This window comes from Gossypium raimondii, chromosome 12, assembly GCF_025698545.1.
Source record: "Gossypium raimondii isolate GPD5lz chromosome 12, ASM2569854v1, whole genome shotgun sequence".
Taxonomy (NCBI): Eukaryota; Viridiplantae; Streptophyta; class Magnoliopsida; order Malvales; family Malvaceae; genus Gossypium; species Gossypium raimondii.
The window spans coordinates 42,969,203-43,040,838 of record NC_068576.1 but is presented as its reverse complement, the minus strand read 5'-3'; the positions used below and the strand labels follow the sequence as shown (position 1 = coordinate 43,040,838).

General features: G+C 32.1%; 7 protein-coding genes and 1 long non-coding RNA gene across 10 annotated transcripts in view; 3 read left to right on the top strand and 5 right to left on the bottom strand.

Annotated features, from left to right (window-relative positions):
• LOC105764280 (DNA-directed RNA polymerases I, II, and III subunit RPABC5) overlaps positions 1-636 on the bottom strand; it is a 2,246-nt gene extending 1,610 nt beyond the window's left edge. The window contains exons 1-2 of the mRNA XM_012582810.2: positions 369-636; positions 220-278 (exon numbers count right to left, since the gene is read on the bottom strand). Coding sequence (XP_012438264.1) covers positions 220-278; positions 369-404 — 95 coding nt within the window. The 5' untranslated portion in view covers positions 405-636. The remainder of the gene's footprint in view (positions 1-219; positions 279-368) is intronic.
• A 3,121-nt stretch (positions 637-3,757) lies between these two features.
• On the bottom strand, positions 3,758-6,446 carry LOC105764279 (protein GAMETE EXPRESSED 1). 2 transcript variants are annotated; one of them, XM_012582809.2, is made up of 6 exons: positions 5,678-6,441; positions 5,005-5,592; positions 4,801-4,927; positions 4,524-4,710; positions 4,282-4,429; positions 3,758-4,202 (listed from the first exon to the last, which is right to left on the bottom strand). In XM_012582809.2, exons 1-6 carry the CDS (start codon positions 6,142-6,144, stop codon positions 3,950-3,952), a joined length of 1,770 nt encoding a protein of 589 aa, XP_012438263.1. In that variant the 5' UTR covers positions 6,145-6,441; the 3' UTR covers positions 3,758-3,949. The 2 variants fall into 2 exon arrangements, 1 of the variants encoding a protein (XP_012438263.1); XR_008191857.1 differs by having other exon boundaries at positions 4,053-4,202; positions 4,546-4,710; positions 5,678-6,446.
• A 4,051-nt stretch (positions 6,447-10,497) lies between these two features.
• On the bottom strand, positions 10,498-13,835 carry LOC105764278 (E3 ubiquitin-protein ligase BOI). The gene is made up of 5 exons (XM_052625574.1): positions 13,511-13,835; positions 13,345-13,391; positions 12,208-12,391; positions 11,695-12,056; positions 10,498-11,203 (listed from the first exon to the last, which is right to left on the bottom strand). The coding sequence occupies exons 3-5, from the start codon at positions 12,317-12,319 to the stop codon at positions 10,661-10,663; spliced, it is 1,017 nt and encodes a 338-aa protein (XP_052481534.1). The 5' UTR covers positions 12,320-12,391; positions 13,345-13,391; positions 13,511-13,835; the 3' UTR covers positions 10,498-10,660.
• A 19,461-nt stretch (positions 13,836-33,296) lies between these two features.
• LOC105764276 (pantothenate kinase 1) lies at positions 33,297-39,832 on the top strand. Of its 2 annotated transcripts, none has more exons than XM_012582802.2 (10): positions 33,297-33,640; positions 34,095-34,301; positions 35,490-35,536; positions 35,825-35,941; positions 36,776-36,895; positions 36,986-37,080; positions 37,169-37,262; positions 37,451-37,582; positions 38,721-38,833; positions 39,335-39,832. In XM_012582802.2, exons 1-10 carry the CDS (start codon positions 33,559-33,561, stop codon positions 39,564-39,566), a joined length of 1,239 nt encoding a protein of 412 aa, XP_012438256.1. In that variant the 5' UTR covers positions 33,297-33,558; the 3' UTR covers positions 39,567-39,832. The 2 variants fall into 2 exon arrangements, with proteins under 2 accessions (XP_012438256.1, XP_052481088.1); XM_052625128.1 differs by having other exon boundaries at positions 33,302-33,640; positions 34,126-34,301.
• Positions 39,833-40,069: 237 nt separating this feature from the next.
• On the bottom strand, positions 40,070-43,281 carry LOC105764277 (uncharacterized). The gene is made up of 6 exons (XM_012582803.2): positions 43,057-43,281; positions 42,110-42,250; positions 41,825-42,016; positions 41,211-41,333; positions 40,936-41,079; positions 40,070-40,703 (listed from the first exon to the last, which is right to left on the bottom strand). The coding sequence occupies exons 2-6, from the start codon at positions 42,233-42,235 to the stop codon at positions 40,257-40,259; spliced, it is 1,032 nt and encodes a 343-aa protein (XP_012438257.1). The 5' UTR covers positions 42,236-42,250; positions 43,057-43,281; the 3' UTR covers positions 40,070-40,256.
• A 525-nt stretch (positions 43,282-43,806) lies between these two features.
• LOC105762194 (glucan endo-1,3-beta-glucosidase) lies at positions 43,807-44,971 on the bottom strand. The gene is made up of 2 exons (XM_012580090.2): positions 44,899-44,971; positions 43,807-44,780 (listed from the first exon to the last, which is right to left on the bottom strand). Exons 1-2 carry the CDS (start codon positions 44,969-44,971, stop codon positions 43,807-43,809), a joined length of 1,047 nt encoding a protein of 348 aa, XP_012435544.1.
• A 14,864-nt stretch (positions 44,972-59,835) lies between these two features.
• On the top strand, positions 59,836-61,256 carry LOC105764275 (uncharacterized). Its single transcript, XR_001124586.2, has 3 exons — positions 59,836-60,597; positions 60,680-61,041; positions 61,165-61,256. It is a non-coding gene; the product is annotated as an uncharacterized LOC105764275 (long non-coding RNA).
• Positions 61,257-65,549: 4,293 nt separating this feature from the next.
• LOC105764274 (uncharacterized) lies at positions 65,550-66,445 on the top strand. Its single transcript, XM_052625656.1, has one exon. The coding sequence runs from the start codon at positions 65,723-65,725 to the stop codon at positions 66,254-66,256; it is 534 nt and encodes a 177-aa protein (XP_052481616.1). The 5' UTR covers positions 65,550-65,722; the 3' UTR covers positions 66,257-66,445.
• The last annotated feature ends 5,191 nt before the right edge of the window (positions 66,446-71,636 follow it).

Here is a 71,636-nt window from a genome sequence, read left to right as displayed (position 1 = left end):
TCCTAAAGATATCGATCAAGCGAGCATAATAACAAATTTAGACCCAAGTAACAACAACATACAAAAGCCAAAGAGATCATGCCAAGCACTAATCAGGTCGCCCCTCTCCCCAAAGAAAATCACTAGAAACCAAGTTTCGTGCTATTTGCACAAGAGATTATTCATCAAATAAGTCGCTTAAAAAACTATTAAGATAAAGGCGGTGAGGTAGTGAGAAACCCTTCGGTATAATCGGCCTGGAGAAGATCAAGATAAGTGTCCCATTTGTTACCAATGACCTATAAAATACCCAAACCAAAATCGGAAGTTAAGAAGAAGGCCTAAAATTCAATTGAAAGGGAGAAAACCATAATAACAAAGGAAATTACCTTTCCGCAGGTGAAGCAGCGAACTGGGATTATCATGCTACTTCTTGGTCTCGCCTCGACTTCGAATTTTGCCTTACCTCTTTTTCTCTCTCACCAACCTTCCTTTTATTCTCGCGCCCTAGAAACTTCTAACGGGGATTTTAACTTTGCCTTTAAGGTGGTGCCGTTTCACCAAATATCCCTGCCTCGAGCCGCCGTCGTTTTGTCCTGAAACTAGACCAGTTTCCTGGACTACGCTATCGATTTGGTCTGGTGAGCCCTATTTGCATGGCTTGGGTTTTATGAGTGATTGGAAATCCTATTAATAATTTAATTTAAATATGATTGTTTGTAATTTAATTTAATATTATTTATGTATAAATTATAAAAATTATATTCTAAGCATGATTAGGTATGAATATTTGGGAAGATTATAGTTAAAATTTTCTTATATTATAAAGTCTAAAAACTATATTACAAAAATAATTTATGTATTTTAAAAATTATGAAAATATATATTATTTAAATCATAAAATAATTCTAAAGTTATGGTCAAAAAGTTTATTATAAAATTAATTTACATGTTATAAAAGTCTAATAATATATTTATTTATAAAAAAAGTTATGGCCAAGTATGGAGATAACTTATTAATATGTCCATAATGTCATCTTTTTATCATAATTTATTTATAAAAATAACTTTTAAAATTATGAAAAAATTATATTATTTATAAGAAGTGTTACGAAAATTTTAGACAATTTATAAAACATTTTTACAAAGGTTATATATTATAAATTTTATATTATTTTTACTTAATTTATGTATTATAAAAGGGATATAACTTAATATAAGCCTTTTTTGAAATTAGGTTTATTGAGGGTGAGCTTTTGATCAAATGGAGTGAAAAAATTTTAAGTTAATCGAGTTGAAGAATCTTATTTTATCATCCTAACTCGATTTAAAATTTTTCAAATATAGAGTGAAATGAAATTGAGTCAAGTCGAACGAGTGAAATTGTTTGAGTTAAATTAAAAATTAAACATGTCAAATTAAAATTTTGTTACAATATAACTATTTCTATGTTAGAGCACATAAATTTGAAAGCTAATATATTTTAAAGAATTTTCAAAGCGAATAATAATAAAATAAGATACTTTAGTGTGATAAACTTGAATCATTAATTAACTTATTTAGGTTCCAAAATTATTATTTTAGAATATTTTTACAATTTTAACTTTCTTTTATATATTCTTTAGAATTTTTTAAAATTTTATATATTTTATAACAATATATGGAATTTTTGTAAATATTTTAAATTTTAATAATTTTTTTGAATTTCTTTTTGTAATTTTTGTTGAGAGAGAGACCAATTTGCTCATTTTCAAAACTAATAGGGACCAAAGGGTATTTACACCAATCTGTTATTCGAATTGGAAACTTCAACTCGACTCAAACTTGAAACTCAAATTACTTATTCGAGTTGACTCGAATAAATCGATTCAATTAACTCAAAATTTGAAAAAAAATTCGATTTTTTCGAATTGAATTGGGTTTTACTCACCCTTAAGTTTATCTAGGTTTTTATAATTAAAGTTATAGACTATTTGGACTGGGAATCCAAATATTATAAGGTCGATGCTAATTATGCAAATAGAAAAATGTATTCTTGTACCATATTGTGGGGTATGATACCATTTGAGAAAATGGTGTCAAGCACATGCACCATATGCAGCTCATGAACTCTTTAATTTGAGACATTTAAGGCTTCTAAATATGATTGAGAAGGCATTTGCTGTTCTAAAAAATATTTTCCATATTAACATCACCTTAATATAGCATAAAAAGCAAAGGTTTTATCGTACTAGCATGTTGCATTTTCATAACATCAATCATAAGTGTAATTGAGATCATTCATACTTCGTAGAGCACATGGAAGAAGGAAATATTGATAATCTTAATTATGCATATTCAAATTCAAATGATCATAAACTCTATAAAGGACCAACAGATGATGATAAGAAGCATATGTTGAAATATTAAAGAGAGAATAATCCAATAAATATGCACTAGAATACCTAGATAAAATTGTATATGATGTTTATTTTTCTTGCTCTTTTATTTGTAATTGTATATCAACTACTTTTTTGACTAACATAATACATATGATTATTTGATTTTAATTTTTCTTACTTGCTTAGAAATTATTTTTATCATACTAATATTTTTATAGTAACTAATATTTTAAAATATAAATTATATAACTGTGTAATAACAAATTATACTACCAAACATGATATAGAGAATTACAACGTAGTTACACTTTGTCATCAAATACATTTAGGAATTACAATACTTTGTAATCGCAAGACAGTGTAATACTACCCTAATAATTACATTTTTATTTAATTACTTTGTGTTATCCAAATAAACCGCATAAATTTTATTTTGTTTTTTGAAGAAATAAAATTTTGTTTATTTAATTTCATTTAAAATTTATATGGCGTCAACTAAGGGGTTAAAATATTCTTTTAACCCTTTCACTTTTCGTACATTTGAAATTTAGTTTCTCTATTTTTATTTATAGGAATTTAATATGTGAATTTAACAGAATTTTTGAAATTTTGAAATTTAAAAAATACTCATTTAATAGTCATGTAACCAAAAATGACATTATAATGAAGTTTAATTTAATAGAAGAATTTAAATGGCGTTAACAATTAGACTTGTTTTATTAAATTAAAAAGTAAAGAGACTAAATTCCTTGAAATAAAAGTAAAAGAACTAAATTCTAAATGTGCGGAAGATATAGGGACTTAGAACATGTTTTAACTTAACTAAAAAGGTAAACTACACCTAATGTCACTAAACTATATTTGTAAGTCTACATTTTGGTCACTCAACTTCGAAAAGTTACAAAATGGTCACTAAACTATTTAAAAGATTTAATTGAATTCATTAGACTATTAAAAAGTAGAATTAATAAAAAAGTTGACTTAGAGGGAGAGGGACGAGGTGGATAAAGAGTTGAGTTGTTAAAGGATAGAGGTGGGGACGGGGGTGAGGGATGGGCTGAATGGGGTTTTTTTATTTTATTTTATTTAATATTAATATTAATATAAATTTTAAATTAATTATTATGTATTTTTGAAATTATTGATTTATTTATTATAGGTTTCCTTGAATAATTTAGAATTAGGTTCAAATTGAGAATATTTATAAATTGAGAGTTAATTTTTTAAAATTATGACTAAACCGATATAATATGTAAAAGTTGAGGGCTTACCAGTTGTGTTTTTAACGAGAGTAACCAAAATTACTGAACTATGTAACGTGGGTGCTTCAATGGCAAACTTTTTATTTTGGGTGCTTTTTTTTACATATTATATCAGTTCAATCATAGCTTTGAGGATGAAAATGAAAATACTAAGTTTATTAAGGTTTGTACTCTTAAATATACATAGAGATCTTTGTAGACATTATGTTTGCTATATTGTATGATAGTATTATATATAAAATATAATCAAGAAAGCGAATAAATAAATCTACCCAATGTTAAGGAGGACTGAATCATCCTTTTTGCTAATATTGAATACACATGGATTCAAGTAAGGTTTAAGCATCTGCGCTGGCGGAGATTATATGTTCTTGTGTCGCCACTCTCTCCTATTCCTTCTTCAATTACAAAGTCAGGGTCTTCTAGTTGCCCTACATCTTCTGGTAACTCTACATCAACCCATGAACGCCAATCCACATCACTATCCTCCATTTCCCATGACAATGCTTCCTTCCTTTGCATCGTATCAACTTTATCGATCAGTGTTAATAACATCTGATGGTTCAAATATTCATAATCCCTGCATGTTATTATTTTTTTAGTTTAACTCAGTCCTGCAAGCAAGCTTTCCTCAAATTTCAGTGTTATTAGGCATATACCTGTATGTGCATACGGCATATAGAAGCTGAATGCAAGCAATAAGCACATAGAGTGACCTGACCAGATTTACCATCCATGTTTTCTGTTCAATATCGTTTGCCGTGAAGCGAAGAATGGCGACTTCTATTGAGAATGTAGCACACAGTCCTGCAACCAAAAGGGAGTGAGTGTTACAACAAAATACTTGACATATTTAAGCCTTTTCATAGTGAAGTAAGCAAGGCAAAGTCCATAGACATACCGATATATAACCTTATTCTTACAGGATATGTTTGCTTTGTGCTAGTGAACATGTAGATGACAAAGGTTGACATAGAGTAGACAATGAAAGCTTTAATTAGTCTTGATTCAAGCAGCATGGCATTGTGCAATGCGAATAGCTTGTCTACTGCAATGAACATCCTAGCTTGCTTTGATTCAAAAGCCTCCTATGGAAAAAAAAACCGAACAGAATATTGTAAGTCCATGCAAGACCAATGCTTAGTTAAGGTTAAGGATATCAATAACAATGCCTAAACCTGAGCTGCCAATATTGACTTGGAATTTTCGACCAAATGATCATGGACTTGTTGAAGTTGTTCTTGTCTTTTGAGAAGCTCTTCTTGTTGTTTTCGGCCATATTCCGCTAACTGCTGCAGGGTATTCCTATGGCTCAGAAAAGAAAAAGAAAATTTATTGACTTTGATATAATGTTTTGATAATTGTGTTGGTTTTAATTTTACCTGCTCTCTTCCAGTGCTTCGGATTGAAATCTAGTAAGAAACCGAAGACCCTCGAGCGCGGTCGACTGTCCCTCTAGAAGTTGGTGCTGCTTATCTAGAGAGGCCCCTGCCTTATTGCTAATGTCATCTGCTGTTATTTTCAGACTGTTCATGCTTGAAGACATTGTATTCCCAACTTTGGTAATCTCATTCTCTATTTCAATGGCTTCATTTCTCAGGTTATCCACTTGATGTCCCAAATTCTTATAAGCACCATCAAGCATCGTTATCCCTTCTTTGAGTTGATCATTCATCATTGCCTGGCCATTCCGCAGCTCTCTTTGTGAATCCACAATATCCGAAGCTTGCTTGTAAACCGTCTGCGAATGCTGAATTAAACTCTCCATATAACCTTCTAAACTGTGAGTTGTTTGATCCACATTATGAATTCGGATATCGATTGCATTCAAGGAATCACTGATCTGATTTGAATTCTGCAACACAACATTTGTTCTTTCTTCTATACAATCTAGTTTGTCTTGTGCATATTGGGCTGAATTTCTGAGTTCATTCACTAGTCTCTCTGTTTCATGCTTGAATGCCTGGTTCCTGAACATAAAGTCAGCATTTAAAAACATCAAAACAACAAATTGGGTTTTTTGGGGGGGTCAATGAGGAGAATTAATTACTTAACTGTAACTGATAGCAGATGGAATTGGTCTCAAGCAAGAATTCAAGATAAACCTTGTGTTCCAAGTCGTTCAACTGTTTGAGACAATGAAGCATGGCGGATTTGGTGTCGCAAAAAGGGAAAGGGGACCTTCCAGAATCCTTTTGAAAGCAATCACTTAAATGCCAGGCAAACCTTGAACGTTTCTCATCTGTAGCAATGATGTCTTTGCACCCTGAAAGGAGATGTCCGTAGGCATTTCTCCAGCAAGAATTTGACCCAACCAGCCTGGTTTTAGCACTTTGGAGCAGCCTCATTCCCTTCTCGTCGTTTAAGCCATCCACCGAGAACTCAGCCAGTGAGGCACCATGGGGGCTTGCGTTGGGACTCTGAACTGCTTTGGAAGAAGACGAGAAAAAACCCCATGCTTGGCAACTTGTTGAAACTGATAGCAATACCAACAGGGACTGAACTATTTGATGAGAACCCATTGAAGCCTTGATTGTTTCAAAACTGAAAACCTGCAAATTCTAAATTCAAACAAAGCAAAAACCCTGACTCACTCGTTTGTGTTTATATGCACTCACGACTGGTTCTGGACAAACCAGTCTTGGAGGCCAAGAAATCTAAATCCGAGTTGGCTTTATTATTATTATTATTATTATTAGTATTAGTATCATTAACCCGAGTTTATCAGGTAAAAGTAAACATCAAACTAAAAGATTTGTTTAATGGATTAAGGGAAAAGAAAAGAAGCATGTTGATGCTGATTGCCATTAATTACAACATCAAGCAATATTTTATAATATCCATAGAATGAAATAGAAAAGAAAAGGAAAGGAAAGGAAAACTCACCCCAGAAAATCAGTTAGAAAAATACTTATATCTTTGAGAAAACGAATGGAAACAAAAGAGAAAACCAACCAACTGAATGTGAAACGATAGGTTCCCCCGCAAAAAGGGCTATTTTTTTTTCTTTCTTTTCTTGTAAAGAGCTAATGTTTGATTAAATAATTGATAATTATGTGTCGTATTAGAGAAGCAGTAGCTTTTTGGAAGGTTATAACCTAATGGAGGTCTCCATTCAACAAAATCAACACAACATCAATACATTGTATTTTGATTAATGCATCAATAATATATACCACATCTATCTTAAACATTTTACACATAAAGTCATTAACTTCACCAAAGTAAATAAAAGTTTAATTGAAATTAAAAAAGATTTCATATTCGACTTTAAGAAAACATGTAGTTAAAAAAGTTAACTTAGCCGATTGCGTTTTATTTCGATTAGTATGGGTATTGTTCTCAATACAAGAGAGGATGTAAGTTCGAGTGCGCTAAAATGCATTATCCTCCAATTTACAGGTTGGGAAGGGCTATAGGTAGTTTAAAGTATTCTGCTAAAAAAAACATATATTATAAAAACATATAATGAGATTATTCAAAAAAAAAAACTTAAAAACATGGTTTTTAGAGTTTGTAAAAGAGAATAAATTTTAAGGTAAACTATCAAAATAGTCACTTTTGTTTGCCTCATGTTACATTTTTGTTACTTATGTTTGAAATGTTATGTTTTAGCCACTTATGTTATCATTTTGTTACGAAATGGTCATTCTACCATTAAAATCTGTTACATTCCAAATGACAGTACGACATGACAATTAAAATGAGTTTTAAATGCCAACATGGATATCCGGCTAGGATGAGAAAAGTTATATATATATATATATATATATATATATATATATTTATGAAAACATAATACAAAATTCTACCCTAAAACTCAAATTTCTCCAATTTAAAAAGAAAAAACAATTGGGTATTTTTTGTTACCATCAGAGAAGGGAAGAGCAGAACGAATTAGAATAAGAAAAAGAAATGGACACACCAACCTCTATACCTACTTGCTATTATGGTTGCCTACAATACATAAACAAATAAAGATGAAATATACTCTTTTTGTCTGTCACATATACAAAAAAAAAAACATAAAAAGATGAATCACCTTTTTGCAAAAAAAAAAACTCATAATATTTGAACCCAAAACCTAGATAAAGAACAAAAAAAAAACTAATTATTTATTGTAATCCATGCTTAGACCCTCCATTGAATTGATCTTTTGTTTTTTCATTTTGAATAAAAAATCCAACTGATTGATGGAGTACTCAATTTGATTTCTACTGCTTCAATTTAACAAAGATGACTATGAAAATAGATGGTTTTTTAGTCAAAATGTAAACGAAAACTAAAAGAAAAAGGAGACCAAGTGTTCTTTTTTCCAGTTCAAGGATTAATCTGATGCATTGATTTTGATTATTTCGAGAAATCAAATTAACATTTTCCTTTAATTAATTTAGGAAAATCAATTAATTAAATTTATTTAATTAAAAATCAATTAATTTATTTGACTGGACATCCACATTGGCCTTTAAAATCCATTGTAACTATCACGTTAGACTGCCGTTTAGGAGGTAACAGATCTTAACGGCAGCGTGACCATTTTGTAACAAAACGTTAACGTGGCTAAAATATAAGATTTCAAACATAAATAACTAAAATATAACCTAAAGCAAATAAAATTGACTATTTGATAATTTACCCTAAATCTTAAGCCTTCAGAGTTTGTGAACTCTTATTAGTAGTCAAATACAAATAATAATAATAATAATAATAATAATTAATTAGTTAAAATAAAATTATACATGAAAAAATATGATATAAAAAACATATTCACTAAAAGTTTATATATAAACCAAATGAAATTTTAGTTAAAGTAAGAAAGTTTAATGTTTAAAATTATAATATTTTAGGTTAAATCTCACTGGTATGAAAATAAATTTTAAAAAGATTAAAAAATATAATTTTATAATTATTTTCAAGTGAATTGATGTTGTATTCTATCAAAATTTTAAATAATAGTAGAGACAATATTTTTGAGGAATAGATATTTAATATTTTATTCAATTAAAACAAATAAAAACTAAGTATAGGTATATGTTATGATAATGCTTGCTTAACCTCTTTAGATATTTTAATTTTACCAATATAAGAATTTAAATTAAATTGTTAGTTAATAAATTAAAATTTCAAAATATAAACTAAATAAAATGTTAAATTTAGCCAATATTATAAAGGCTCATTGTTGGTATTTTAAATACCATGGTTGTCATTTCATCCTCATTTGTAACATATAAAAAAATACAATTCTATTTAATTACATACAGCCATAGTAATATTTTCAATTTGTGTTGTTGGCAAGTAATTCTACTATTAAATTTTAAAATTTATAAAAAATTTCTTTTTAAAAAGTGAAAATATAATTATAATTTTCTTCAAAAAAAAAACAAAAAGATAGATTAAAAAATTGTATATCATGTCTTATCTTAATTTGAATGGAACAGTAATTAAAACTTTTAGTAGACATTTGTTTGACACAGGTTCAAATCATATTACTCCCATCTCCTATAGCAAATGTTGTATAAAAAAATTGTATATCGTGATTGAAAATATTGATTACAAATATTTTTTAGGGTAAAGCAACTTTCATTAGAACTTAGAAAAAGATCACAAACTAAAGTGAGAAAGGACAATCGTTTACCTCATACACTCGATCCTATGATCCTTTCTTCAAAGGTGTCCAAAGTAACATTTAGTGTCAAAATGTTCAAAAGACTAAGGGATTTTTTCCAAAACTACCTAATTGAATCGTGATCCATTCCTTATAAATCCTTGATTTTCAATGTTCTTTCCAAAACCAGATTCTTTCCTATTTGGCTTCCTTGTCTTCCTCTGCATCACCATCTATGAACCATAGTCCTCCATCGTTGCCCTGTATTCCACCGATGGTTTTTTAGGCAAGACTGCTATATTATCCTCCATTCCATATTTTCCTTTTTGATTTCGGGCCATCTTTCAAATCACCATAATGTTCACACTTAAAACATATGGTAGGGAGAGATTCATACTCCATCCTCTAGATCTTATCCTCAATTCTAATTTTTGACTCTAGCGATTTACTCGGATGTTATAATTGACCTTGATAACATTACCAATCATCTTTCCAATTTCATTTAAAAGACTCTTCTTCAGATGGCTCATCTTCTCTCAATCTCACCTTGTTAGTCACACGACCACCAACGCCCCTTAGGCCCGAAAAACCATTCTCCTTAGCAGGACCACCACCTCCGGTCGAAGCCATTTCTCCAAATAATTGAAATATTAATAGGGATAGAGGGAAGATCAATTTAATATACGAATACAGATATGGGCTAAGGCCCTCGGTTATCAATCCTGTACTACTTAGTTTGGAAAATAGAGTTGATGATTGGGAATTGGGATTACGACCAAATCAATATGGGGGTGAATCAACTTAATAATTAATGTAGGGTTTGATGGAAATGGATAAGCCAATTAACTTTTGATTAATAAAATCCATAAATGAACTAATCAAACTTTAATATATATTAACTTTTCCTTGTTTTAAAATATATTTTAAATATAATTAATATGAAAAAGAAACGGATTTCAAAGGCGATATAGAAAAAGGATATGAACCCTACTATCCATATCTAAAAATAAAATGAAAGGAAAAAGGAGGAAAATGGCCAACCACCAAAAAGAACGGTAGGAAACTATTAAAATGGAAGACAGGGACAAACCCCAACCACCATCATCAGCTATCTGCTATCATCTTTGAACCTCTCAAACTCTTCACCTACCTTTGGCTTATTATACTTTTAGCTTAATAATCTAAACCATAGATTTTAAAGACATCGGCAACACACCACGAAAACCACAACCAAAAAGATAAAATGTAAGATTGGTGGGGTGGGGGAGACTGAACAAAGGATGCTTTTGCATACTCCATTTCATGAAAATGGTTTACTTTTCATACATTGTCTCTATTAGGAGAAGGGGGGGGGGGGGGATGCTGGATGTCTCTCACACACACACGTAAGGGTATAAATTTTTCATCTTTTTTCAAGAATTTGCTTCACAGTTTTAGGATAAGTACACTTGGACACCAGCAGTTTTCGTTACCTGGCATACAGGGCAAACATTGATTGATAAATCACAGTCTTTACATAAGCAGAGGTGCCTACACGGCATCAACAAAATGGACACCTCCTTTGCGTTGCATGCTCTGCAAATAATGTGTTCCTTCATGCCCTTGGAAACACATTTTGCAGCCCCAAGAGGAATACTGAGAAAGTTGTTCGGATCAATATAGGAGGTCGCATCATCAACTTCACTATCTCCAAAACCTTCTTTCCCGTGTTGAGCACCTTGTGAGATTACTTGCTGAAGGTTGCTCTTCAACACATTAACAACTGACTCGTTGTATTTTGCTCTATAATGCCAATTATGTGCTTCTGCAGTCACCTGCTTTATTCTCTCAACCAGTTCTCTATTCTTGTTATTCATAGTCTCTAGTTCCATATCTTTCTCCCTAAGCTTCTTGCTGATGCCTTTCTCAATAGCAGCAAGAAAAGAAACCATGTGTCTCTGCTTCATGTCTCTTATTCCCTTTGTCAGATGCTCTTCCTATTTACAGAAAAAGATGAACAAAAATCATACCATCACATTTAAACCAATATCCAATTAGATACTTCGATTACTAAACTTTTTTTTATTAGAATAAGGTGAACAGAGTAATCTTACTAGGCATCTCAAAAGCATAACAAACAACCTTGAATGTATGAAATGTATTGACCATGAAATACTATGCCATTATCATGGCCTAGCTCCAAACAGAAGCTACATCTGAATGATTACAAATAGAAGAAAAATATCTCAAACACCTTTGGGCCAGCCAATAGCAAATGCATCAACATAACTATGAGTTATTAGGTAATACTATGCTATGTATCACGAAACCTACTTAGAAGAAGAGCAGCCAATAGTAGGAGCTTTCTAAAAAATAGAACATCTGCTTGTAGTAGAGCTATTTCTAATATTTAATTAAGAAACCCCTGATATTGAGAGAAAAGATTGAAAGGAGACATTTTATTTTTATTGGTGTACCACAATAATACCTGAATTTTGATGTACTGATCAAACTCTTCTTTCTGAAGATCAAGTTCACTTCTAATGTTGTCACCGAGTGACAAGATCATTGATGGTCCTTGTGTCATGCTTCCACTACCAGAAGTCACAGTTGAATTTCGCTCATCATCATCATATGATAGCCGTAAGCCAGTTGACACGGCATTAGGATTTGGAATGCCAGCTGAACAGTCAGCTTCCTCTTTACAGATGTTGTAATTCAAGGAAATTTGTAGCTTTTGCTGCCTTTGAATGTCTTCTGTTTCTCTGCCTCTTTTATTGGGTCGAATCATGGGAGCAAGATGTTCATTTCCAAAATAATTCACAGGATCAACATTGCACCCAGCTGGCACTGAAGTGTTAAACAATAAGGATTAGTTACCACTGAAAATTTCAGGAAAAAGGGGATGGATTTGTGGGTTTGCCTGTCAAAACAGGGCATTGAGAGAAATTAAAAAAAAAAAGATTAATTGCAAAATAAATGAAAAATAAAAAAAACTTACAGCTTCCAAATAACTGCAGTTGGTTTGATCCATTAGTCTGATTCTGATATTGAAGATGATTCTCATCCAGGAAAATGGGAAGCACAGAATTACTGTTGTTGCCTCCTAACATTTCCTATATAAAATCTAAATATTACTGTGATTTATATAGCTCTCTGAGGAGTACCCACAAATCAGAATTTGCCTGCCCAAGAAAAGGAAATTACAGTTTTAAGTTCCGAATTATCAAGAATGAATTATGGAAGTAGTAAATAGAGCACAACGAGTAGAGGATGCCATAATGCAATGTCCAATTAAACTCCGCATTTATGAAAGAAATATGATCCGATATGAATCATTAAATCTTTTATAATCAATCCTTCACTACTAATGCCTATTGAATCTACATTCAGGAAAGAAAAGAAAGTCATCACGCACTTGTCTTCCTTATATTAGGTTCTAAATAAATGCAATTCTAATTCCTATATTCTATCAAACGTACAACGATCCTCGCATGGTTAATGTCTTAATGACTCAAAAGTTCAAAACTGCATGATTGATCCCAAACCCCATTCCTATCAAACACGGGGGCCGGGGGGGGGGGGGAACCACTTTTGTAAACTTCTACTTCACCCTCATATTCTATTTAATCTTTAAACTAAGTACCAAAAGTAAATTCTACAGTGGAAAGGGTAAACAAAAAATCACGCAAACGCCCTGGTGAGGGTCTCAAAGATGAAGCTTCAAAAAGAATAGGACTGAGGTTATGGATATAGTTTTCCAAGAAAAAAGCCGATAGCTTCACACACAAACAAAAAAGAGGGTTTCTTTGTTTACAAAGAAATTCCATGATATTCAAAATATAGATAGTCAAAGGGGTAAAACCTGGAGAAGGAAGCCTCTGAAAGGATTTAGGGGACGGAAAATAGCAAGGTAAAAAAAAGAAAACAAAACACCAGAGATGCGAATCCAGTTTTGAACTTGTTTAAACAATAATAATCTTAACAAAAACTGCGAGATTTAGATCTCTATGACCGATTCCGATGAATCTCCCTACATAACAAAATAAAAGAGAAAGGTATGGAAAATATTTTTTTAGGCAAAAAGGAAAACATCATCGAAGGCATGGAAAAACCCAAACAATCAAAAACAAGTTACCTGAAAGCAATATGGAATGAATTCCAACAAAAGAAACAGCCCAGATCCTGCAAATTTAAAAGCAAAACATAAAATAAATACCCAGAAAATAAAAGGGGGGGGGGGGAACACAAAATATAGAAGGAAAAGAGGGAGTCGAAAAGAAAAAGATTGAAAGAAAACGTACCTGAAAATGTAACGTTTATGGGGAAGAAATCAAAGAGGGGAAGCGATCATTTAGGATCTGACGGAATTGGCCTCAAAGGTTGAAAGATTGATTATTACAAAAAAAAACAAAGGAGAGAAACGAACGGTTAGAGAAAGGGCAGAAGAAATAAATAAAACAGAGAAAGGGAAAGGGAAAGGGAAAGGGAAAGGGGAATTTGGAACGGAGAGTGGGAGTTGGAGAGCATAGAATTATTGAAAATGAATAAATAATAAGCAAAAAATGGGTAGAAACGATGGAAAAGTGAACTGCTTTTGGTTTTGCTTCTGTTTTTCTAAGCAATAAATTCTGGAGTTACCCAGGAAAATAGTGGCAGTTTTTTAACCCTTTTTATCTATTGTTTGGTAAAATAAATGGGGATGAGATTTTTGAAAAATTGTCAAAATCATTTCACCATATTTGCGATGGTGAAGGGATGTCATTATGTGGTGGGTAACGTGGTTGAAGAAGGGGAAATAGTTGGATCAGGAGTGAGGCTTTGTCCACATGATCCGTCTTGTTATACACAATATACTCCCACGTAATTCAATTTGGTCGGTTCCACCCTAATACAAAAACTCATCTCCAATCGGTTATTTAATAATTCAAATTATAAAATTGGTAACATTAATTTATAATCAAAATATAAAATTAAATGATTATAACACAATAAAATTACGAACTAATTAATTAAACTAAATCCCACATATGTGAACAATGTCTCTGGACATGTATAGTTATATGCAACTCCCAGATGAAAATTTTCAAAACTTATATGATGATTGCTCTGGAACAATTTAATCTCGCCTAGTCTAATTATGGTTTCATCCTTTTCAATGTACTAATAAAAAGGTTGAAGGGAAATTCCATTCATTAACTACAATGGAATGAATTTAGACTAGATACTCCATGTTAGACTTGTCCATGGGTCAAGGTGAAGGTCCGTCTGAAAAGTGGAAGAATTTCGGTAAAAATATAGACTCGAAAAATAAGCTTGACCAAAAAATAATGCCCATTTAGAAAACAAGTCAAGCCTCGAGTAAGGTTTTTTTTTACCCTGAGCCCGGCCCAGCTCAAATTTGTAAAAAAAAAAATTGTTTTCTTGCTCTTTTATTTTTTTACCATTTTGTTGTTATTTTCTTGTTGTTTTCTCACTATTTTGTTATCATTTCACTATTATGTTGTTACTATTTTATTGTTATTGTTTGGATATTGTATAACTCTTGTTTTATTATAATTTTGTTACTATTTTAAAGGCATTTGCTTTTTAACCTACACCTATCTTGGTGTTATTTAAGTATACATATTTTTTAAAATTTATTTTAATATTTTTAGTATGTTTGATGTATTATATCTTTTAAAAAAATTCATATAAAAAGTAATATAAAAAATTTTAATATGAACGGACCGGGCCTAAATTTTAGCATTTTTATTCGAACTATTGGATAAAATTTTATACTCATTTTTCGAGTCAAACCTAACTAATAAATCTAAAATTTTAGTTGAGTCTAACCCAACCCATATACACAAGCTGAAGGTGAGCCATGCTATCTTCTACCTTATTGCCCAAACGAGCTGCATAGCTATCAAATGGCTCATGCCTCGTTCAACAAATAGCCCCAAAAAAACAAGTCGAAAGAAGAATTAAGTTTAGAAAAATACCTACATTTTTGAAATCATATATAATATTATAATATACTTGCCTAAGTTGATTTTACCCATCAATCGAGTCTCAACTTAGTTATAAAATTATCAAAAGTTCATTTCCTTTTACAAAGCAATAAATATTATTTTTAGGATATTTATCTTTTACACAAACTTAACATATCATGGTTTTAAAAATCTCAACATTACCAACCAAAGCCACATTTTGTTTTGTATCAATTTTTATAAATTTGATATAATAGATGTACCATAATCCAGTGCCTATATGTTAAACGACTAAACTTGTGTTATCCATCAACTAAGTCCCAACTCATTTAGGGAATTATCAAATACCTAATTATTTTACAACAATAACAAATATATTGTTAGAGGTAAAGTTAGAAATTTTATTTAAGGAAGCCAAAATAAAATTATAAAATTTTGGAGGGAATGCTTAGATTTCATTGCTTATATTTTTAGAGGGGCGGAAATGAAAAATTTTTCATTTATTTAAAAGTTAAAAAACTTAATTTGAGTAATTTACGTTTTAAGAGTGGCTAAAGGGAAAATTTTCCATTTAACTAAGGGGGTCGAGGCCCCTCCCTCTTCACCAAATTTGAATTTTGATATTTTAATTTTTACCATTTCAACTAAAATCTCATTTACTTTTTATATAAACCTTTTATAAATATATTTGTTACACAAAAAATTTACCCATCATGATTTAGTACAATATAAAGAGTGTGATTGAATTTAGTTTCATGAATCAAAGGCATCAACTCAATTAAATAGATTAAAAAATTCAAATATTTAAGAATTTTAAGTTTTAATAATAATAAAAATCTAAAATAACCACCGCTTATTAAAAAGACATCCAATAAAAAATTATTTATTTTGTTTGATTTTAATTTATCTTTAACTACGCGTGATTAGCTCCTCTCAAATCTATTTCAACTAAAAGAAAAAGCCTAAGTTTCAATTAAGGACCCAAACGCACAAATATAATCTACTGCTTCTAATAATAAATTATATTACACTTTGGAGCAAGAATGCAAGTTAAAATTTTAGAGACAACATTATTTGGAGGGGTAATTATAGATCCCCGAAAAGATTAGTTTTTATGGATCGTAAAACGGACATGGAGGATACCTTAATAGTACCGAAAAATATAATCTATTTTACCAACATAACGGTTAAACAATTAATGTAATAACATTGAATTTAAAAATATATATTAAAATAAAACTTTGGTTTAAGCGGTAAGAAAAGATTTTATAAATGCTAGTATTGTGGGTTAAAATCTCAACATTTGTAACTCTTTCTATTTGTTTCTATAAAAGATAAAATTACCTCGTAATAATATAATTTAATAAAAATATGCAATGTTATCTTCAGAAATTTCTTGATTAAATTGGTGTCGAGTTGAGTCGTAACACTAACTCAATCACCCACTTAAATAATAGTATATATAAAACTAGATTGTATGCCCCACTATGCTATGGATTTAAATAATTAATTAATTTTTTTATTTATACTAAATAGTTGTCAATTAAAATATTGTTTTATATTATTAATATTTTATGAAAATAAATGTAGAATTAAATTGAGATAAATTAGTAAAATATGAGATAAATTGAGATTAAAAATATGATGTGATATAATTAAAATATTATACACTATTCAATGTGTGTGGATGAATTCCTTCATAATATAATTTAAAATTAAAATAATAAATTAAGTAATAAAATAGATTTATTTGTATACAATTATTGTGATAGATCATATAAAATAGATTATTATGTCAAAATTAGATATAGAGATAAAATCTCAAATTTGAACTTAGCATAGGGGTTAAAACTAAAATTTGACCATTTTGTATAATTTTAAAAAAGTAATGTGATTAGAATTGAAATTGGATCACCTATATTATTTGTCGAAACCTTTGTTTTTTGAAATTGGCTTTTTTTTTGAAATAAAAATGAGAGTAGCTACCAATCTTTTTTATATAGGTGTGATTGGATCACCTCGTAATTTAATCATTTTAATAAAAGTTTAAATTTACTAAAACGATGATTTTTGGTCTACAAAATCCAGGAAATGAGTTTGGGAGTCGGTTACGCACAAGGAAAGATTAGCACCCTTGTAACGCCCAAAAATGGTACCTAGTCGATTAATTGATGTCTTAGTGTCATGTAATACCCCGAAAATCTTTACAGTAAGATATTATCTTTGATATAATAAAGTAAGAAAATAAAGCGTCAAAAAGGGGAAATTTTGGAGTTATGTCAACATTGGGTCGTATATTATGACATATTAGTTCAAGAAAGGATTAAATCGTAAAAGTGAGAAAAGTTTTGTTGCCCAAGAGTAAATACTCAAAAATTAAGAGGTTAAAGTGTAAATATAAAAAGTTGAAGGACCAAAGGTGTAAATATTTTAAGGGTGGAATGATCTAGAAACTAAGAAAAATGGATTGATTAGGACCAAATTAAAAAAAAAGGTGAAGAAGTTTGAGGGACTAAATCACAATTTTACCAAATTAAGTGATGACTCAAGATGGAATTTTAAAAGATCATGAAGGGCAAAATGGTCAATTAGAAGAGAGAGAAATCCAGAAGATAATGATGATGTTGGAGATATTTTAGATTAAATAAATAAATAAATATTAGTTTATTAATATTTTGATTTGATTTTTAAATGATATGTTATTATTTTATTATTTTAATATTTAGTATATATATATGTGGAAAGAAAGATGAGGAGGATCCAACCCACTATCTTTTCCATGCAATTCACGTTAGAAGAGAAGAGAAGAAAGAAAGTTTACTTTCTTTACAATTTAGTCCTTCCGCCAAAAATTCATCATTTTTATCTAGAAATCAAAAGAATTTCCATATCCATCAAGAGAGAAAGATAACAAGGAGACTATGGGGAGCTAGAATATTAAGTTAGATTCAAGAAATAGAGGCTGGAGGAGAGAGAAAAACAAGTTAAAGATTGAAATCAATATGACAAGTACATCAATATTTTAATATATTTTTAAGTTTGATATTATTGAAAAAGCATGGAAATGATGTTAATGTAAAGTTTTGCATATATGGTCCTATGTTCTTGATATGTTAGTGAAGAGAAAATAAGAGAAAGTGATGAGAAATAGTGTAGAGAAAGAAAATAAGGGTGTTATAAACATGGTAATAAACATCTTGCACTAAAATTGTTTTGGACAGTAACAGTGGGCTCACTTTGAAAAATCACCATAAATTATGAAAATCGAATTAGAGTATGAATAAAATATGGAATTAAAGCTTATTGAGTCTAGTTTCTCATAAAAGAAACGGTGTAAGTAATGGAATTGTAAATTATGAGATATAATAAATTTTGTGAGACAATGTCAGAATGAATTCGGGTTCCCCTGTTCTGACTTGGAAAAATCATTAAAAATTGTAAAAAAATAGTTATGGGTTAAAATTTATATGTTTAAAATCCTTAATGAGTCTATTTTCAAGAGAAACAAATGGGGACATCATCCGAATTCTGAACAAAGAGATAATTAATTTTTAGTGAAGAAAGGTCGGAATTGTCAGACAGCAAAACAAAGGTGACTTTAAAGAATAAACTGTACTTATTGGAAAAACCAAAAATTCTTAAAATTTTATGGTTAGAAGGTATGTAAGTCTAGTTTCAGGTAAAATTAACGGATCCTAATTTGGAGTTCCGTAGCTCAAGATAAAAATAATTTAGTGGCTATGACTCAAATGGACAGCTTTGAATAAATTTACAAGTAAATTGTGAAATCATAGATAATGTTACTTATAAGCATGTATTATAAATTAAGGATGTGGAATGGAGAGGAGGAGGAGGCAAATATATATATGAATATTCAGTTAGCATGGATAACTTGCACGTTTTAGACTCAGGGACTAAATTAAATAAAAGTAAAACTTTAAGGGTAAATTTGTAAAAATGTCAAAAAGTGACCAAATTGCATGAAATGAATTGTTTTATTATTTAAATTAGTAAATGGAATGAAATATTAATTTAGATCAAGATTGGGTGAAAATTTGAGAAAAATAGAAAACTTCCAAAATATCCCTGAATTTTGGTATTTCTGCAATTTAGTCTGGTAAGCTCGAATGAGCTATATTCTGTAATAATTTTAATTGAAGTGAATGCTATTTGGTAATGAAAATTATATATATGTGTGTATTATTATTGGAATTAAATATGAATGTATTGATTTTGATTGGTTATAAATATGAATGCTAGATAAAAATGAAATGTTTGAAAATTAATTAGTAAACTCCGGTAATGCCTCGTACCCTATTTTGGTGTCGAATACGGGTAAGGGGTGTTACATGTCGAGAATTGAAAATTTGAAAAGAGTTTAAAACACGATCCCTTTTTGTATTAAGGCATTACCTAACTAAAGTAATTTTCGCAAAAAGGGCTTATTTCAAGTTAATCGAGAATAAAAGGGTCATGTCTCGTAAGTTAGGACACAATGCCTTAAATCTCTAAAAACGAGAACAACCGCCAAAACTCTTTTTTATTTTATTTTAAAGTAGATATTCGACTATCTCGGTTTTAGAAAGAAGCCATATTCCGTAAGTTAAGAACATGACTTTTCTAATTCCAAAATAATATTAAACATTTTATAAGTTATATAAAAGGAAGATAACTCATTTTTTGTTATTATTATTTTTAACAAAAAACGAATGAATATGTTGTGATATAATATATGAAATGATGATAGTAATGCAACTACAATAATAATTAGAATACCAATTTTATAATAATGGTACTAATCACAGAGTAGTTATTATTGTATTAATAATATAAGTAAGTAAAATGATAATAACAAGGATAAAATAGAACAACATGTATAAATAAAATAGTAGTTTGGTAAAATAAAATAAAATGGCTATATGGGTAGGATATTAGAATGATAAAATATAAATAAATTAAATAATGTAATCATAATAATAAAATAGATAACGGAAGCTGCATGATTAAAAAGACAAGGCATGAATGTACTAAAAATAAAAGAAATCCAAAATGAAGTAATCATGACTTGTACAAAATGAACAACACGAATTTTAAAATAAAGAGCAAGGCAATAATAAATAAATAAATAAATAAGCAAATAAAAATCATGAAAAGGCTGAAATTGCCATAATAAATAAGTAAATAAAAAAGGAAAAATAATGAAAAGTTGAAATTAAATAAATAAGTAAATAATAATGAAATAAAAAATTAATGAAGAGCTGAAATTAAATAAATAAGAAATTAAATTGAAATTTAAATAAAAATCAAATTATAAATCACAAACTAATAAAGGAAAAGGGAAAATAAGGACTAAATCGAATGTCCATTGAAATCTAAGGTCTGAATTAAAAGAACATAAATGACTAAGTTAAAACGCAATGCAAAGTTTTGAGGGCTTCGAAGAAATTAATCCAAAAATATACGCGTCCTTCCCCTAAGGGTCAACGGTCAAGGAATTTAAAATTAAGTGGTGCGGTCAAAAAAAAAGAAAAAGGAACTACAACCAAATTAAAAAAGAGGCCCAAAATTGAAAGAACCAGGGTCACAAATAGACCCTTTCTGAAAAAACACGCGGATCCGGAGGCGAGTTGGGTTGGCAATCGGGTCATGCCATAAAACGGCGTTGTTTTGGGGTTTACGAATCCAGGCCAAAACAGTGCCGTCCCTGATGGCCAGAAAAATTAAAAAAAAAACTCCCCTTTTTATCGCCTTTTCGTGTAGAACTCCAATTTGGAGTTAAACTAAAAATCTAAAACCAAAACCCCCCAAAGAAAAAAAAAACCCTACGACTCCCGACGGCCGAATACCGAACACTAAATGAGTTTCTTTTCTTTTCTTTTTATTTTTTATATATATAATAACATATTCAAAGAAAAAAAATAAAAAATCACCTTTGAAGTTTTTTCGATTTTTTTTGTATTTTGATTGCTTTGCTTTTTTTTTTTTTCGATTTCTATTCTAGAAATAACCAACCCCTTACAATCTCTTTTTTGGCTTTTTATAGCCATTTTACAATTTTTTTTTTATCTTTCTGCTGTTTCAACTACTCCTTTGTGTGTTTGTTATTGTTTTTGCAATCTCGTCATTCATAGCTTCCTGCCATTTCAACTCTTTACAAGCATCATCGAAATTCACAGGATCACAATTTGCAAATAAAGCAAAAAGTGTTTGAGGATCTTCATCATCTTCAGATTGATTCTCACTGACCACATAATCTTTCATCCACACCGGCTTTCTTCTGTTTCTTTTACCATGCCCGTTCTATTGATCTGCTTCAACTATAGGTTGTTCTATTGTTGGTTCTGTGATCTCATCACTAAAATCAGCTGGAATTTGCCTCAACTACTGGTTGTCATTATTTTCTTTCCACGGCCAGAACACCTGCTCATTAAAAACTACATCACGACTGATAATAATTTTTTTGGTGGTGGGGTTATATAATTTGTAGGCTTTAGACGTATTGCTAATGCCAAGAAAAACACACTTCTCAGCCTTGCCATCAAGCTTTGTCCTCTTCTGATCTGACACATGAGAATAAGTAATACATCTGAACACCCTGAAATGACGTACATCCGGTTGTCGACCTGTCCAAGCTTCTTCCTGTGTCATGTTTCAAACTGCATGTGTAGGGCTTCTATTTAAAACATGAACACTCCAACTCACCGCCTCCAAAAGGCTTTTGGAACATTAATTCTTCGTAAGAGACTTCGAACAATATTTAAGATTGTTCGATTCTTCCTTTCACTCACTTCATTTTGTTAAGGAGTATAAGCTGCAGTGAGTTGTCTATGGATCCCATTAGAGTCACAAAAGCTTACAAATTCTTGAGAAGGATATTCTCCTCCATAATCACTGCGAAAAGCTTTAATTAACATTCCAACTTTCTTTTCAACCAACGCTTTAAAGCTCTTAAAAGCTACAAAGGCTTCAGATTTTTCATGTAGAAAGTAAACCCAGCTCTTTTGACTGAAATCATTTGTGAATGTTATAAAATAACGCTTACCTCCATTTAAAGTTGGATTCAGTGGTCTGCAGATGTCAGAGTGAACCAGTTCAAGCTGTTTTGAGGCTCTTCAGGCTTTTTCTTTTGGAAAACTATCTCGAGGCATTTTTCCCACAACACAATCTTTACATACTCTTGAAGGAATATCAAATGTAGGGAGACCAGCAACCATCTTTTTTTTGTTGCAGTGTTTGCAGTCCTCCAAAGTTCAAGTGCCCGAACCTGTAATGCCAAAGCCACGCCAAACTTGTTTCTTGTGTTAAAAAACAAGAATGGTCATGTTTAATATGTTGAATATGCAATGGAAAAAGCTTATTGGCCGTCATGGTGAATTTAGCAATTAACCCAAGATTAACATCTTGGATCTTGCACACTCCATCCTTGATAATCACCTCACAGCCCTTTTCTTGGAGTTGACCACGCTAAGTAAATTTGTTTTTAGATTCGGAACATAGAAAACATCAGAAATACTTTGGACAGATGATAACTTTGTTTGGATCTTTACCTTTCCTCGTCCTTGGACAGAAACGAGAGAGTTGTCACCAAACTTTACTGTTGTTCGAAACGTCTCATTGAGCTCAGAGAACTCTGATCGGTCTCCACACATATGATTGCTAAACCTGTATCAAGATACCATAAATTCTTTCGAGTCTCCTCATTCGAATCACACACCATTAATAGAGCAACTTCTTCCTCTTCCTCTTCATTAGTTGCTGCTGTAAAATTTACCTTTTCTCTGTCACGGTCTCTACCATTCCCTCTCTAATGGCCTCGACCTCGACCTCCGTTATTGTTTCCATTCAGGTTGGTATAGCATTCACTACGATAATGACCATACCTATGGCATCGAAAACATTCAATCTGGGATTTGTCTATAGCTTTTGGCTTCCCATCAGGCATGCGATGATCCTAAACATTTCTCCTCTCATCGGCGCTTCTTCCCCTCCATTTGTTGTTACCATGCCCAGAATCTTTGTGAGTCGATAGTGCCTGCAGCGCTTGCTCCTTACTCTCCTGTAAAACAAATTTTGATTCATGAATCATTAATGAGTTCTCTAACTCATCAATTGAAAAACTTTCATCGAGGTATTTTGATTCCTCAATTGAGCAGACAATAAAATTATATTTCGACAATAAGGATCGTAAAAATTTTTTAATAACAGCAACATCTCCAAGTTTTTCTCCATGAGTACGCATCCTATTGATGATTGTCATTATTTTGGAAAAATAATCTGAAATAGTCTCTCCTGGCTTCATGCGCAAATTCTCAAATTCCCCTTATAACGTTTGAAGCAGTGCACACTTTGCCCTTACATTGCCTTGATACTTCTTTTTCATTGAGTCCCAAATATGTTTTGCCCTATCCTTACAAAGAATCGTTTCAAGGATTGAACGATGAATTGCTTGGAACAAATAATTTTTTGCCTTCAAATCTTTTAGCTTTTGTGCATCAATTTCCATCTTTTGTGCATCTGTCAAACTAGTTCCAGCTTCTAGCTCTTCAATTCCATCATCAATGATAGATCAATATTCTTTTACCTTAAGAAATTTTCTATCAACATGTTCCAATGAACATAATGACCATAAAAGCGAGGAATAACACGTTGAACAAATCTATCGGAATCACTCGGATGTTACGACATCGTATCTGGAACACAACACAAAACATTCTAAATTTGACTCTGATACCATTGATGACAAACTTTAAAGGAATACTTAACACAAGAGAGGAAAATAATCAAAATCAATTCACCATTATTAACTTCAACAATTATGCCTTTATATAGGCTTACAGAGAAATTAAATCTTGGAAGTAAGATTCTCCACTAATGACTAATGAAAACAAAATAATCCCATAAAAATTAAACAAACTTATTTTCTAACAGACTTGCTAAATAATAGGAGTCAACAAACTAACTATAACACTTAATTAAAAATGGTGTGATTAATTGTCCATCAACATTTACATGTTCACTAAATTAAATTTTGATAAAATTTATCAAGCTATATCATTATTGCATTGTGCTTTGTGTATTTTTTGAGAATTCTTACTGAATTTATTTGTTTGACATTTCAGATTAATTATAAAGTAACATCTTACACAAATAAATGATTAATATTGGGATGATATTATGATTTTTATGGTAAGATAGAATAATAAGTGAAGGTGTAAACTTTCGAAAATACTATTGAATTTATGACAGAAGAAGTTGGAAATGATACTTTTATCAACGTTCAAATTATTATCCATCAGTATATAATGGATATTTTGTTACTATTGATATGGAGGTACCTTTACTGACAGATTAAAATTATCCATCAGTATAGATCTTGTGTATATCAACAATAGAAATAAAAAGGCTAGCCCAAAATTGACTCAATCCTAAAAGGCTAAAACACATTTCCCATTTTTATCTTTTAACATCAGGTGAGTACATTTCAACCTTGAGAAAATGATTTTGCCATTTTACTATTGGATTATGTGTTGGAGTGAAATTTTACTCTTTCAATGGGTCCTGCCTTACTGGTGTATTTATATATGCAATTATCCAACAAAGATGCATAGAAAATCTCAATTCTCTTTCCATGTTAAAATTAGATTCATTATAGCTTTGGGTAAAATTTCAAATATTGTAATAACCCGTTTTTAAGTCTGATCGGAACAGTGGTTTTGGGACCACTTAACCGAGTAAAAATATTTATTATATTATTTTAATAAGTTTTACAGCATGATGGAATTATAGTAATGAAATTTTACCGTTTAAATACTTAATTTGATAAAAAGGACTTAATCGCGTAAATTGTAAAAGTAGCATGCTATAAGTTAAGAGTAATTATTTGCTGATAAGTTGAATGAGAGGTCCTTATTATGTTATTGGACCAATGATAGTGGTGCTGGTCATAAATGACCTTAAAACATGTGAATTATGCTTTTATTTCATTAACGTTAATTTGGTAAAATGGTTATTAACATTGATTTAAAGCAAAAACAAAACAGAAAGTGGTAGTCATTTTTCCTTCTGCACGATTTTAAAGTTTAGAAAGCCAAAGTCATGGCTTTTACATTTGGCCAAGCTTAGATTTTCAATTAGGGTATGGTTTTTATTCCGTTTTTAATAATTTTTACGTTTCTGAGATCGTTGTTTTGTATTCTAGCTAGCCCGTACCTCAATTTCTGAAAATTTTGATGATTTTAAAATATGCCATTATTGAATACTAGTATATTTTGAAGTATTATGCTAGATTATTTATGGTATTGAAATATATACAAGTTTTATAAAGTAAATTTTGACAAAATGAGCTTTAGGGATTTAAAAAATAGAAATATTATGTTAGAAATGTGAAATAAATGAAAATATGGGCTGATTAGAAGATATATATTATTCGGCTAAGAATACATATAAAGAAATTTCGTATATTTTGTGTATTTGTGAATTAGGAACTAAAGTGTCAAAATGTGAAAATATGAAGGCTATTTTGTAAAAATGCCAAAATATATTTATATGGATTGAATTGATTTTGATTTGGTGAATAAATGAGTTAAATTTGAATTTATATAGATCAAGATAAACAAATACCGGAGCTTGCTCGGGGGAAACAAAAGTTAGACGGGTAGACGAAAGTATTCGAGCAAATACGAGGTAAGTTCGTGTAGCTAGAATTGAATTATTAAATATTTGTAATGGTCCAAAAATGAATGTATGTAAGTTGAATGATATACTTGAATTTTAAATTACCAGTATACTATTATATTACTGTTTACATGAATGCAAATGAAATGTTACAAATACTATATACGTTATATAGATTTGGCATGATAATAAGCATTGAATATGAAATTTTGAGTATTTAAATGTATGTACTTAATAATATTAGATATATATATATATATATACATATATGAATTGAGAAATTGAGTTATTGATTTTTCATTGCTTAATTGATGAAATTGGATAATACTGAGCCCGTTTGAACTTTATGTCGGATACGAGTGACTTGTCACTAGGGTTACCATTTGGTCGAGCTTCTGCATTTGTTGCGGACTCACCACAGCTCGTATGAGCTTACCGTTTCAGCTCGTATGAGCTTACCGTTTCAGCTCTACGGAGCTTACCGTTTCAGCTCAATAGAGCTTACCGTTTATCAGCTCAGAATGAGCTTACCGATCATGGCTCGAAAGAGCGAAAATGACAATGAATTGACAAATTTCTGATAAATACAATTATAGTGTATCACCCGTGTATCCCTCGATGTTCTAATAGGTTCAACGGGCATAATTACTGTTGCTGATTATATGAATAAGCTATGTAATTATATGGATGAATTACCGTTGATATGTATAAGTTATGGATAAATTTCTGTTATTACCGATGAATTGTAGGTTATACTGAATAGGAAAGAATTGATATAAATGTTATATGATTTACATGATTTAAAAGTTACATGAAATATATGATTTACATGGATTGTTGTTTTATGAATATATGAATTATAGGGACGACATGATATATTTGGCTATATGACTAACTCTTGGATGGTGATGTGAATAGGCTTTGTGGACAAATGAATTGATTTTAATTGTTTTAATGCTTAGATATTAAATTGGAAAATTTTAATTCTATATTATACGGCTTACTAAGCTTAGTGCTTACTTCATTCATTTTCTTATGTTCTATAGATTCAGAAGCTAGCTCGATTTTGGACAAGGTCGGAGATTGGCTATCACACTATCAAAACGATTTTTGGTACTTTTGGACGTCATGCATGCAATTAATGTAAATATGGCATGTATAGTTAGTTTTTGGTATGAATTTTTGGGTTTGATCAAGCTATGTGATATGGCTTGAGTTGGAAATGTTTAGTTTAGAATGGAAACATTATGTGTTATGTTCATTTTGGGTGCACTTTGATAAAGGGTATTTTGGTATAATTGAGTATATAAATGCATTGGTTGAAATTTGAAATTTGCAGGGAATGTTCAATAGTTATAAATGGGTTATATTCAAATTTAAAAAAAAAAAAGAATGAAGTCAATTAGTAAGAATTTATATGAATGTATGATTATATATATTTGTTATTTATTTAAGAGTTTTTTTTTTGTAAATTATCCAAGATATACGATAATGCCTTGTAACCCGATTTCGGCGACGGTTTGAGGTTATAGGGTGTTACAAATATGCTTGCTGGTGTAATCGAGTTTGAGCTCCCTGTTTCAATTGCTATCTATCTTGCTTGATGTTGCTTATATCCCCTTGGCATCGTTTACATTATAGTCTGATGTTTTGTGAAGTGTTGCTTACTCCAAAGTTTGTCCTAAGGTTGAGGGGCGTGAAGGGATTAACACTGTACAATTCGAAGAACCATTTACCTGATGTCATTAATGCTTTTAAGCTTCATGTTTACTTTTTGCTTTTCAACTATTTTTTAACATTTAGCTATGGTAATTTGACTAGGGCAGTAGCCATGGAAGCAAAATGCAGTAGATCTAAACAAATTAAATAGTGGTAAGTTTGTACTTCAACATCAAATTCTATTAATTTGCAATTATCATTTACTCTGCCAGTACAATTTTAATTACTTTTAAAAATGGGGACAAGTTGATTCTTGTGGTGATTGGTTGTAATTCCTTATACCTAGGGAATTCATATATTATCACCAATTCTTTATCCAACGTGCTTTGGTGAAACCATTAAGTTTCTCAAGCCAGGGCCTAACTTCATGAAAAATCAAAGAGCTTCTTAGGCATCAAATTAAAGGTTTATATATATAAGTAATATAGTAGAAAATACTAGAGTTATCATCTTCACAATGACTGATTTTAAAACATAAATTGCAAAATTAACAAATAACAATTTGGAAAGTAAATAAAAATCTGATTGGATTCAAATAAATATGCAAAGCAATTTAAAAGCAATAACACAGATTAATAGCAATGAATTGAAGAGCCAGAATAATTATTTCCCCCTAATATACAATTATTGGCAGCGATGTTGCGACATTATGGCAATTTATTAATTTGGAATCGACAGTTTATAGGCTTCTCTTGAAGTCATTGTGTTCAATCCTTTATCTAATTTAACATATGTCTATATTAATTTTATGTCAAGAATACAATTGTAAGCACCACCCCTACAAGATTATGCATGGTAATAATGTATGTCTACATCATTACAAATTTAAAATCAAAGAAATTAAACATGCACCGTTCAAGTTTTACGTCCATTAATCACAACCTTTTCAGAATTAACAACTAACTCAATAACTCACTAATGTTGATTAGGCAATAACAAGCATAAAACATAAATAACCCTTGAATGAATAAACCTCATATTGCAACAAGCATACTTAGCAAAGTACTCATAATCTCATATTAGGGTTCCATAATTATTCTAGTTAACAAAAGTTTAGCCCATAATCATCAAATTAAAAACAATCAATCAAAACTCAACCATAGTTCAAAATAGCAAAAGAAAAGAAACAAAAGGCAAAGAGAATTGTGAAGAGATGATGAGCCGAATAAGGTGGTTCTCCTCCAGTCATCCTTTTCTCTTTCTTCCTCTTTGGATCTTCGTTTTCTCCGACTTGCTTTTTTCTGAAAATTGATGTTCTATTCTTTTTGCACCAGGCGGCTCCTCCCTTTTTTATTATTATTAAAGTGTGATATTTATATCCCCAAAAGATTGTGGGCTAGGTCAACTCACTTCCCTATTCTATTTTTGTCCTCTTGAGAGTGTTTGAGCTTTTACATTTTTGCAGAGCCTATTCATTGTGATTTTTGGTCATTATCAGCACTTGATTACGAGATGGGTTAAACCCAAAAGTTGATGTGACGTTATTTAAGTGTAAGCTTCCCAATCTGTTCTCGTCAAGCTCGATGTTTCGGTATTACTACAGCATTGGGGCTTCAGATGTCGAAATTCAACATATTCTTTTCCCGAACAACAAACGTGACTAGCACGACTCGAATCCAAGCCACACTTAAGGCGATAAACATCCTTAACCATCAGGTCATCACATGAAGTTCTTTTGTACATTAATTTAAATCCTTTGTATCAAACACTTGAGCGCTTGTAAATTGCAACCTTCGTAGATAAATAGATAACTAGATTTATCATCTTTGCAATCTTCGGTGTTGTATAATTGTTAGTTTTTTAGGGAAAATAACTTTGCAAATTTATTTTTCATGAGTAAACTTATTGTGTTTTATACAGGGAAACTAATTAATAGTTGCTTGATATACAAGGGGAATGGAGTATGGAGATGTCGTCAAGTTTAGTTGGCTTGAATTTGTGGTTGGATCTTAATTTTGTGAAATTTATTATATTTGAGACTTTATGATGCATAAGTTAATAAATTATAATACATTTTTTCCCCTTAATTTGTATCAGTGATTTTAATTATATATTTTCATTAGTATAAAAAGCATTTGTCTATGGATGCAATTCTCTACCGATGGCAAAATAAATAAATAAAAATGTCACAAATCTCTTTATCCACCAAAATTGTACAGAAATCTATCACTATGTAACAATGTACTAACTATTTATTCAACACTCGAAACCTATACCAACGATAAAACTAGACAATTACCATTTTAGTGGCGTTCACATCTCGATGTAAACCTTTAAATCTATTTTGACAATCATATTTTTCGACGATAGATGAGTATATTGATGTTACATGTGGCAACGGTTATTTTTCGTCAAAATAACCTTTTGACCGTCGATATAGACCTTTCGAACTATAGGGACACTGGATGTTAGTTTATCTGTAGCGGCAATGAAGAAAAATCAAGAAAGAGGAGTGAAGTGATACAAGGTTGTTTAACAGATAACATGCTTTACTCGAAATAGTTAAAAGGTTGATGAACGATTTGTTGAAATCTTTATTTGATGATGATGCGTTTTATTTGCTATGGCAGTTATATGGATTTAGTTGGTTGGTTGTTTGGATAATTGCATTATCAGGTTAGGTGTGTGGATTTAGTTTGCCATTGTTTTGTGGTCATGTTATAGTGTTCACATGTATTTGCTTTGTTTTTTGGGTTCATCTCAATAATAAGAATAATGAAAACTTTGTATCATCTTTTATAGATTTTAGAGAAGAAAATCCGCAAGTCAAATAATTTTTATAATTAGTTACTAAGGATGAAACCCAAATAATGTTTTTCTTATTTTTAGAATATTTTATATTTATTATTATCATTAATTTTATTTTTTTAAAGTGATTTGAATTCAAATCTTTTAAATTTGATATATATTATCATTGTTATATTATTTTCCACTTATAATATATAAATAATTTATTTAAAAATATTTTTAAAGCTTAAAACTAATTGAAATTCTAATCTAAAATTAAACAATGATTTTATATGAGTTGTAAATCATGAATTTAAAATTTTAAATTCAAATTCAAATTCAAGTTTCCAAACACTATATTAAATAATTTTCAAAATCAATGTTAATTGTAGTTCACCTTATATGAATCTTGAATTGGTCTGACGAGGATAAACGAATCTCGTATATTTAACATGGTCGATGTGTTGAAAAGTCGCTTTAAAAAATAGTGTACGTTACATAATGAAAGGTTAATTTTTTTTCTTAAAATCGAGCCTTAAGATATTCATAGTAATAAACTTATCCGAATTATTACGTGTGTTTTGTGCGAGAAAGTTAAGTTGTTTATTGGCTTTCTACCAAATGATTTTCTTTGTTATCCTCGAACCACGATTTGTTTTGAGTGTGTGCTCAAACAACATAAATCGAATGCACAAAATGAAAAAGTTTAATTAACTTTTAGTGAGAAAGTTAATTTATTTCTATGAGAACCGAAAAATTTTGAGCTTTTTAGAAAATCAAATTTATTCTTATAAATAAAATATAATTAATTCTAACAAAGTACCGACACTCAATTTGTATGTCAAAAGCTCATCCCATAGTTCCTATTTATAAGAAAAAAGGTACGGCAATTTTACTTTAACAAAAGGTAACTAAATAATAATATTTTAATAAAAATACAGGTTCCCTACTTGGGAAATCCTAGGGGCGGCGACAACCTTTATTGGGATTAGGGTTTATCGCCCCTCATCATATGGGATAAGTTTTCGGGTCTGTCTTGTGTATTAGTACAATTTTATGTTTTATTCGTACTTTTAACCAATACTTATAATTTATCCAATCTGAAAACTATTTTTTATTTTCCAAAATATTAATTAATTAATTAAAATAATTAATTTATCCAATTAAATTATTTTCTCAACTCAATTCTAATTCGTTTAAAGTTATGACAACTTTACCATATTAGAATCTATAAGAAATATATTTAATTGTCCCATTCAATAAAACTATGATGACTAATTAATTTAATTCTCACTTTGACCTTTAATTATTTAATTATAATCAATTAAATAATAATCCAAAAAATTAATTTAATTTCAAAGCCATCTTTTGTAAACCTGATCATGGACTAGGCTACCGACCAAGCTTGAAAGCTTGTCAGAAAAATCAGAAGATTTGAACAAAAATATAGACTCGAAAAATAGGCTTAGACAAAAAATAAGGCCCATTTTCTAAATGAATTGAGACTTGGGTAAGCTTTTTTTAGCTCGGCCTAGATATCATGCTACCCTTTCTTTTCTTTTCCTCCCGACTCCCCCAAGTTTTAAATTATAATCCCCAATGGTAACAACAATTAATTTCTTTTCTTTTCTTTCGTAAATCCCTAGCCATTGTCATTTCCCTGCCCTTTTAACCCCCTCCCACAACCGACCCCAACACCATCTGCCACTAACCCACCACCATCTTCATTCACCAGTCGGCAGTGACTCTGTCACGATGTACAAACGTCAAAAGTAAGAATACTGCAACTAAAGATCGAATTAAAGTGGTGTCCACAAATATATAGATCAGATTGTAATATAATTTTTGTACAACGTGGCATGCGTATTTTAATTTTTAAAAACATAAAAATTAATTAAAAATAATTTTTAAAAAAATAATTCTTCAATAAAGTTATTTCAAAACTTAACCACTCATATCAGCCTTACACTTGTCGGACTGACTAGATTGCCAAATTTTTTATAATGTTGTACATCGTTGAATGTAACTGACAATAGTTTTTTTCCTCTTTCAATGACTGCCGACAAATTGTAACATATTTTTATAATGTTGTACATTGTTGAAGTTTACTTAAATAATATGGAATCAATTATACCAGTTAAGTGTGATAAACCAATAAATTAACCTGTAAAATTTCAAACTTATAATGAATCTAATGATTTTAAATGTCACACTAAAACATAAAGTATATGAATAAAATTTATATATAATCCATAATGGTATGAATCACGAGAATACTTTTTATTGTTAATTATATTATTAAATTGACATTGTAATAATAATTTATTAATATTATTACGTGATAATAATAAAAATAATATTAATTAATTTGATCATATCTTTTAAAAGTTGCACTTTACAATTACCATAATATGTTATTCGGTATACTATCAATGGAATTTTTAAACTCTACAAGGCCAAGGGGTTGACAAGTGCCTTATAAGGGTACAATAAAATATTAGAGAAATAAATACTTTAAAAGAGAGAGACAGAAGACAGACGATTCTATTTTTGTCAAATCGTATCATTTAAATATCAAATAAGAGAATCAATCTTAATATTAAATATGTAATATTGTAAGTATAATTATATCATAAATGTGTAAAAATATATTGTTTTTGGGAGCATAAAACACATTTTTCTAAGGGAGCATAAAACACATTGTTAAATCTTAAAAGAAATTGTGGGTCAACATGGAAAATTGGAAGAAAAAGAACATTATGGTGTCAACAAACATTGACATTAAAATCTCTCTGAATGATGTCATTAATTAACTAATTAAATAAATGTCATAATCTTTTTTAAAGGTTATAATAAAAATTATATATGAAACTCATTCAGTGAATAGTTGTCTGATATACCACTTAATGAAGACAGGGAAGGGCGATGGATGAAAGATTGAAGCGAGTCAAAGATAAAGCTGTTTGACTGGCAGATTTAACCCATTTTTTGGCCCAAGAAAAAGAAAATTCAACTTGATGATTCAATTCAACGCCACCAGTGATGGCATAATAATCACGTTTGATTTTGACCAATGGGACGTATAATAATATTACGGATTTCATTATTCCACCAAATCCCTTGTTGCTTTTCTTTATATTCTCTTTCCAATGAGGTGCAGATGGGTTAGACGCAGGCCAGAAGAGATCCAAACCTCTTCCTTCTGTTTTTTCTCTTCCTCTCTTTCTGGGTTTTAAGCTCTAAATTATTAAAGGGAAAGAATGGATCATCTCGCCCATGTTTCTAACCAACCAAATACTCAGCCCCAATCTCAAATTTCTCATTTGGCTCTCGACATTGGAGGTTCGTTTTCTATCCTTTGATCTTCCAATTTCCTTCTCCCCCCCCCCTGTTTTGAGCTAATTTGTCACACAATTTAGATTTTTTCGCATGTACTGTGTTGACTCCCGCTGTTATTATTGTTATTGTTATTATTTGGTTTGTTGAATTGGGCTACTTTTTGTGCCTTCAAACCTACTTTGCTTCCTGTTTTATCTATTTTCTAGTTAGTGTGTTTTTTTTCCTCCTAATTCTTTGTTAGGATTTGTAGTTTTTTTTTTTTAGTTAACTGTCTGAAAGATGGCCTAACGGTTATTAAGAGAGTTTGAGCTTTGGGGTCCAATTTTTTTTATGTACTGAAAAGAAAGGACCGAAGCATTTATATTCATGTCTTTACTTCACACTCCATTTAGAGTATCCAACAATTTACATTTCAGAGATAGTAGAACTTATTACAATCTTCTATGTTGGTTGACAGGTTCTTTGATCAAATTGGTGTATTTCTGTAGATATGATGATAGTTGTAGAGATGATGATGAGCTAAGGTCCCAAAATGAAAGCCTTGGTTCCAAAAGTGATAACAGCCGACCTGTTCTTGGAGGAAAGCTTCATTTCGCAAAGTTTGAAACTAGCAAGATAAATGATTGTTTGGAGTTCATTCACTCCATGAAACTTCACCTTGGTGGTACGTTTACTTTTGCTTCTCTTAACAATCATTCCTTAGAGTTTTCCTTTAATATCATTAAAATTTGGCTGTTTTTGGGTTGCATTCTAGAAGTGTGTTTCCTAAATTCTAAGAGTTAGTATGATTGCCAGCGACAGTAGTGCGTAATTAGCCACCTGGCAGTCCTGACCTGAATAACAGGGATTGTGAGATCTTATTTGAGTTTAGGCGAGGACTCAGTTGCTTAGTTTAACTTTATATGCAAGCTCATTTAGCACAATGAAAGTCATTTCCAGTTTCACATATATTTGGTTGAGATTTGGCTTGTTCATGAGCGTACCCTAGCAATATTTCAGCCTGATGCACTGTTTAGATTAGTGATTGGATGTTCTTAGTTGGCTACTACTTGTAGTTTAACTACAATTTGGAGAAGATGGTTGTTGTTATCATCATTCTTTAGATGCAGTTGTCCTTGAATATCATTAATTTTTGGCAGTCGTAAATTGATATTTGAGAAGTGTGTTTTTAACTTCTAAAACACAGTATGAATAACAGGGATCGCTAGACATTATTTGAGTTTAAATGAGGATTGATTGCTTAAATAAGTTATTAGTTAAGCTCATTTAGCGCTAAGGTTATTTTCACCTATATTTGTTAAACTTTGACTTGTCCATGAGCCTACACTAGCTATATTTCAGCATCATTCACTGTTTAGAAAGTGCTAGGATGCCCTTACTCATCTACTACCTGTCTTTACTACAGAATGGAAAAGATGTTGAATTGAATTCTCAACATCTACCCATATCTATGGTGTGCAATTTGATTTTTGCTTAAGGGCTCTGAAGCATAATAGCATGACTGACAATATATTACTCCAGAAATTTTTAAGGTGCTTCTGTTTGTTTTTTCTTGTATTCTGGCATTGAATATCGGAATCATATCTTCTTTTCTTATCCAGGGATATTCCTACTTGTACTAGGATGATGTTATTTGGGGTTAATACTCCCCTTATCTTTTTTTTTTTGCCCTAATAAAATACTATCATGTCACTGGACATTGTTTTTTCTTCTGTGGTTAGTACTTAGGAAAAACATCTGGCCTGGTTAACCGCAGTTGCAGTTTTGTTGCAATTTCTTGAATATTCTTTTGAAGCTTATTTTATTCTGACGTTGCTTAAGCCTATTTTCTTATCAATGAATGTTAATTCAGGTTTCCATGACTGCACTGCCCCTTCCAGTGACAAGATCTTTATAAAGGTAAACTTTCTTGGTATTTCTCTGGTTTTGGGAGGAGTTCAACATTTCTAGATATTCTGCTTTATAATCTGATAGGAGCTAATCATTCTTAATAATTGATAAATTTTATTACTAATCATGTAACCTATGTTCTTTTCTTTTCTTTTTTCTCTTATTTTTGACTTTTTTCGAATGCTATAATTATTACTGCTTTGAGCACTTATTTCTCTCAACCTGCTTGTATCAGTCATATTTGGTAGGATGTTTTGCAGTAGAAAGATACCTTAAATGGCTAATATGTGTCTGCAGGCAACAGGCGGTGGTGCCTACAAATTTGCTGACCTTTTCAAAGAAAAGCTCAGTGTCAGTCTTGACAAGGAAGATGAAATGGAGTGCCTTGTGACTGGTGCAAATTTTTTGCTTAAGGTGGGTTTCTAATACTGCATAAATGTTGTGAGTCTGCACCAATTGGAGTCTTAAATCTTATAAAATCCTCTTATAATCTAAGTAGTCTTTTAATGTCTGACTATCGTGAAGCCAATCCTTTCTGTTTTCCTGCCAAATATGTGTGCTAATGTTTTTCCCCATTTCGCTTTTTGGAAATTTATGCATGCTTGTTAAATATATTTTATTCATTTTGGCTGTCTGACATGATTATGATATTTTCAACAACACAGCATATCATATGATTTAAATGGAAAACTTAACGTTATGTCTCTTGCCTTTAGGTAGTCTACCATTATTCAGCAGTGTGTCTAACTGGTTAAATATTTACAATCTGATGCTATGGGCAGCTTAAGTGTGAGTGAGAGAATAGAAATTTATCAGCATTGCTATTTGATGGCAGGGTTATTTTATCGATGAGACTATTCTAGTTGGTTTTCTTATGATATTTGACTTGTTGTGGAGTCTTGGCTAGTTATAATGGAAGTGATTTTGAAGTTTTCTTCTTCTCAGGTTTAAATTTAGAGAACACACTCATCTTTGTTTTTGGAAATGCAAGAGTTTTGTTTGTATCTGGAAGTTTTTGCCTATTCTTTTACTCACAGTCATGTTATTCTCTGAAAGTTAGTGTGAACCTTCCTTCTTTTCCTTAAGGGTTGTGGAATATTTTTATCAAAAAAATGTCTGGCAGTAAAATACAGTTTTAATTTACATATTCATTGACATTGTCCTATAGCGGTTAGCACATAGCTTCTGGCTATTTATTTATTTATTATTGACATGCTCAATATCTATTTGCATATTGTTCTTTGATAGGCAGTCCACCAAGAAGCTTTTACATACTTGGATGGTCAGAAGGAATTTGCTCAGATAGACCCTAATGATTTATATCCTTATCTTCTTGTTAACATCGGGTCTGGTGTTAGCATGATAAAGGTATTCTAGTCATCTTCATTACTTTGGTAATATTTAAAGCTTTTAATATATATATTTATATAGTTGATTTTCAATCTTTTGGGTATATAGGTGGATGGAGATGGCAAGTTTGAGCGAGTTAGTGGAACTAGCCTTGGAGGTGGCACCTTTTGGGGTTTGGGAAGGCTTTTGACAAAGTGCAAGAAGTAATTATGTCCTCATTGACTACTGTAATCTTTAGTTTCCTTCCATACTGTGTTCTATTGTATGTAACCAATTAATTTACTGTCACAGTTTTGATGAGTTACTGGAGCTAAGTCATCAGGGAAATAATAGAGTTATAGATATGCTTGTTGGTGATATCTATGGTGGAACCGACTATGCAAAGGTACGGAGATGTCTTTGTTCTAACTTAGACTAGGAGAATTTGCATTCTCCATAACAATGCATGTTTATTGGAGTTTTCATATCAAATAGCCTCAGTTTCATTCAATACAATAAGAGTTCGTAAATTACCATCTTTGACCTTTTGACATGTAATCATAAACTGCTTTACAATTGTTTTATTAATGACAGATCGGTCTCTCAGCAACAACAATTGCTTCCAGCTTTGGCAAGGCCATTTCTGATAATAAAGAGCTGGTAGATTACAAACCTGAAGACATTTCCCGCTCCCTTCTTCGAATGATTTCAAATAATATTGGTCAGGTTAGTTTCTGTAATGGTTTTCTTGCATATGGTAAATCAAATGTTTATCCTAAAACAGTGCTAACCTTGACGCTTGCCTACTAAAATAGAAAATTTGTATCATTACAAGGATTTTGGCCTTAATGTTGATAGATATTGCTTCTCATGCCTGGTTTAACCTTTCATAATCTTTCCAAGTTCATTTGGTGGATGAGAATTCCAGATTTCTGTATTGCCTAATTGATTTTGTTGCAGAATTAATATTTCAGCTATTCTCAGTTAGTTAAGTTAGTTGATATTTCTCTTTTGGGTCTGGGTGAAGGTAGTCCTAATGGGTTTAGTCCATGAGATGGACCCACGAGAGTCTAGTTACTATTCCATTACCCTGAGAATTACTGTTTCCTTTTCAATTCTGCTTGACTTTTCGGGATGCTGAACCTCCAAATGCATCCGAGAAAGTTCCTGCTGGATCTGAGTGATCTCCTTCTGCATCCTAGTGGTTACTCCTTTGGCTATCTTGCCAGAATGTAGTTCTAATACCAATGATGCAGCTCACTTATAAATCTTTGGATTTTTAGGAAAAAGAGCCTTTGGAGAACAGAGAGGAGGAGAAGAAACAGAGAAGATCTAAGAGAGAGAGAGTTTTGTCTAATGCTCTATGGCCTTTATTCATTACTGCTCTCCATATATACTCGAGATTCCCAGATCATACAATCCTCAATACCTGATAGCTACTAACAGTAACCGTAACAGTACCAGTAATTCTCACTGTAATTGAGTGGTAACTAGACTAGACTCTCATGGGTCCATCGCTTGGACTAAACCCATTAACACTACCTTCATCCAGGCCAAAGGAGAAATATAACTAAACTTCAAAATAACTTAAATAGTAATGCTGCTACAGATTATATGGTTACTCTGCTACTCCTTCGGTACTATTGTTTTGTTTAGGATTCAGTTATGTGTATAATTTTTTTTTTGCAAGGACTACCTTTTAGGTCGTCAGTACTTTGATTATACTTTTTCTTGGGTCAAAGAAAAAGAAACTTCGCTTTCATGATTTCTCTCATATTAGTATCTATAAGCATCATGCTTGTGGCTTTATAATTAATACTGATTGTTGTTCTGTTGGCTTCATTTTTATCTTTTTTTTGTACAGATATCTTACTTGAATGCACTTCGGTTTGGCCTTAAGCGGATATTTTTTGCCGGTTTTTTCATTCGGGGTCATGCCTATACTATGGACACTATTTCCGTCGCTGTTAATTTCTGGTAACTATTGAAGTGTTAATTTTTCAGTTGCTCTCCTCGTCATAAACCATTTATATATTTCTCTTTCATGAAACTCAAATGATAATTCTCAACACTTGAGGCTGATTGTCGAAAATGATTTCATTCTCTCAAGTTCAATTCCTCCTCACGGAATCTTCAATGAAAATTAAAATGTGAAAGCTTACCTTGTAGAGGTAATTATTACAATGATCAAATTGCAAACCTCTATTAACCAAAGGAGGAACAAAATTGCTTCCCCTGAAATCCTAACAATTATCCTGTGTCTGCAAGAAAAAAAAGATTATCTTTAGTAATTTGTGATACAAAAGTGAAATAAGTTGACTACATCTTCTTTTTCAGTTGATACATAGTTCCATCTGTAGACATCAGGTCCTGTTACCTAGAAGCTGTGCATTCTAATAATTTTCCCTTTTACTAACATCGATCTTCCTTGATTTTTAATTAATATTCTTCCTTTCTTCTCTGAAATTTATGCTACAGGTCCAAAGGTGAGGCTGAAGCAATGTTTCTACGGCATGAAGGTTTTCTTGGGGCACTAGGTGCATTCATGAGCTATGAGAAGCAGTGTCTTGACGGCTTGACTGTCAATAAAATACCGCAAAGGTTCCCCATCAGTGTATCCTCTGCCGGCAATAAGATTTATTGCTCAATGAACGGTAAATCAAATGGCAATGGCAACGAAAGTATTGAGTGTACTGTATACGGAACATAGAGATACAGCATACAAGACAAAGTGATTCTTGTGGAATATCTAGGTAACTGTACAAGAGAGAAACTCTCCATTCGGAGAACATGTATTACATTATAGATATATATTGTAGGACCGGTCATTTCAACAGAAACCAATGTGAAGATACAATAAAAGAGTTGCAACTCACAATTAGACAAGATTGTCTTACATCTCCCTTCATTGTAGATTACATGTACCATATATGTATTGCTTTTTTACTTTCTTCTAATGAAATTATTCTCTTTAAACTGTTTTTTCTTCTGAATGTCTGATTTTTTTGGTTGAATTCAAGCATTCAATTTCAATTCTTGTTTGGTGAGACTCACATTTTGGTACATGATCTTTCAGGGGTCTGCTTTGCACTTTATTTGCTTGTGATTGAGTTCAGATGCTTTTTTTTTTTTAAACAAAGAAGTATCAAATGTCCTGACATTCGTGTCTGACGTATATTCAAACATCGATATAGTAGTATGACTTTTTAAATATATATAAAAGAATAAGAATAGATTTTTCATATCGGACAAATATCCTTATCCAAGTCATGCAAGATGATGATTCAAATGCTTTTGGAAGATTTCAAAAGTTCAAACTGAAACATCATAATAATGGACATTTTTCATATAAAATACTCACATGCTACAGTCAACCAACTATATATGAACTTAGAACTCATCAAATCGTAGACGATTCAGCAGTCAATAGCCTCTTACCACGCAGCTTCACATTTCTCCTATGAAGGTTCCATCTTTCTTTAATGTCATTAATCTGCTCAACTTGGTGCTGTTCATTGATTTCGTTGACGGAATTTTCAGCGTCAAAGCTGCCCTTTAGTCTAGCAGCTTCGGCGAGCAGATCATTGATCAGCATCTCAGTGGTCTTGCTGGTTATTCCCCTTAGATACCAAGAAATGGGTGGGGGAGGGACGATGGCTGGCTGAATCAGTTGGTCCAAGCTCACCTTCGACCCAATCCTTCCTTTACCCCCAGTACATGAACAATACTCTGCCCATGTTTTAGGTTTGAAAGGAAAGCATGTTTCTTCATCAACGAAAAGAGGTTCTACTCTCCAGTGACCTTCAAATTTTTTCATGAATCCTGCATCTACTTGCTTGAACTTCATCTGTTAACAGTCATTATTAGAATTACTGAGAATAACTCGCTAGTAACCCATGCATGATCTTTTTGCACACAACATAAAGATTAAGCAAAATAAATTAAATGCTTCACTAAGTGGAGTGTCAAATCATTCAAAGATTGAAATTGTTGAGTGTAACTCAGAACCACAAAAATAAAAGTCCCAACTCCTCACAGAGAAGGCTCACTCATGGATTTTAAAATCAAATAATCCTTACTGAGTTATCTTCTCCGTTTTGATCCACTAGAACATGAACTGAGATGGTCCCTGACCACCAAAGGAATCTCCACAAAGCTTTCTGCTCCACATCAACCACCTGTCTTTTACCTTCATCAACTAAAACCTTTCTAGATATCACTTCCTGAAGCATAAGATCAGTTTATTAAATAAAAGTCAGAAATTTCTGAAAGGGCTTGAAATGTTGAAGCTACAAATGACATTGAAGATGGAAAACATCAAATCTACTATCGCCTGTGAAAATGTACCACTCACCTTAATGTTTTTGAATACTCTCTTGTTATCAGGATCTGTTACAATATTATACACTGCATCAGGAGGCAATCCAACATCAACTTTTGCCTTAAGGTTGCAAAGAGAACCTTTTGGTACACTGACCTGCCAAGAATAACATTAGGTTCCTAGTACTTTGCAAAATGATAGATGCTTAGGGTAAAGTATCCATCAAAGCAATTAGGAATGTAAGATGACAGCAACCTTGTGCAAACATTGGATATATAATCAACCTTCAAAATTAGAATCCAGGAGTTTTCTTCAGTGTTGGCTATATGAAAGAAATCGTACTAACAAAGTGTACTCTAAAGTTACAAAACTAGAATCTATGATAGCTATGATACTCATACTCAGGTGTGAGTGTCGGATATGAGCAAGTGTTAGGCACGGGAATGTTCAATTTTCTTTGTTTTTGGATGGTTGTATCCTCATATCCACGTCAAGAATTATGTCAAACACAAGTGCCAAACATGGGTTCTTTGACAAAAATGAAGAGTTGAAGCAACATAGCATGATATACATGACGTTTAAAAGAAAGGGGGAAACTAGAATAACTACTGAGAATGAAACCACAAATTTCCCCAAGGATTCTTTACCTTTATTTCTGGAGGTTGATTGACCCATATAGGATTTTCTCTCCAAGCTTGCAATTGTTTCTCCAGATCGATCCCCAATCCAGTAGATAAACTCTTCTCCTTCCCAAGAAAAGGGTTAACTGATTTTATTCCAACATTATCCTTAGCTAGTCTCTTGATTTGTGACTTTGACAAAAGAAAATGGAACTTTCCCTTCAAAATCCAACATAGAAAAACCTATCTATCAAACACGGTTTTTCAATTTCCATTGAATGAATTTTCCTCTACATAGGAGCCATGACAAACCTTGAGGCAATCTTGAAGTTGGTTTGGAAGCTGAACCAAAAAGGCAGAAAATGCTGGATCAAGAACCTTCGGTTTTCCATTTCTGTCACTCCTAGGAACATCAATGCTTACTTTTCTCCCTTCCATCTAACCTGTTAAAATCTGAAATTTAATACAAATGTTAATCCACAATAAACTAAAAGATGTGCTAATGCAATTGCTTTGTATAAGAATACTATATCAGCAAGTTTACAGATAGCAGAGAATGGAAAAGCTTATTAACCACCAAAACCTGTATAACTTTGAACAGATACAGGATGAATGATATAACATTAGAACTTAAGCTTATTCACCGAGGTTAAATGTAAATTTGTTATCCTACATACCAAAGATGAGATAAAAGACACCCTTAGTTAAACAAACTACCCACACTGAGCCACTCTCCAGAATTATCTATTGTATTTGTAACCCTCTGACTGTACAAAGAAACCGAAGGAAGACATCATATTCTTGTTATGTTTGGGATAAGTCAAGAACATTAAGCCACATCTCTAAAATTTCTACAGCAGCCCCGGATTTTGTGGGATAGTACTCTTTTCAGTAAACCAAAATTTGTTAACAATTTTTTTGTATTTTCATCAGTTGATTAACTTAAAGCAAAAGTCTCTCGTAATCAGATTAAAGTAACGATCATTCCCACAAACCCTTGATATAATTAATCAAATTAACTCAGCACAAAAGTAACGGCAGGGGGGAATTATGCATAAATGAAGCAATTTGAGGCAATTTCTTAGCCGACTCTATCATGGTCTTGGGCAAAATTCAAGATTTGCATTCAACATGGGTGAAGTGGAATCAGTAGCCATCAAAATTGACAACGAAAAATAAATAAAGGACGAGAGCAGAAAAGGCAGAATGAAAAGCAGATTTCGCAATGAAAATAAAGACAAAGAATGGGAGTAACTTACAAGGTGGATGGGGTGACAAGAATGTTCATTCCAGTAGAGATTCTTCGTGGGAAAGGAGAGGAGATTGTGAATGGATTACTTTTATTTTCTTGTCCCAGTTTTTGGTTTAGAGTTGTAGAAGTTAGGTACAACACGTGAAGCACACATGGAGCACAAATCAGGAGGAAGCAATATGAGCTTCAGAGCTTCCCTTCTCCCTATAGCAGTTCTCAACTTGTACCTTCTATACTTAAACTTCACCAAATTATAAAATAATCCTTTAATTTTTTTTATAACACATTTTACAATTAAGATACCATTTCATATTTGATTCTAAATATAAAATATTTAATAAATTTGACCTTTTATAAATTTAGCTCTCAAAATTTGTCAAATTAGTTCTAATTCAATAATTTGATAAATTTTGTAAATATTGGGGCTAAATTTGTTAAATATTTTTGGATTGAATGTGACTAAATTTATTATTAGTCCAACATTAACAGCTAAAAAGTGATCATTTTGAAAAATCAGAAAAATTAATAGTTGAGTGACACCCAAAAGAATGAAGAATTTTAACTAGTTTTATGTTCTCTTCTGCGTTTTAAATTTTTAGGAAATTTTATTGACTATTATTAATGTATTGTTTAAAATGATTAAAAATTGAAAATTAGAAATCCACCCAGATTGATCTCCGGTTCAATATTTTCAATTGCACTCAGTGAAGTCCAAATCAAAAAAGAAGATGAATCCTATTTATTGGTTACATCCAACTTAATTTTCTGAATTAAATCTAAGATCATAGGCCTTGACACCATCAAGTCCAAATATCCCAAAATGCTTCTCACACTCATCTCCACCTTTCCCATTCTCATCAAACAGATCAAACAAGTAAACCTCAATTCCCACCCCAGGCCTCCTTGGTGTCCCTACATTTCCCACTACTCTCCTCACCACATTCTCGTTGTAAGCCAGTGCATTCTCCACGCTGGCTGCCTCCCCTCCGCCCTTTGGCCACCCTGTCTCCGACACGACCACCTCGACTTCTGCAAACCCTTCTTTCTCCATTGCATGAACCACTGCATCTAAGCTCGCTTCAAACAGATTGCCATACATCAACTGGCCGTCTTGAACCATGTCATTGCTTCTAAACAACGCGTAGTCCAACGTTACTTGATTCGACCTACTGCTTGTGTAGCTGAAGTATGGATACACGTTGACCATGAATGGTGATTTCGTCTCATGCAAGAAACTCAGTAAAGGGCGCAAGACAGCACGAAGGGAAGGATCAAAGGCTCCGAGCGAGGGAGGGTAGGATACAGAGAGCACGGATGCTGCTTGAGGGGAGGATAACTTGATTGTACCATCAAGGTTTAGCATTTTAAGTGCTTGGTAAAGGTTAACAATAGCGGGTACAAGATAGGGAGAATAGAATGAGTCTTTAAGGAGTACCTCATTTCCAACCGCAATATATCGGATTTGGCTCGGAACAATATGCGCGAATATGTTGGTTTGGAGCCATTGGAGTGCAGAGGCAGGTGTGCCTGAGGCAAGTGAAGGGAGGGCTTCATTAGGGACACCGGTCATGAGATTGATCCCGGTGCCTGAAAATGACTGTAAAGTAAACGGATGAGGATCGAAGATTCGGACATTCGAAATGCCATTGGTTTTGAGAATGTTGATCACTTCCAAGGTTGGTGGGAGGTTGTTGGCAACACGGCCATAGCAGATTCCAAGTGTTGCAGCAACTGCAAGCAAATCCAAATTAAAAAAGAAAAGAAAACCCTTCAAACACTGATTATAAAAATCTCCCATTCCTATATATTGACAAAATCTAACAGCGCAAGGGATAAGAGATGTTGGCACCTGCTTCACATGGAAGAAGCAAGAGAAATGAAACTGGAAATAGAAGTTCCCGAATTGTGATTGTTATCACCATTGTTTTTCCAGGCTCAACGAATCCAATTTTTTCCAGGCAATGTTTGGTTAGTAGAATGAAGAAAAGAGATGAATCTTTGTTGAATATATAGTGTTACCGGTTAGAATGATTGCACACTTGGTGTAAATTAGGTTGAATTTTGGTTTGAAAGGCTTCATGTACTTGGCAATTTTCTATTATTAGGGTTTTTATTTCCCCTAAAATATCTGTATTCAACAAATAGTGATGTGATGGAACAGGATTTGACATACACAATACCACCAAGAACATAGCAGTGAAGGCCATGAGTGATGAAATTAGTTTGTTTATTGAAAAATGGTACTCATTTAGATTCCATGACTTACTATCCAGCTTTTCATTTATAGTTAGAATAACTACACCAATAAATTTTGCCATTTAAAATATTGGTTAGTTCAATTGAGAATGTAGGATCTTTCCCATTAGACAAGTCTTAGTCAAACTAGTTTAAATGGTATTTGTATTTCCTTTTTCCGAAGGGTTATTTTTAGTTAATGAAATTTAAGCTTCTAATCATCTAATTTTAGGGGAAAGATATTTGTCCTCTAGGAAATTAGATTTAAGCTTACTATTTTTTTTTAAACATTATCTCATACCTAAAACTACTTATACCCCCTCCCCAATCCTTCAATAGGAGAATAATGTCTTTCAGCATACTCGAACCCACGTTCTCCTACACTGACAACAATGTCGATACCAACCGAGCTAAAACTCAATCGACTAGCTTACTAAATTCTTTAATTTGCTTTTTTAGTGGCTTAAAATTTAAATTCGAAAATAATTTTCTTTCGTCTAAAAATACATTTTGTGACTCTATTTATGAAAAGAAAATAAATAAATTATCTCGGTCAAAAAAAGATAAATTCTCCCCGCTTATTGGTCAATGTTTTTTTCCTCTCTGTAAATCCAACTAAATGAAACGATTTATATTTCGAATGAAATGATGTTTATTGACCTAGCATCAAATGTAGTAGTAATTTCGGTCTATTTGCACACTTATAGAGCTTGTTTTCTAGCCGTTTTAATACTTATTATTACATTTTCGGTATTTAGTACTTAGTATTAAAAATAATTAAAAATAAATTTTTTAAACTCATTTTGTAAGTGTGGTGACCTATTAGACTGACACGGGTCTTAGATAGTGCTAATGTGTTGACTTGAGTGTGCAGGTTGATTAATTATAGGCCCAATGGACGTAGGAGCAAGAGACGAGTGATGTATAAGCTTCTTGAGCCGTCAAAGCATGATACAAACCAAGGAAGCCATAAATTGCTTGTCGTGTCGCGCCATAGACCTTGTATGGCGCAACATAGCCCCGACGTGGTGCCCAAGTACTTTAAGGCTATTTTCGTCTGCACAATCAACTTTATACGAAGGCCTAGGACGTGCTGAAGACCTAATTCAGGCTGCCATGTAACGACCCGATAGTCAGGGATTTTGGAAAGTATATTCTTGGGACTCCATTTTCGTAAATCAGACTCGTAAATATTTTTAATAAATATTTACGAAGTTATTTGTGTAGTTAATTAGGTTTCGGTTAAGTGAATTTACTTGAATTAAAAGTAATTAGGTATAAAGACTAAATCGCATTTGAGTTAAAAGTTGAATTATAGATTAAAAATTAATTAAAGGGCCAATGTAGTAATTATACCTATATATATGTATAGTGGACGGCATATGTTATAAATATATGTTATATATATTATGAATTATAAAATGAAATTTATAAGTATAATGGTTATAATAATTAAAAGTAAAAGTAAGTATCTGTATTATAATAAATAATATGATAAATAAATATTAAGTATAATAAAAAAAGTATAATAAAATGAAATAGAAAAGAAAGAAAGACATACAAAAGAAAGAAAGAAAAAGGAGAAAGTCACGCACGGCCTAGGTACTTTTAGGGTTCAAACTTCAATTGGTTAGTCAATTTGGTTCTTTTTCTTGTAACTTTTATATTTTTGAAATCTCGGTACCTAGGGCTACTCGACTCATGTAGTAATTTTAAAATTTATTAAGATTTTAAATATTATAAATGTTAAATAGTTTTAGTATTAGGAATTAAATTGATAGATTTTTAAACTAGAAATGGAAAAGGATTAAATTGTAGAACAAATTGTAAATTTTGAGTAATATAGACTAAATTGTGAAAAATTCAAAATTTAGGGTTTAATTGAAAATAGGAGTTAAATTTAGTTTAAAGTGAAATTTGTATAAAAATATAAAATTAATTGTAAAGAATAAAAATTAGTCTCGATTTAAGGACTAAATTGGAATTTAAGAAAATATTGAGAAAAAATTGAAATGATCAATGTGAAATTGAATTGAGTTGTGTTGATGAATTTTAATTATTTTAATTCCGTAGCTAACGTCGTACCTGAATCCTCAACTAAAAAGGGGAAGGATAAAATTGACGTCGAATAGCTCAGAATTCACGGTTTGTATTTCTATAAATCTGAATCTAGTTGTCAATTGTTGTAATTCGATTTAATACATTTGGTAAGTGTGTGAGGTGAGTATTTGGCATTTAGATAGTTGATTGAAATGGATTGAATTGGTACATACATTATGAATGTATTGATTATTTGAATTCAAATGAATATATGTACAAATATGAGAATTGGGTATTGGTTGTATTTGAAATGTGAAATTAAACCCTATTAACTGTATCGGGCTGAGTCGGATATAGATAGCATGCCATAGGATAGGAAGAGTTCAGGGATTTCTTCGACTTCGAGTCAATGAGGCACTGGGTGCCAATTTACTTTAGTTTAACCGATGAGACACTGGGTGTCAATTTATATAGCACTAGGTGCAGTTATTACTTCAGATTTACCCGATGAGGCACTAGGTGCCAAACTGGTGTGTTGGTTGGATCTATGTATCCGTTCGAGTTCAAGTCGTGTTAATAGGGGTAATTAAATAACAAATTCTGTAATCGATATTGAAATGACAAAATATGTGAATTGGAAATGGAAAAGTGAATTGATATATGAAAGGTGAAAAAGTTGTGATTATAAATGAGATATATGAGTAATGTACTCATTGATTGAATATAGTTGAATTATGAAATTGTTAAAATGAAATGTGGTTTGATAGGTGAAAAGCTATTTATATAGCAAGTATGAGAATTGGAACATTTGTTAAACAAATGAAATATAATAGCATGCGTAAGTGGAATATAGTATGAAATGATATGCTACTATGTATGAATTCAAAAGGTTGGCATATGATAGTTGTGATCTTAGTCATTAATATGTGTTTATATTTCAATTATGCATTTTGTACTCTTTTGTCTTTAAATATTCAGATTATAGAATTATCACTGAGTTTTACTCAGCGTATGGTTTTTGTTTTCCTTGCGCAGGTTAGGTACTTCTCTTTTGATCGTCGATTTAGCATCCAGCAACGATCCCGAACTCAAATGTGGTGATGTTTATCTTTTGTATTGGCATGTACCTAGGATATCTAGATGATAGTTATTTTGTGGATGGATTGTAAATAAAGCTATAAGTGTAATGTTGGTTGGTTTATATATATAAACATGTGTTTGTGTTTGAAGCCATAACATGGTATGTTGAATTGAACTAAGATAAGTTAGGTGTTTGTGAATCTTAGTTGATGTTTAGGTGGTTATGAACTAGACTAAATGGAGTGATTTTGGTATATTTATAATTTGGATTTGAATGATGCATTGATGATATGTTTTGATGGTGTAAATGTGGTACCAATGAGGGTACATTGGTTAGACACCTAGGATGATTGTTTTGGCATGTTTTAAGTGTGTGTGATTGTGTTTTGAATAGGTTAAACGAACAAATTTTGAGTTGCTTAATGTCCAAACAAGTAGGAAATGGTAAACTTGTTATTAAAGGCACATTTTTGGTCCACACGGCTAGACACACGGGCGTGTGACTTGGCCGTGTGAGACACACGGCTACCACACGGGCATGCGAGGCCATTTTGAAGGGTACACGACCTGGCACAAGGGCGTGTGGCTTGGTCGTGTGACCCAAGTCAGTGAGTTCCACGAGCACAGACACGGGCTGGGACATGGCCGTGTGTCCCTACTTTGAATGCCCACACGGCCAGACACACGGGCGTGTGACTTGGCTATGTGAACCCTGCAGTTAAAATTTTTTTAACTTTTTCCTAAAATTTTCAAATGTTTTGATGATTTTAAGCCCTCAAAGGCTTTAGTAAGGGACTCTATGCATGTTAATGATAAGTTATATTATGATTTTTAGAATGTTTAGAAATGAATGATTTAGATTATGATTACTCGGTAATGCTCCGAAACCCTATTTTGGCAACTGATACGGGTTAGGGGGTGTTACATGCCAACACTCATATGAATAAAACCTTAGGGGTTTCATGTAACGAAGTTGTCTTAGACGCATTCAAAACCCTAGTAATTTAGGAGTAGAATTAGTATAATTTTCTCCCGCTTTTCATAAACAACTTTGTTTTTCCTTTTGGAATCGGTTTCGATCCAAGAGTTATTTTATAATATTGAAGTATTTCAGTTATTTCTTATTCGCAAGCAATGATATTTGATTATTCGAATTGAGAGATTCGTTACTCAGTGCTCTATTCAACATCAAAATCAGGATTATTCTAATATCTTTTCTCTTTCGATTCAATCGTGTTCTTTATATGTTTTATTCAATTGAGATTAAGATTATGAATAACATGAGTGATTAAATCCCTTAGGGGAGATTAATGAGTGGGGATGTGGTTAATGGAGGATTTAGGGTTTCTCAAGAGGATTAGTTGGTATAGATTACGCTTTTCTTAACCCTAGGCTTAACAACTTAAGAAGTTATCATAGGTTAAACAAAATCGGGAGATAAGTTTCACTGAGTAAATCATAGTTTATCATGGTTGAGAAAGTGAGATCGAGAGATAAGCGAGTATCAACTAATCAATTACTCAGTTAGAGGTCAGAAGGTAATAATTGGTTTATTGATTGCTAATCCTCCTTAAACCCTAATCCGAAGTTAATTACAACCCTTGAAATGAGTTAATCTTCTTGATTTGTTTAATCTATTTAGTTGTTTGTCTAGTTTACTGTTTCTTTATTTTTATTTATTTAATTTATCATATTCATCTATTTTATGATTTATCGTAATATAGGATTTAATTATTACTATTTAGACTTATTATTATAAAAGGTTTTCATTAGATTTATTTCATCCTCTCTTAGGTACGATCCTCAAAATACTTGTATTCCGTTCTACACACATGTTATATTACAATTTGACTCGTATACTCGTAAACATTGCTAATTTAATTTCTTATATTTTTAAGTGATATTCTTACTATAAACGATTATACGTTTATAGACGATTACTATAACAATTAAGCTACAGTTCTATGAGAAATATTAATCTACAATTAAACATAATCAAAGTAAAAATCAAAATGCTCCGTATGGAAAAAATTAAATCAAAATCAAAACCTCCATACGAATAAATGAAAATGAAAATGAAAATTAACATGTAAATAAATAAAATCAAAATTAAATACAATAAATTAACATTACTATAAAGTCAAAATCAAAATTGTGGTTGAATTAAAATTCAACCCAAAAATCAAAATCAAGTTTAAGAATCATGTTAAATATCAAAATCGTTTAATCAATTTTAGTTTATCTATATTTTGAATTGGTCAATTTTAATATTTATATTTTCTGAATTTTGAAATTTTAATCCTAACCCAAATGGTAGTAGTTAAATCTATTTGTTTTTTAAATTTTGCTATGAATTTGTACTATATATAAAATTGTATATTTAGTCTAAGATCTCCAATAAAATCATTTAACCTCTCTTGAGGCAATTACGAAAGTAATACCACTGGTAGTTACAACTACAACGGGCACTACACAAGCTACGTAACTTGCCTTATTTAGAATTGACAATATTTTGAGACAAAACATTTGGGCTATGATATTTGTTGATACTTTGGATATCTGTTGGCCCATCTTTGAAGATCAATAACTTGGATTGATAAATCTTTGCAGATTAAGTTGGATCAAGCAATCAGATCCCCTGTTTTAAGGAGATTAGATCGAATGACTTGAAAATCTTATCTTAGAGATCTGTGACTTATCTTAGACTTTATTAGGATATTCTTGATGCTGATCTTATTGCTACTTTGATAGTGTTTGAAATGTAATTGATCAAGTATATTAGTAAGTCGAAATCTCATATATTTCAGAAGATTTGTATAGGTTTTGTACAAAGAGTCTAGCACTTATTTTGTTATTTAGGAACTTATTATTGTGAGTACATTTTGCAAGTAAACAGATGAGTCACTTGATTTATAAACTAAGTTTCCATGGGGAAAACTTAGTGGAAAGAGATCTAGATGTTAAGTGCAAAAGTGATTTGAAAATAAAATAACTTAATGAATTTAACAACTATTATTTGGTAAGGACCAAAATTTCAGAATTCGATAAGTACATGATGAAAAGAATCTAGACGTATCTCAAATTGCACTACTTCAAAAAAAAAAGCTTATAATTTGTTAGGTAATATAAAATTGAACTGTGGGAACACCCATGACTGGTTTAGCGCTTATAATTTGTTAGGTAATATATATTTCATTTTTGACAATTGAAGCATTGGAATCGAATCCAACAATTATTTCCTTTTTCTTCTTTCAATTTATTTTCTTCACTATTATCCATTACCAAGAGAATTGGAATTACTATCGTAAAGTTAATAGATACACTTATTTAAATTTTATTTATGAAAAGTAAATTTTATTTATAAGGTTACACAAGATTTGTTTTCTTTGTGTTAATTATGTTAATAAAATCGGTTCTTAATACAATCAGATTGTTTTCCTTATTTCTAGGCAAATACTTGATGCACATCAAAGATTTAATGGTTGAAAATTATGGATTTATTTTGTTTAGATTTTTCTCTATTTGTTAGTGCTTATTTTTAGTTTTTTGTTATGTAAAAGCCTTTATAAATAGGCTCTTGGATTATGAATCAGTGTACTCATCATCTTAGTTTTCCCTTTTCCTTATTATCTTCATCTTGTTGTTATCTTCATCTTAGTATTTTCGGTGAGAGGAAAAAGTTCCTATGGCTTCTGAAAATTTTGTGTAGCCAGCTATTCCACGTTTTGATGGTCATTATCATAATTGGAGCATGTTGATGGAGAACTTCTTGTGGTCTAAGGAATATTGGCAGGTCATTAAGCATGGTGTAGCAGCACCAACAGATGGAGAAAGGCTTATAGAAGCACGGTAAAAGGACCTGGAAGGGTTGAAGCTAAAAGATTTGAAATTAAATAATTACTTATTTCAAGCCATTGATCGTTCGATCTTAGAAACCATTCTTTGCAAAGAAACTTCCAAGGATATTTGGGACTTCATAAAGACAAAATATCAAGGTTTCTTCAGAGTGAAGCATGCACAGCTTCAGGCCCTACGGAGGGACTTTGAGGTACTTCAGATGAACGGTGGTGAGTTTATTCCAGACTATTGTGCATGAACTATAGGAATCACAAATAATATGCGATTTCATGGTGAGAAGATGAATGACACAACCATTGTTGAAAAGATACCGCGGTCTTTATCACCAAAGTATGATTATGTTGACTGCTCGATCGAAGAATCTAAGGATATTGATGCACTCACAAAGCTCTTTATTGGTTCATGAGTAGAAGACGAACAGAACTTCTATCTTAATAGAGTAGGCTTTGAAAGCTTCAACTCATTCTTTCAGAGGAAGAGGTAGAGGTCGAGGAAAAGGAAGAAGTAGAGGAGACAATTGGAATAAAGATGGTGGTATGCATGCCAAACCAAATGATAAAGGCAAACAATGGGATCAACAATTTGACAAATCAAAGGTAGAATGTTTTAGATGTCATAGGTTTAGTCATTATCATTCTGAATGTTGTACTAATCTGTCTAATGACAAGGAAAATGGGGAAAAGTCAAATTTTACAGAAAAAGAAGAAGTTGAAACCTTGTTGATGGCAATTCATAACAAGCAAGAGGAGTCACAAAACTCATATTTATGGTATGTGGATACGGGCTGTAGCAACCACATGTGCGGTAGTAAGCTTTCTTTCTCTTATCTAAATGAAGACTTTCACATTACTGTGTCTTTTGGAGATAAATCTATTGTTTATGTAGCGGGAAAGGGTGATATTAGTATAAGGACCAAGAATGGTTTTGTAGAGACAACTTCCAATGTTTTCTTTGTGCCTGCTTTAAAAAGTAACTTGTTAAGTGCTGGTCAATTGCAAGAAAAAGGATATGTGATTACGATATCAAAAGGTGTTTGTGAAATTTATGATCCTTCTAGAAGTGCTATTACAGTGGTTCCTATGAGTTCCAATAGGTTGTTTCCATTGGTGATTGATTGTGTTCAACCTTGCTTGATGGTTAAATTGAAGGGCAACGCATGGCTTTGGCATTTTCGCTATGGTCATATTAATTTTAGGGGTTTGAAGACTCTTGACAAAAAGAGATGGTCAGCGGTTTTCTTCAAATTGTCATTCCATCCCACGTGTGTGAGGATTATGTTGTTAGCAAACAACATCGTGAACAATTTCCCAAAGAAAAGTCTTGGAGAGCAAAACATGTGCTAGAATTGGTTCATTAAGATATTTGTAGGCCAATAAAACCATCATCTAATGGAGGTGAAAATTATTTCCTTACTTTCATTGATGATTAGTCCCAAAAATGTAGGTTTACTTCTTGCAGGAGAAATCAGAAGCATTTTGTCGAAACCATTTTTTATTTGAAAAAATGGGGATCGACTTTGAAAATAAAATGGGAGTCGCCACCGATCCTTTATTGAGGTGTGATCAGTGCACCTTAAAACGATTTTGGCCTATGAGATTTGAGAAAATAGGTTCAGGAGTCGGTTACGCACGAGGAAGGGTTAGCACCCTCGTAACGCCCAAAATTGGTACCGAATCGATTGTTTAATGTCTCAATGTCGAAATTTTGAAAAGATTTTAAAATACGATCCTTTGAAAAGAAAATTTGAGTAAAATGAATTAGACGAAGAGACTCACTTATTTCGAAGACATAGATTGTCACACTCAATAAGTTAGAGTGTAACATTTTAAATCCGCGAAATTAAGCTTATTTTTTGACTTTTAAAACCTATGTATTTGAGAAGAATATCTGATCAATTGGGTCGAATAAAGAAATCAAAACCCAATAAGTTAGGGTTCGAATTCACCAAATTCCTAAATGTCGAATATTGCCTTTATTTTAAAATCTGGATAACAGAATGTCACGTCCAATAAGTTAGGACCCGACATTTTGAAATCCTAAATGCTTAATTTTAAAAATTGATTGTTTTTTTTAGATTGAACACTTGATTATCTGAATTCATCGAGAAGAATCGAAGCCTAGTAAGTTAAGGCACCATTCTTTTGAGAATTTATGAAAATTATGAAATAGAATGATTTGTTGTGCTTTAAAAATGATACAATTCTTACAAATGAAACATGATTGAATAGCAATGTATGACGTAAAAGATAATATATAATCCAAACACAAACCAAAAAAATGAACAAATAATAAATTAATACTAACAAACATAGCAATAATAATTTTAATTATACGTTATGTCAATATCAATATCAACATTCGAAAGTTATTAATCTAAAAGAAGATAAAATGTAACTAATTTGAAAAAGAAAACAAATGAGAGAAAAGAAATTTGAAATAATATTTAATGAACTTAAAATATTTTTAAAATAATAATTTGAAAGAATTTTTTGGGTTATTTTCTAAAAATTTATACTAATAAAAGAGTTTGAAAACAATACTAGGCGAATATCAAGATAGTGTTAAAAATAATAGATCAAGATAAGAATTTATTTGTTTTAAAAACATTTTTAAGACAATTTAAATATGATAAAACAATTTTAAAATGATACAATAATTAGAATAAAACATAAAAATAGAGTTAAAATAAAATTAGAAAAAAACGAAATGAAATAAATATGTAGAGCAAGTTCCAACTAATAGTGTATAATAACTTTGAGAGTATTAATAATAAATTAAAATGATGGTCAAATAAGTTTTAAAACTATAGCAACAATGAATTTAAAACATTATTAAAAGTTAAATATCAAAAAAATATGTTAAATTTTATAATAAATGAAAGTGAAACCGATTCTAAAATTTTTTAAAAGAAACTTGTCGAATTTGGAAAAGAATATTAGATTTGTATTAAGTTGAAATCTATTTCAGAATTGAGGGACCAATCAGACAATTAAATGTAAACATTAAAGTAATCACAATCCAAGACAAAAACGGTACCATCGGGTTTGGATCTAAATGAATACAGAGTTAAATGTGCGATACAAATTACAAATAAATAAAATAAATCAAATCGTGATTCTATTAAACATGAAGGGACCTGCCGAATAAATAAACCAACGACCCATGAAGCGCGGATCCTTCCCGGACCGGGTCACCGTTGGATCGGGTATTCAGAACGGTGCCATTTCGGAGTCATTGGATTGACTCTAAACGACGGCGTTTTAATGACCCTTCTTTTAAACTAAAATAAACCCTAAATAAGCTAGCACCCACATTAAAAGCAAGCCTAAACTAAAAAACTCTGCGCCGCTCCAGGTACCGTGGGTATTTGAGCAGTCGTCGACCTCAGCCCATACTCCGATGGCGACGGAGAGAGCCGGGGTCGCGCCACCAGGTACGTTTCCCTCTCTTTCTCTTTTATTTGCTTCGCGTATGTATGTGCGGTAAATAGCAAGACAGAATTAGAAAGATGAACAATCGGAAAAGAAAAAGAACCCAATCGAAAAGGGAAAAAAGAAAACCTTTTCCTCTTTGTATTGATTTCATGTTTGATATAATATGCCTCTCCTCCTTTTTTTTTGTTTACAATGCATATTTGGCTTTTATATAGCCAGAAAAATGAAAAATACAAAAGAAATCCCTCTCTTTTTATTGTTACCATATGCTTTTTGTTATTGGCCTATTTCTTTGTTGTTGTTTGTGTGACTGTTGCAGGTACGGCTGTACGGAGGAGCGTGGCGTGGAGGCGCACGTATGGAAGGCTACTGTTGCGGCGCTGGAAGCTCTCCATTACCGCCAGGGTTTCTGGTTGTGTCGGGCCGTATGAATGTTGGGCTAGGTGTAGTTGGGCTAGGCTAGTGTTTGGGTAGTTTAGGTTAAAACGGGTTGGGCCATACGAGTTTGTTGTTGGTATTTGGGATTTGTAATACCGGACATTTAAAAATGGACTGCTATTCTTTTCTTTTCTTTTTTATTTGGTTTTACAAAATGGGCCGGGCAAATTGGCCTGTTACACATTTAATGCATTTATTAGCTTCAAAGCACTTGTTGAGAATGAAATCGAGAAAACGATTGAAGCTCTTCGCACTGACCGTGGTGGAGAATATTGCTCCAAGGAATTTGAAGCATTTTGTAAAAGTCATGGCATTTGAAAAAAGCTTACCATTGCATATACCCCCAACAAAATGGCGTATCAAAGAGGAAAAATAGAACCATACTAAATATGGTTAAGAGCATGCTTGCTAGTAGAAGGCTCCCAAAATAGTTTTAGTTAGAGGCAATAAATTAGAGAATCCACGTTTTGGATAGAAGCCCTTTTGTTCAAAACATGACACCTGAAGAAGCTTGTGGAAGGAGACTAGGGGTAGATCACTTCTGAATTTTTAGTTGCATAACTTATGAACATGTTCCAGGTGCTAAGAGAAAGAAGCTTGATGACAAGTGAGAGAAGTGTGTCTTTCTAGGTGTAAGTGAAAACATTTAAAGCATGTAAATTGTTTAATCCTTTAACAGAGAAAATTGTGATTAACATGGATGTAATTTTTGATGAGGAGAACACTTGGAATTGGAATGACCAGCAACCTTCTCAAACCTTTGTTGACACTGAAATTGAATTTGAAAGGTAGCAGCCTTTAGATCAGTAGACTCAAACAACACTTTAGCTTGAGAGTTCACCAAACGATGCTTCAACAACCACTGAGATCTAATCGTATTCGACAAAGACCAGCTTGGATGAGAGATTTTGAGGTAACTGTCATTGGTCAAACTGAAGATCTAATCATCCACTTTACCTTATTTGCAGATTGTGATCCAACAACATTTGAAAATTCTGTAAAGGAGTCGAAATGGCGAAAAGCAATGGATGAAAAGATTGCAACTATAGAAAGGAATGATATAAGGGAGTTGACTGAGCTTCTAGAAGGGCACAAAACAATTGGTGTCAAATGGGTATATAAGACAAAGTTGAAGGAGAATGGAGAAGTTGACAAGTATAAGGCGCACTTAGTGGCCAAAGGTTATAAGCAAGAGTTTGGGGTGGATTACAAAGAAGTTTTTGGTCTTGTTGCAAGGCATGATACAATCAAATTGGTGATTTCACTTGCAGCCCAATACTCTTAGCGTGTCTTTCAGTTAGATGTGAAGTCGGCATTTTTACAAGGTGAGCTCCAAGAGTAAGTATTTATTGAACAACCTACTGGTTATGTTAAACATGAAAGTGAAAATAAGGTTTATAAACTAAAAAAGGCTTTATATGGATTGAAACAAGCCCACGTGACTGACATAGTCGAATTGAGGCTTATTTCTTGAAAGTTGGTTTTACCAAGTGTCCTTATGAGTCTACTCTTTTTATTAAAACTGGCGATGAAAAGAAAATGCTTATTGTGAGTTTATATGTTGATGATCTTATTTTCACTGGAAACTGTAGTTCCATGTTTAATGAATTCAAGAAGTCTATGATGATTGAGTTTGAAATGTCAGATCTTGGTATGATGCATTATTTTCTTGGCATAGAAGTAGTGCAATCAGCTGATGGAATATTTATTTCTCAAAGGGAATATGTTCAAGATATTTTGAACAGGTTTGATATGAAGGATTGCAATCCAACAAGCACCCTCATTGAGTTTGGTTTGAAATTGAGAAAAGAGGGAAAGAAAGTGAACAACGCTCTTTATAAGCAGATCGTTGGCAACTTAATGTACTTGACTGGTACAAGACCTGACATAATGTATTCTGTGAGTTTAATTAGTAGGTTTATGGAGAATCCTATAGAGATGCATTTATTGGATATCAAGATAATCCTTTGTTACTTGCAAGGAACCAAGGATTTTGGGTTGTTTTATAGAAAAGGTGAAATTTCAGATTTATTTGGGTTCACTGACAGTGACTTTGTAGGAGATTTGGATGATAGAAAAAACACTTCAAGTTATGTTTTCATGATGGGAACTGGAGCTGTTTCATGGTCATCCAAGAAACAATCTATTGTTACTTTGTCAATGACTGAAGCTAAATTTGTTGCTGCAACAACCTGTGCTTGTCAAGCTACTTGGCTGAGGAAAATCTTGGAGAAGCTAAAGTTCAAGAGAATGGGAGAACAATTTAGCTATCAAACTCTCAAAAAATCCAGTATTACACGGTAGAAGCAAGCATATTGAAGTAAAGTATTATTTTTTGAGAGATCTTAACAATGATTGGGTAATTGATCTCAAGTACTGCAAGAGCGAAGATAAACTAGCTGACATATTTACCAAACCTCTCAAATTGTTTTCCTTCCAAAACTTGAGGAGGTTAATGAGAGTTTGCACTTTGGAAGATCCTATTTGAAGAATGGCACCAGTAAACTGAAGTTTAAGGAGTTTTTCAGTTTAAAGGTGGGATTGTTAATAAAATCTAGTTGTTAATAAAATCGGATTGTTTTCCTTATTTCTAGGCAAATAGTTTATGCATATCAAGGATTTAGTGGTTGAAAATTATGGATTTATTTTGTTTAGATTTTTTCTCTAGTTGTTAGTGCCTATTTTTAGTTTTCTTATTATGTAAAAGTCTATATAAATAGGCTCTTGGATTATGAATCAGTGTACTCATCATCTTAGTTTTTCCCTTCCTTATTATCTTCATCTTGCTGTTATCTCTTTCAGTAAGTTAACAAATTACAGAAGAGTGACTTGGAGGAGAACATTTTTTATTTTCATTAAAATAAATGTTTTTATTTTTAAAATATTTTTATATATTTGAATTTTAAAACTTTTTATTATTTGTAGCTTTATAAAAAATTCAATCTTATGTATATTTTTATATATTTATATATTTTAAATTTTATACAAATTTTAAAATCTTTAAATTTTAAAAAATTATTTTTTATAATTTTATATAAAATTAAAGCTAAATTTACTATTATATCAATTAGAGAGGTGCCGATGTTAGTTATTTTATAAATAGGTTACTCATCAATGCAATTCTAGCTACACTTTACCATACCCAAAATTGATCATAGATTTATATCTTTTAAATATTTTTAAAAATTTAAAAATTGAACTTTTAAAATGAATTTTGATTTTTATAACTTTTATAGAGAATTAGAGCTAAATTTACTATTATACCAATTAGAAAAGTGTCACTTGTTAATTACTTTATAATTACGTTACCCATCAATGCAATTCTAGCTACGCTTTGCGATGCTCAAAATTGATCACACATTTAAGATTTATTTATTTATATATTTTAAATTTCTATGCAAATTTTTTTAAATAAAATGACTGGGTATTTTTATTAAAGATAGAATAAAACAAACTAAAGGCCTAAATCAATGGGCCCAAAACTAAATACATCAAAAATTAAAACAGCAAAACCCAGCCTCACTAAATAGAAGTGAAAACCTCCTAACTAGCTAGTTGCTTACTAACTTAATGGACAACAGAAAACATTAAATGAAAATAAAAGAAATCAATTATACCTACCCTAGTCAATTCAAAAACGGCTGGATACTATAAAATCTGTCGAATAGTCATTTCCAAATACCCATCCGTTCTATCGATAGCTGTTCCCAAGAGATAAAACTTTATTTTGCTATCTGTTTTGAGTGCTTTTCTTTCATCCGCTCCTTCAATTTGGATTCCTTGACCAGTTTTCTTCCGAGGCAAAGGCATAACGATTCATTTCTTCTCCCATCAGATAAGTTGTTTCTTCTCTATCAAGAGCATTCTTTACTAGTCTATGTGCATGCGAGTTCTCTGATTTACAAATGTGCTGAAAAATAAGTTCTTGAAAACAAGATTTCTTATTCTGAATGTCTCTGATTAAAGCTCCAATCACTGATTTGTCTGTTGAGGTCGTCTAATATTTTTTTATTATTGTTTTAGAGTCCCCCATGAGTTTAACTGATTGAGTTCTTGGTGAAATCCCTAACTTTGTACCCTCTAAACATGCGTATGCTTCTGCTGCGAAAGGTCAGGGGACATTGCTATGAATAATCGTCTTTAACACTAGTAAATTTCCCCTCAGGTCCCATCCCACCAGGCCTGTCACTGATTTGAAGGTTCTTCTGTCGAACACTGCATCAAAATGGATCGTTGTTCTCGGTATGTCCTCCTGTATTCTCTAACTTCTGTTCATTTTTCCATTTTTCTTCAAAACTTTTATTCCTTCATATTCTACCATATGCCTCTGAACGTTTTGTGCTAAAACCCTTCTTGTTGTATTTTTCCCCTCATGTATGAGTTGATTTTTGGAGAACCATATCAGCCATAAAGCATAACAGAAGAGTCGACATTGGTCGTTGTTGTTTCTATTAAAAACCAAGGTTAGCCACTCCTATATATTTTGATTTATGTTGTTCATAACCTATGATAAGTTTAACGATTTCCAAACTTCTGTTGTTATAGGGCATTCTCGGAAGACATGAAGGCTTTCTTCTGCCCAGAAGCAGCAACGAGGGCATCTATCATTTGAAGTGACTTTCCTGTACCTGAGATTAGCAAGATTAGGGATATAATCCCAGAAAATCTGCCAAATAGTAATTGCAATTTTTTAGGGCAGCTGTAGGCTTCATAATTTCTTGTAATATTCTTTTATTTTGGTCTGTAATAAGTAACTAATAGGATTCAAATTAGCATCTTGTAATAGTTTATAGGCACTGCGTACTGAAAACTCGCCAGATAATTCTTCTTTCCAAACTTGAGTATCCTCGTGCTCAGTCTCTGCAAAAGGGATCTGTAAAAGTTTTTGAGCAGTTTTCTCTTCGAAGGTACTATTTATCAAATTCGACCTCCATTTCTTGTTTGTATTAACAATAAGATCTGAAACTAACTGTAATTCCCCACTATTTATTCTATTTTTTTCGTCAATTTTATCAATTCCCTATATCCAGCTGTCTTCCCAGATAGAAATGTTGTCTCCTCTGCCCACTCTCCAACACATTCCTTTTTGAAGAAGTCTCTTTGCTGCCCAGATACTCTTCCAAGTAAGTGAAGGTAAATTTCCCAACTCTGCCTTTAGGAAGCTTGAATGTGGAAAATATTTTGCTTTTAAAACTCTGGCTAATAAAAAATTTGGATAATTTATGAGACGCCAACCTTGTTTAGCTAATAACGCAATATTAAATTGACCAAGATTTTGAAAACCTAAGCCACCATTTTCTTTTAAAGAACAAAGGTTTTTCCAAGTGCATCAATGAATTCCCCTTTTACCTTTTCCCTTCTGCCACCAGAATCTTGCTACAATGCTTTCCATTTCATCACATAGAACTCTAGGTAATAAAAAACAAGCCATCGTATAAGTTGGTATAGCCTGAAGAATGGCCTTTATAAATATTTATTTTTCCTCCACGCGATAAATACTTGTTACTCCAATTGTCAATACATTTTTTAAATCAGTCCTTTAAATTTTGGAAAGATTCATTTTTCCTCCTACCTACCATATTAGGCAACTCTAAGTATCGCTCTAGTTCGTTCGAACTACGTACCCCCCAACAGATTGACAACATGTCTCTTATCCTCTTTCACCGTGTTCTTGCTAAAAAATACTATTGATTTGTGAAAGTTAACACACCGACCTGAGCAAGATTTACATTCACGTAGGATGTCCTTGAAAAGATTAGCACCAATACTTGTTGCCTCCCCGAACAATATGCAATCGTCAGCAAATAAAATATGGGATATCTATGGACCATTTCTATCAACCCTAACTCCTTTTAAAAGGCCTCCTTTCATTGCTAGCCTTAATAGACTTGATAAGCCCTCACCACATAAAAGGATTAAGAACGGACTTAGTGGATCACCTTGTCTAAGTCCTCTAACTGGTAAAAATTTAACCCTGCTATGCCCATTAATGATTATCGAATAAGAAACAGTGGTAACACATTTCATAATGGCATTTACCCAGCTTTGATCAAACCCCATCCTTGTCATTATCTCCTCTATAAAACTCCATTCAACCCTACCGTATGCTTTTCTCATATCAAGTTTAATGGCTATATACCCTTTTTTCCCCAATCTCTTTTGTTTTAACTTATGCAGTACTTCATATGCTAGTAGCACATTATCTAATATTAATCAACCATGCACAAAGGCACTTTATGCCTCATCAATACATTTACCAATAGCTTTTCGAAATCTATTTGCTATTGCCTTTGCTATAATTCTATAAAGTATATTGCATACACTAATCGACTGAAACTGCATCGTATTAGAAGGGCTATTAACTTTTAGGATAAGTACTATATTTGTAGAGTTTATTGGACTAACGTCTATATCTCCATTAGAATTCATAAGAAAAATGAGGTGACTTCTTCTCCAAAAATCTGTCAGCATTCCTGATAAAATAATGCTGAAAATCCATCTTTCCCTATGCCTTCGTTGGTCCCATGTCAAAAACTGCTTCTGTGTTTTCATCTTTAGTGTATGTTGCTGTAAGTTTTTGGTTGTCTTTCGCATTGACACACCGCTAGATCCCTGATAGTATGTCTCCATAGTTCCCCTTCCCTCCTGCCAAAAAAAGATTCTAAAAATAAGGCGTCGCAACACCTTCTATTTCCTGCAAGGCCACCATCTCTCTTCTTTCTTCGTCTCAGCCTTTGTGATGCTTGACTGTGAAAAAGTGCTATATTTTTATCCCCAAACTTCAACCAATTTATTTTGGCCCTCTGTTCCTAGTAACATTCATATTTTTCGATCTCAAAATTCAAATTAATTTTTGTATCAATCAACTCAGCTAAATTCTTATCATCTATTTCAGCTTCAGCCAACTCCACAAGTTTTTCCATAAGGATCTGTTTAGTCTTTTTCCTATTTATTTAAATTTGCCCAGCCCACTTCTTCAATCCTTTTTTCCAATTTTCCAGCTTCAGTAATAGCTCCCCTGAAGGTTGCTCCCACAAACTCTTGACTTCATTAATGAAAGACTCTTCCAATGACCACCAAGCTTCAAATTTAAAATTATTGTTCCCCAATTGTTCTTCATACCTCCCAGTATTAATAAGAAGAGGACAATGATCTGAAAACAAATGAACTAGATGTTGAACTTTAACCTCTGAAAATAAAGTAATCCAGTCAGTGTTAGCGACACCTCTGTCTAGTCGTTCTTGTATGTTCGTCTTAGGTAGACTTCCTCTCTCCCAAGTTAACCAACTACCCTCGAAGCCCACGTCGTTCAGTTAACATTCCTCTAACGTTCTTTGAAAAATTTCCATCATTCTTTCATCTCTAGGTAGCCCTCTTTTTTTTTTCAAATCCATACATGATTTCATTGAAGTCTCCATAAACCAACCAAGGAATTTCCACATTAGTAGCTAAGCTTTTCAAAACATCCCATGAATCATTCTTATCCTGTGCCTACAAGGATCCATAGAATCTTGTGAATCTTCAATTTACTCTTTTTTCCTTATCTTCAACTGTCACATCAATGAATCTTTTAAAAAAACTACGAAGCATTATATCAACATCAATCTTCCATGCTAAACACAAGCCTCCTCTCGTACCTTCTGAGTCGACTTCAATACCATTTGCATAACCACATCTCCTACGAGCTTTTTCCATCTGTTTTCTACTAAGTTTTGTCTCCATAAAGAAGACTATTTGGGGATTATTTATCTTCATCAAATGCCGAAGTCTTCTACCCGTCCGTTGTCTCCCCAAACCACGGATGTTCCAACATTGATTTTCATTGCGCCCGGTCGGTTTGCCTCTTGGCCTCTGCCGACGATAAAAGATTAAGTCCTTTCATTTCCCCCTGTTTCACTTTTTCCCCTCCTCCCTTATTAAGGTTTCATCTTCCAAGTCATGCTCCATGGCCATTTGTATCTGTTTGGACCATAATTTATCCTTCTATTGTTCTACAAATGACACCCCCTTCTAAGTTAAAGCCCAATATTGGATCAATGGTTTTCCCATTCTTCCTTTCATATCCCCATTCTTTGAACTAAGCCCTACAAGCCTATTCTCCATCCAGCTTCCTTCCGACTTTCCTTCCCCCTCTTCTCGTAACCAAATACTATTCATTGATAGAGCTCTTCGAGATGGTGCTCGCAATGATAAATCCCAACCCATTTCAGCAATATCCTCCCAACCATCATTTTTGTCTCACAAAAAGAGTCATTATGCCCCAAACATCCACAGTAAAAACAGAAAAGTGATAGACGTTCATACTTAAATTTAACATACGAGCGTATCCCACAACACATAACCTGCTTCTTTCTTTTCAAAGGCTTCCTAACGTCAATCTGCACCCTTACCCTCATGTAATTACGATTTTCCTTCCCCAAATTTGAACCATCATACTCCAAGAAAGCTCCAATAAAATTGTCCAATTGTATTGCTAGATTTTCAGAAAATAAACCTACTGGAACATCGTGAATTTGTACCCAGAAATGGATAAAAATTAATGGTACTTTTAATGGATCCTCACCCTTTTCCAGTTTGCAAAGTATTAATAAATGATTATTGAAAGTCCATGGTGAACCTTTCAAAACTCTCTCCATATCTATACTATGAAAAAACTAAAAAAGATACCTTTTTTTCCCCTAGATCTAGAATTTGAACCCCATAGACAGGATGCCACAAGTTTGCCATTGTGTTTTTCATAGCCGGATAATGAATTATACTTGCTGTTAGGAAGCATCCCACAAGCTAAAAATCCCCCAATTTCTATACAAATTTTAGAATCTTTAAATTTTAAAAAGAATTTTGATTTTATATATATATATAGAATCGGAGTTAAATTTACTATTATACCAATTAGAAAAGTGCTGATCTTAGTTACCAAAAATATTAATGAACAAATAATTAGACGTGATTAAAACGAAAATTTATGCATAATTAAGTGACCGTTGATCTAATTTATCTTTTCAATTATATAATTTTATGTAATTTCATAAGTTTGAATTAAGATAAATATGATTGAAAATATATATGCAAGAATAGTTGAAAATAAGTTGAATATGAGGAGTCGGCGAAATTAATGGGTTTTGAGGGATACAATTTTCGTCTACGTCATTATCAATGGAATGAGTTGATCCATATTTTTAGAGTTACATCCGTTATAAGTTTTGGTGATCAATTTTAGCCATATTTCGGCGATCGGCAAAGTGTAGGTAGATGAGTTTGGAAAGGCCACTCAAAATCATTACTTTTTCCCTTTCCAAAGACCTTACTTGTGCATTAATTAAAGAACAGCATGAAAATCTTTTAGCTTGTCTCCTTAATAAAGAAAGCTCCTCATTCAAAATTACTAAACCTTTTTATATACATAACCTCTTGTTACAGGCAAAATTGTTCTTACTTGTTTCAACAGTTCACTGTAAAGCCTCCCTCCCTTTGTCTGCACTCAAAGAACAAGGAGCTGCACATTTATGCATCCAAACCCTTTAAAACACCTACTAAAAACTCACATTTTTCACTCCCATCCCATCTTTGCAATTTCGAACCACACCCATGTCCACTCAACCGCAACAACCCGTTGTCGTTTTACCAAATACGGTGCCAGGGCAAGCGCCGCCATCCCATAATCACTCGGATGGATCATTTGGAACAGTTTTTATAGTGCTTGCAGTGATCATTGTTATATCAGCTATAGCTTGCTTTCTTGGAAGGCTGTGTAACCGGGGCAAGAATCAAACGAAACCCTCCGACCATAACCATAATTTCGGTCCTAAAGAGAGGGACGTGGAGTTGGGGTTCGATGGGAGGGTTCCGGCTGCCAAACCAGGTGAGCATGATGGTGACCCCAGCAAAGGGTTCAAAATGCCTGGCAATGGAGATCATAGAGATCCAACAGAAATTAGAATGGCTGGAAATGGAGATCCAACAGGAATTGGAATGCCTGGAAATGGAGCTCCTACAGGAATTAGAATCCCTGGAAATAGAGATCCAACAAGAATTAGAATACCTGGAAATCGGGGTCCCACTGAGTTCAGAATGGCCGGACTTAAGCCTGGGGATGATGGAGCGCTGAAGCCTGATGCATGATACTAGCATCGCATGGAATAAGTTCCAGGCTCGTTGCAGTTCATAAAATCTCCATCTTTCTTTCTTTCTTTTTTTCCTATAAGTTATGTAGTTTCTTAGTTTTATTATCTTGCGTACATGTATTTATTTACTTATATTCATCGTATAATATAGTAAAGGCGAATAAGATTGCAATTTTCAATCAAGAAATTATTATTTATGAATAACAATTAACGTCATGATATTTGTAGTTTTTATGAAGGATTTCACTTTTGAAAATAGAGGTTTCATTAATATCAGAATTTATTATTTATTTAGGGAAGGTATTAGTTTCGCAATTTTTTATATGATTATTATTTTAATAATCTAATCATTAAATTTGTCAATATATTTGTATTTGTTATGCATGTAAATTTTTGAATTGATCTAATATCTCTATCATATCAATTATATATTAATATATATTTAACGGTTGAAAGTTTTTTTATGTAAAACGAATAATTAGAATATTTTAATTTATGCCAAATTTGACATGCATGATCTACCTAAAATGAAGCATGAAATATGACGTATGGATTGTTAAAATGTTAATTTTATAAAAGAGTTATGGAAGGATGTAAAATGGCTTAAATTTTACACGGATATAAGTAGATTCCACCCTTTTTTTTTTTTTGGAGAAAATGATTATCTAATCACTATTATTTAGACCTGATCATGGGTCGGGTCACCCACACAAGCCCGAAGGTTCACCCGAAAAGTGGGAGGGTTTTGGCAAAAATATAAGCCTGAAAATGAGCTTGGACAAAAAATAAGGTCGGTTCCAAATTTGCCTAATTTTTCCTCTACTGCTATTTATTGTTATTTTGATATTATTTGCTATTATATTGTTACTATTTTATTGTTATTATTTGGATATTGTATAAATATTATTTTATTATTAATTTTACTATTATTTTAGAGGCATTTGCTTGCTAATTTGTAACTATGTTAATGTTATTTAAGTAACTTTGTTTAATGTATTTTCAATTTGCTGGACAATATATTGTTTAGTGTATTTGGTATATTATATTTTTTAAATTTATTTTAATACGAGTGGAACTAAACTCAAGTTTAACATTTTTTATCTGAATCAGACTTAGATAAAATTTTAAACCTACTTTTCAGATTGGGCCAAACCTGAACCTACAAAATGGGCTTAGAACTTTGCATTGACTTGGCCCGAACCCTCATAAAGTCTACTATTATGTAATGAGCTTCCTTCTTTAATAAAAAAAAATATTGTCATGCAAAAATTTCTTTATGAATAAATTTTAAATCATGTGTAGATTATATCTAGATTTATTGTAATATAAATTTGGATATATTTAAATTATAAATTCAATTATGATTTGTAATGCATGCTTTTAATTATAGTTATTGGTTATTTGTGCTTTATAAATGTAATTGTAACGTTCTTTAAAAAATATATTGGTTATGTTGAATATTTTATTTTATTTTTTCTTTTGTTTGACATGTAAAATATTTATTTATATAAATTTTTGATTGAATTCTTTTACGAATTATTTAGCACCGATTTAATTAAAATTTTAAAATTAACTTTTTAAAATAATAAATATTGTTATAATGGGGTTTATATCTTTATTCTATATAATATCTTTGAAGCCTTAACAAGCTTTTTTGAACTAAATCTTAAAAAAAAAAAGTGTATTGATTTCTAAAATAAATATCCCGGCACAAAAAAAAAAAAAAACACTTCCACTAAAGTAAAGTCAACAATAATTTTGTTGATACAAAATTTTGGTGAGGTTGGTGGCAATTCACTCGGTGCATCAAGAATTGCAAGCGGAAGTGTTGAAGGACGAGGGGTTATGAGGAGCTCTCATGGAGCTTCATTGAGATAGAAGGAGAGAGCCTCTTTTTCATGTCCTTGAGAGTGTATATAAAGGGGTATTTGGTAAGACTCAAGTAATGATACCCTATTAATAGTGTAGGGTTGCTATAGAATCATGTAACTCTGATGAAAATATATACATTTGTGTAACAATTAGTCGTATGGGACATTAAAAGTGAAATGTAATGATTAAAGTATGGATGCACAAAACTATAAAAAATAAAGTATAAATGCACATGAGGTTCCTAATATTCTTTTCCAAAAAATTAAAAGCACCTAAAGAGGCTTCATTTGTGAAAGTTTAAGTGGCCAAGAAGGCGAGGTATGCCTGGAAAAGCTATACCATATTTAGTGCACAATAAGCCCTAAGTGCTCTTGGAAGCAAAGTCTTTTTAATGAAGTGTAGATGCTAAGTATAAAAGAAGTTCAAGTGTGCCATGATGGTTAAGTATAGTGATGTTTGCCTTGAAGGAAAAGTTTTTGATAAATCAAGTTCGACTTGAAGCCAAAACATAAGTAACTATCATGTTTGCCTTAAAGGCAAAGCTAAAGTAAATATCACACTCACCTTGAAGATAGAATGAAACTCACTTTGAAGGCAAAACTACAATGAATATTTGAATCACGCTCGCCTTGAAGGCGGAGTAGAATTCGCCTTGAAGGCAAAAATAAAGTAAATATCCATATCTAAAAGGTGTTAGTAACTTTGGCAAAACATATATCAACATAAGAAAATATATATTGTTCAAGGTGGGAATTACTTATACTTCTTTGCCAAGACTTGTGCCAACTAAGCATTGAAACTTGGTGAAGCATTATTATTTTGGCAAGGAATATTCAAGCAATATTTATCCCAAGGAGGTATGTTGTACGACATTTATTGTAACACCCTAAACTCGTATCCGTCGCAAGATTAGGGTCACGAGGCATTACTGAACATAAGTACAGATCAGAATAATCACTTATTACAATTCCTGTATAAAATTTTATCAACTTCTTTATCAAAGTTCTCAAGCTCAAATAACATCTCACTAATCATACATAAATGTCAAGTAATTACATATATATATATCACATATCCCATTAAATAAATCATGAATCATTCACGAACCAAGTAGCCATAATTCACTCAATTAAATAAACCAAATTCGCATTACAAACCATGCTCTGAAATTCAACCAAGTCATTACCATTTACTTATTCAAATATTGTGATACCAACCAAATGTAACACCCCAAACCCGTATCTGTCGCCAGACTAGGGTCATGAGACATTACTGAACATAAGTACAGATCAGAACAATCACTTATTACAATTCATGTATAAAATTTTATCAACTTCTTTATCAAAGTTCTCAAGCTCAAATAACATCTCACTAATTATACATAAATATCAAGTCATTACATATATATATATATCACATATCCCATTAAATAAATCATGAATCATTCATGAACCAAGTAGCCATAATTCACTCAATTACATAAACCAAATTTGCATTACAAACCATGCTCTGAAACTCCGAAATACCCTCGAAAGTAACAAACTCCAAACTAAATAGCAAGAGAAGAATCACTCTACTCTCAAAAATTTGCCTCACACAAATTTGGAAGAAAACAAATACTCTCTTTTTATTCGACCTCCCCCCAATGTGTAGAAAGCAAGCCTATTTATAGGCAAAATACAAGAGTAATTGAACCCTAATAAAACTCTTTAACATTATCTAAGAAAATAAATAAATAATAACCTAACCAATAAAATTACTTAACTCATAAGTGATGTGTCCCAACCAATGAAAATTAAGTAAATAATAATAAGATACATATAAGATTAATCCACCAATTTATGGGCTTGCGCTATTCCAAGATTGGTCCAGTGAATTGCATTCCCGTATTTGTCAGCGTCACGAACATGATGAATTAAATTTGTAGCAACAAAGTCTTGGACAAAAGCATTCATCTTTGATTTTAATTGTCGTGCCTTGCTTCGAGTGATTGGACCACTAGAAAAAACAACCCCTTGAGTGTCACCTCCTTGGCTCGTATCATTCTCCCCTTCTTCAAGAAGATTCATCCTCGAATCTGAACCTACATCAAATTCAAAAGGAGAAAGATCAGAAACATTGAAAGTAGCACTAACACTATACTCACCAGGAAGATCAATGCGATAAGCATTGTCATTTATTTTCTCGAGTACTTGGAATGGTCCATCTCCTCGTGCATCAAGTTTATTCTTTCTCTTAGAAGGAAATCATTCCTTCCTTATATGCACCCATACCCAATCTCCAGGTTCAAACAAGACTTGCTTTCGCCCTTTATTAGCTCGATGTGCATTGGACTCATTCTTTTTCTCAATGGCTTTACGAGCCTTCTCATGGATCTCTTTCACTAAATCAGCTTTCCTTTCACCATCTAAATTAGCAATCTCATTCAAAGGTAAAGGAAGCAAATCTAAAATAGTAAGTGGATTAAAGCCATATACAATCTCAAAAGGAGTAAAACCTGTGGAAGAATGAACAGAATGATTATAAGCAAACTCAACATAGGGTATCCATTCTTCCCATGATTTAACATTCTTACCTATTATGGCTCTAAGCAAAGATCCCAAAACTCGATTTACCACCTCGGTTTGACCATCAGTTTGAGGGTGACATGTAGTAGAGTAAAGTAGTTTAGTACCTAACTTACCCCATAACACCTTCCAAAAATGACTAAGAAATTTTGCATCTCTATTGGAAACGATAGTCCTTGGGATTCCATGTAATCTCACAACTTCACGGAAAAATAGATCGGCAACATGGGTTACATCATCAGTCTTATGGCATGGAATGAAATGAGTCATTTTAGAAAATCGATCCACAACCACAAAGATGCTATCTTGTCCACGCTTTGTCCTTGGTAAACCTATTACAAAGTCCATTGAAATGTCAGTCCAAGGTGAACTAGGAACAGGAAGAGGAGTATATAGACCATGAGGCATCATAGTGGATTTAGCTTATTTACAAGTAATGTAAGTAGAGCAAATTTTCTCAACAAGTTTTCGCATGTTAGGCCAATAAAAATGCTAATGTAAAACATCATAAGTCTTAGTGACTCCAAAATGACCTATAAGACCACCACTATGAGCCTTTCGAACCAACAATTCTCGCATTGAACACTTTGGTAAACATAGTCTATTATTTCGAAAAAGATAGCCATCATGCTTATAAAATTTGTGAAATGCACCATGTTCACATGCATCATAAATGCTTGCAAAATCAGAATCAGTGGCATATAAATCTTTGAGATACTCAAAACCTAATAACTTAGTATGCAAAGTACTAAGTAAAGTGTACCTCCTTGATAGAGCATCAACCATAATATTATCTTTACCTTTCTTATACCTTATAACATAAGGAAAAGATTCAATGAATTCAACCCACCTCGCATGTCGCTTGTTCAACTTACCTTGTCCCTTTAAGTGCTTAAGTGATTCATGGTCAGTGTGAATCACAAACTCCTTTGGTAAAAG

Bases quoted from the DNA above. Each gene is read 5' to 3' on its own strand.
- LOC105764278 (XM_052625574.1), bottom strand. From the start codon at position 12,319: ATGTTAGGAGGCAACAACAGTAATTCTGTGCTTCCCATTTTCCTGGAT. The intron at 12,057-12,207 runs GTAAGTTTTTTT...TTAACACTTCAG, and splicing joins ACTGCAGTTATTTGGAAGCT to TGCCAGCTGGGTGCAATGTT. The intron at 11,204-11,694 runs GTATTATTGTGG...TTCTGTAAATAG, and splicing joins ATCAGTACATCAAAATTCAG to GAAGAGCATCTGACAAAGGG.
- LOC105762194 (XM_012580090.2), bottom strand. From the start codon at position 44,971: ATGGTGATAACAATCACAATTCGGGAACTTCTATTTCCAGTTTCATTT. The intron at 44,781-44,898 runs GTGCCAACATCT...ATTTGCTTGCAG, and splicing joins GCTTCTTCCATGTGAAGCAG to TTGCTGCAACACTTGGAATC.
- LOC105764279 (XM_012582809.2), bottom strand. From the start codon at position 6,144: ATGGGTTCTCATCAAATAGTTCAGTCCCTGTTGGTATTGCTATCAGTT. The intron at 4,711-4,800 runs GTTTAGGCATTG...TTTTTTCCATAG, and splicing joins AGTCAATATTGGCAGCTCAG to GAGGCTTTTGAATCAAAGCA. The intron at 4,430-4,523 runs GTATGTCTATGG...TTTTGGTTGCAG, and splicing joins AAGAATAAGGTTATATATCG to GACTGTGTGCTACATTCTCA.
- LOC105764277 (XM_012582803.2), bottom strand. From the start codon at position 42,235: ATGGAAGGGAGAAAAGTAAGCATTGATGTTCCTAGGAGTGACAGAAAT. The intron at 41,334-41,824 runs GTAAAGAATCCT...TATTCTTGGCAG, and splicing joins ATCAACCTCCAGAAATAAAG to GTCAGTGTACCAAAAGGTTC. The intron at 41,080-41,210 runs GTGAGTGGTACA...CTTATGCTTCAG, and splicing joins GAGTATTCAAAAACATTAAG to GAAGTGATATCTAGAAAGGT.
- LOC105764274 (XM_052625656.1), top strand. From the start codon at position 65,723: ATGTCCACTCAACCGCAACAACCCGTTGTCGTTTTACCAAATACGGTG.
- LOC105764276 (XM_012582802.2), top strand. From the start codon at position 33,559: ATGGATCATCTCGCCCATGTTTCTAACCAACCAAATACTCAGCCCCAA. The intron at 33,641-34,094 runs GTTCGTTTTCTA...GTTGGTTGACAG, and splicing joins TTTGGCTCTCGACATTGGAG to GTTCTTTGATCAAATTGGTG. The intron at 34,302-35,489 runs GTACGTTTACTT...ATGTTAATTCAG, and splicing joins CATGAAACTTCACCTTGGTG to GTTTCCATGACTGCACTGCC.